Raw genomic sequence first — 72089 nt, 5'->3', positions numbered from 1 at the left:
TTAAAATTTCCCCCTGCATCAGTTCCTGAATCCTACTATATAAAAGGCAAGCCATATTGGCGATAACTCACTCTTTATCCTTGCACAGGTGCATTGCTGGAGACTCTGGCCTCAAGGCTGCTGCAAAACGCCTGCTTGCTGCTGGGAGGGTGCCCACCGAATTGACAGCCTAAGCACTCCTCCCTGCACCTCCCCTCAGTGCCCTCCTGCTCTGGTCTCCAGGCCACTGCAAAGCGCCCGCTTGCTGCTGGGAAGGGGCCTGTCAAATCAGTTTTCTAGAGCTCATTGTATTTTTTCACACAACGGGCATGGTTGCTAGTCATAAATATAAATGTTCCCCCACCTCAGCCTTGGCTGAGTTCTGTCGTTCTTCTTTTCTAGGGCTTAAAGCAGCCTGAGGGACATTTTCAGTCAGGGGATCCTGAGGAGGAAGAGTTAATCTCCCCCACACCTTCCCCAGCATTGCATCTCTTATCCAGATTAGCAACCCCCACCCAGCTTTCTGTAGTTCACTCTTACATCTTGGAGTCTGAGTATGGATTTATAGTGCTGTATGTGGTTTGCGCGGAGGGCAATCTAAACTCCCCTCTGTCTGGAGATCAGGGGGCGGGGCCACCGGCCATGTGCCCATTTTCAAGAGGTGCCGGAACTCTGTTCCACTGCATTCCAGCTGAAAAAAAGCCCTGGTTTAAACTGTTGGGAATTGCTTACGTCATTTTATGCTTCTGTCCGGCGTCATCTGGCCACGCAATCACACATTTTGTTGTTCCATTATCAATTATAATTTTTGCATAGAAGAACTGTGGGAAGGCAAGTCCAAAAGCAACCAGCCATATTGCTCCTATGATCACTTTGGTGTTCCCTGCAGAAAGCTTTCGCTTGAAGGGATAAATGATTGCCATGTACCTAAATTAAAAAAGAGAGAAATTATTAAACTGAGTAATGAAAAACACTCCAACTGACATAATCGCGAGAACAAATTCAATCCATGCCCCTTTTCTGTTTTTTGCATTTGCTTTTTTAACATTATTATCACTAATTAAGTTATACATTTAACTTACGTACAAATAAATGGTGGAATTCATAGTGCTATGGGCTCTAATTCATAGAGCCCTTCAGCCTGTTTCTGAAACATGGTGAAGTGATTGTTTGCTGTCTTTTTTAACGGTGCCCCAATCCAGCTGCTCAAGGCAGAGCTTCACTCATTTTAATAGTAAAATAATTCCTGGTTAAAATATGCAGGCCTCTCTACATGTGTACAAAACATACTAAGTTATTTTAATAAGGCACGCAGTTGATTATAGATGTCATATGTTGCTTTTGTGAAATTAGGCACAGATAACTGATTATATCCATCTTAATGACCTGCTACATCTACCATGCCACTACTTCACAGCTAAAAGCATGGCCAACACAAGATGGCCGACACAAGGAGGCTGCTGGTATGGAAACTGCCCTTGTTTTTATCATGCGGACTTGTCACTTCCACTTGATGTGTCTCTGTGGCCAACCACACTTCCCAGAAAGAAACATGAAACCAAATGAGGAAGAAAGATATCTATGGGGAGCTATCTCACTATGGGCAAATGTGCAACAGCTTGCTGCACTGAGCAAATACCACAGAAAGGCTGTTTATAGTAGCCTCCATATGCAGCAGCCAATTAAACTAGGCAGAGTTCACTGAAACTGAATTACTCAAATCATTTTGAAAATGTCCAGCCTCTTTTAAATTATTCCACATACAATTTTCAACAATTCCTCATAAATTTATTCCTTAATGCTGTCTCTGCAGGGTCAGAATGACGGTCTAAATGGCAATTGGGGTGGCCTTCAAGGCATTATTTTCCCTTTATGTTCCTAACAGACCTGATTTATTTATTTAGTCCTGGAAATGTTTATGAGTCATTTTCCCCTTTCTGCAAGCACTCTCCAGCACTTTTGCTCCAGCAGTCACAGTGCCATGCTGTAATGCTTATTCTCCCACACCTGTTAGACTGCTGACTGATGCATTATTCGGAGGGTTATGTCTTCTTGTATAAATAAGCTTTGTAACAGTAGTAGCACCTTCTATTGTGCGACATACAGGGAGCAAGCCTAAGCAGGTCTACTCGGAAATGTCAAATTTTAGTCAGTGGGTTTTAGTGCCCTTCAAGTGTACTTAGGACTGCAGCCACGGGGAGAAAAATGACTTTTTATCATAAATGCAGTTAAATTATTGGTGTTGATACCTTCCCCAAGAATTGATAGCTTTTGTTATGTCATGGGTAGTATTTATAATTCTAGGGAGTACCTAAATGAATAGCATTATTGAGAAGATGGTAGTGGTAGAAAATGCCATCAAGTTTTAGCTGACTTCTGATGACCTCTGCTGGGATTTTCAAGGCAAGAGATTAAGAAAGGTGCTTTACGATAGGGTTGCCAGGTCCCCTTACCCTCTCAGAAAGAAGGGGGAACCTGGTGCTCACTTTTTTTGGATGTCTTCATGTGCACGCACTTTGTGCATGTGCACTCCTGGGATGGCACAGTGATGTCACTTCTGGGAAGTGATGTCATTGTGCAGGGGCTGGGAGTGCTCCCGCGCTTTGCAGTGGACTGATTTGGGCCCCAAATGGGCCCGATTCAGCCTGTTTGGGGCCCAAATCAGCCCCCTGCGAAGTGTGGGGTGGGACAAAGACATCACTCTCAGGAGTGACATTGTCATACTGCACCTAGGAGTGTGCCTAGGAGGCCTATTCCCCTACCTCCCCCCGCCAGCTAGGTGAGTGGTGGTAGGGGGCAGAGGGTGGGACCTGGGATCCCTATTTGCCATGCCTCTGCATTGTTATCCTGGTCTTCTTTAGAAGTCTCCCATCTAATTACTAACCAAGGCCAGCCCTGCTTTGCTTCCACAAGATCCAGCTTTCCTGGGCTATCCAGGTCAGTAGCTTTTGTAGTGTTTTTTCTTGCTATATAAATTCACTACTTATTTTTGCTTCCACATAGCTATTTAGAAGCTGTAGTAATTAATGCAACAAGTATCATAAAAATTGTGGTGTTCTGGCATTCTCCTGGAATTACAACTAATCACCAAACTACCCAGATTATTTCCCCTGGAGGAAGTGGCAGTTTTGGGGGGGAGGGGATGGATTCTATTTATTTATTTAACTCCTATACTGCCTCTTCACCATATTTAGGGCTTGAAGTGGTTCCCTTGCCTCCCCAAGCACTATCACCAGTCTCCAGGAGTTTCCCTAGCTGGAGATGTCAAGTCTAAATGGAAAAAGAGATTAGCTAATGTAATAAAAATAACAAGATGTTATTGTGTATTTTTGTAAACTGCTCCAAGGAGGAACCACAGGCTTCTTAACTATTTTCTTTACAGAGGTCTGACAGCTGCATAAAAGGCAAAAATTAAACAGGTGTAGCTGCTGCCGGTATAGAAAGGTGGCAGTTTTATTTATCTAACAGGTTTGGAGGGTTTTGTTGTTCACAGTTCAATTCTCTAGTTATCACAACATCTGTTCCTGTACACATATGTGTCGGACAGTTGCATTAGCCAAGCATGCTTTGCTTACATGCATGCATGTGAGAACGACTTCTACTATGATCCCACTATGATTATGAGAATAATATGATTATCTGCACAGGGACCTTCAAATGGATCTTTCTCACCTGATCATCTTCCCTTTCATTAGGATGAAAAAGGCCAACGTGATTTGTCCCACCCATGTTGCAGCATGTTGTTTACACATACACACCTTTGCAGCATGGGATTGCACTATGCAGACGCAGCTCTCATTCTGCAAAGAGCACAGGTGAATGGGACCTCAGCGTGTGCTGTGGTCCCATTGCGTAATACCAGTAGAAAACTGTAGCTTCAGTGCTACGTTATTACAAAAGCAAGAAAATGCTTTTGTATGGCAGTTATTAACCAAAAGAACTGAAAATTACAGCATTCAGTATTTTAGGATCACTGACCAAACTAGATGTTAGCAGAAGAGATGTATGAATAATCTCTCCCTGAAAAGGAGCCTTGGGGAGGTTATGAATGTGAGCAGAAGAGTGGGGGCGGGGCTGTTTAAACATTTCCATTCTTTCACCTTCCTGCTTACAACTGGTCCATCCCAGCAGCTTTCCCATCCACAGCAGAGAATCTTAATTTTTTCCCCTTTTGGAAGACCAGCGACTGGCGAAGGACGACTTTGAGAGGACACTAGTGGGAGAGGAAGAATGAGCAGCCCATGTCTTCTGCTTCAACTTGCTGCCTCCTGTGTTTGCTTTTCAGTTTTTAAAACATCAGAGTATTCATGCATCTCCTACATAAAGGTTGCAATCTGAAGAACAGTTTCCTGGGAGTCATCTTCATTGAATAAAATAGGACTTACTTTTGAGAAGATCTGCTTAGGTGTGCTCCCAAAGCCTAGTTTGGATACAGCGTGGATTGACTTTAACGTCGACAATAATAACAACAAAAATAGCAACAGCAACCTGTGTCTTTCTGTTTCTGAGCATCAAAGTTAAAATTTGAGGTCAATTGTATTATGGAATAGACCTTATACTTTATAAAACTGGAAATTCAATGTTGCTTTTTTTAAAAAAAATGTTTTATAGGTGCTTTTCCGAGAATCACCAAAGATTAAATGTCAAGAGAAGAAAATAAACTAAAGCAGAGGGGTGTTTTTTAAGACAGAATTTTTGGCAAGCTGTAAGGATATACACCATATATCCATTACAAAAAGTCCTTGATTTCAAGCCAGGAAAAGCAGTTTCTAAAAGAAAGTCACTGCTCTTTCTCAAAACAGATTTATTACTGTTTGTACTACCAACTATTACTGTCTTCAAATCAGTTGCTTTATCTGTACACTAGTAAATATAGCTTGCATTTTGCCAGTTTAAACCACAGTTTAATCCCAGTTGAGAATCTTGATTTGTGTGGAAGAAACAAACTCTTGTTTTCCCGGGCACCTGCATTCAGATGTCATGGCAAACTGGAGTTGGATTGAAGGAAATTTTCAGTTGTGCACAAGCAGAGAAGGAAGAACGTGCATGAGCACAGCAGACCAGCTGTTTTATTGCTCATCACAACCAACAGGTTTATCATGTTGTTATGATTGTAAACTAATAATTGTGAACTAGTACTTCAAATAACAGAAGTAAAAATGTCCCATTTTCAGACCTTTCTAGCAGTCAGATTATACGAAGTCCCAGTTTATTAGTCATGGAAATACTCTCAAGGATTGTGATCTCCCTGTGAGATAACAATGGAGGCACAAATTTGTATATGATACTGAATTAGAATGGGGAGAAATACAGTGCTTTAAACCTTGGTTTAACATTTGGGAAGTTGCTCGTTCAAAGGTTAGGAACTGTATGCTAGTAAAGAACTGTGAAGAAATAATTTGGAAATCTCCAGCCTCACCCTCCAAAATCTTCTCTCTGGTATTCTTTAAGAGGCTTGAGCTGGCAAAAGCAGCTCACTGTGGCTTTTGCAAGAAAGAAAATAGCAGGAGAGGAAAGGGCTACGTCCTCCCCATCTTTTCCTCCTTGATAAGGCAATAGCTGTGTTTGCAAAATTTAAAAAAATGACCTTCAAAATATACAGGGAAGATGCTTTTACATTAAATTGATCACAATCTCTTGTTAACATTCCACACCCTTTCTGGAACATTTTCACTCCTCAGGGGCCCATTAATTACCCCTTCCCCCTTTTTGGTTAATTTGTATCACATTTTCTTGCATACCTGGGGGTGGGGTCTCTTGAGTAGGTAGTAACCCCTGCTCTGTCTGAGGTTCAGGGCCAGTCAATTTACTGTTGAGTATAGTGATTCACTCACAGGAGTTACAAGGTGATAATATAATTTCATTTTGTTATGGAAACAGCTCTTGTGGAGTAATATGTTGGGTATTTTCCAAAGAGAATTTGTAGGTGAAGGATGTTTGGGAAGAAATTGGCAGGATCTTTCTAAATTGTCCTTTTCTGATTAGGGACAAAAGTTATTTAGCATTGTCCTCTTATTAACAATAGGTGAATATTTGGATATTTCCTGCATTGTGGGTTATGAGTCACTTCCTTTAAATGATTTGCATGTGATCAAAGGCTCATATAAAAATGCTAAAAGTGGAGAACTCAAAGACATTTTAATGTCTGCTGAAGGTTCATGGAGCTTGTGGAGATGAATGGAACTTTCCATGAAAAATATTAAAACACTGATATTCTGGAGCTATATATAGAGTATAGCAGTTGAATCAAAATTCTGTTAATTCCACCTTACTCATTATTGATTTGTGAGAAACCATTTGCATTGAAGTTACATTATATTAAAGAAATAAGTTTTAGGTCGATCATTTCACTTTACAGATAATTATTTTCTGAATGAGGTATTTAACATGGGGAGTCTCCAAGCCTGAACAAATGCTTAACCGAACCTTTATTCCCCTCCATGTTAACAGAATTCAAACCAAAGTCCAACTGTCAGAACCTATGTTTACTTACAAATCAGTCTCCCATGTGTGTTTATTCAAATGTATGTTTCAGGTTGCTCAATATGCTCAATAGGAGTATACTTCCAGTGTTGAAGCAGAATAGAGTTTGTCAACTGACTCCCCCTCCCACCATTCATGTAACTTGTTCAGAATAAAGATTTGACTGAAAAAAGTTAGGTGGAAAAAAGTTAGCTGCATTGACTACATTCAGAATAGTACAGATCACCTATACCTGTGAGGTAATTTTTGCATTTTGGGATTGTCATAATTTCTCTATTTCACCCTAGTTTGTGAAGAACTAGGAAACAGTAGTCTTGAAGAAGCCTTACTTCTATACAGAATGGAATCACTTAAATGTTATTGCCAACATCAATACAAATATCTCTAAAAGACTGGACAGAATATCCAGGTACTAAGGTAGGTAGTTCCAAGAGACTAGAGAGAGGGGATGGAATAGTTTGGGGACTGATGGTGTGTAGGCAAGTAAATAAAGTACAGTATGATGGAAAACCCACAACAACCATCGTTCTCCGGCCGTGAAAGTCTTCGACAATACAAAGTACAGTACAATCCTAAGGACACTTTCCTTGGAGTAAACCCCAATGAATACACAGATTGAATAGGATTCTGCATAGATTGCTCTTGTTTTTTACCAGTTAATTTTGCAGATTTCTTCTATTATATCTTTCCATTGGTTTCCTCTTTAGCTGCTATGGTTTCTTTCTATTGTTTTTAGTAGTTAGGATGGCTCTTTCCAACTTAAATTGTCTGCCTGTGAATTGTCCTCTTTAAACCTTTTCTTTTGCTTTGCAGGAAGGGTGTGGTTGTTAGTTCTTAGATTTCTTTCTTTTCCTTTGTGTGTGAGGGTGCAGGACAGTTTGTTCTGTGTCATTTGTTACCTTTTGTATTACTAGTTTATACTTTGTATGTGGGGTAAAGCTGTTCATATTTTGTCAATATTGTACTCTTTTGATCCTTTCTCTTTGTTGTGAGTGGGCAGGCTTTTGTAATCTTGTCTGTGCTGTTTGTTTTTGCTGCCTCTCAACCAAGAGGGCACAAGTAATCTGGCTGATGTCCCAAGCTTAAAAGTGCTGCTGCTGAATGTCAGAAAAGTTCATAGTAAGGCTCCACTTATCTGAGATTTAATTAATACAAGGAGGCTGATCTGGTAACTGGCATGCATGGAAGTGCTTTGTCCCAATTTTGAGTCTATATATGAGGGTGCTGGAGACTAGAACAGCATATAGATTCTGTTGGTGTACTTCCCACCTTGTTGCCCAACAGTTTCTGAGTTTGCTGATGGAGCTGGCCCCCCAAAGAAGGTGCCTCCAGCCACCTGCAATCTCCATTATTCCCTATGGGGAAAACTTTGGGGTTATCCAGGGAGCCGGGCGTAGCATTTTGCAAGCAAAATCCAACAAATTTTCAGGGGACCAATTCCTGACTGTCTTCTAAAGCCCCTCCCCTGTAGTTTCAGGGAGATTGGACCCTGGGGGCACTTTATAGCCTCCCCAAAGTTGCCCCCAGCCACCTCCAATCTCCATTATTCCCTATGGGGAAATCTATCTGGGGGCTATCCAGGGGGCTGGGGGTGGCATTTTGCAAGCAAAATCTACTATTTTTTCAGGCAACCTACTCCTGAAAGTACACTTAAACACCACTAGGTAATTTAAACTAAATTGAACTAAACACCCCAACAAACACCTCCACCAGAAGAACAACAGTCCTGAACCAACAATTCAGCACAAAACCAAACTTATGGCAGCAGAAAACACCAAGGAAAAACAGTGAACACTATAAAGAAACAGGACCCCAAGCATCAACAACAGGGGAAAACAGCCCCTCTTCCCAAAGAACAACCAACAAAACTAAGGTGAATTTAATTGGAACTGTAAAACACCCACAACACCCACAACAGGATCACCCACTATGGAATAAAATAAAAAAGACGCTTCCCTGAAAAACAAGCAGCAAAATGAACAGTAACCAACTTCAAACCAAAGTGCCCTCCACAAAAGACCAATTAAAGCATCTCATACTCAGCAAAAAGCAGTTTTAAAAATGCAAAGTAAAAAAAAACTTTAACCCCGCCCCCCGCCACCCACACACTGTCCCTCTCAGATATCAGGCCAACCCCCTCCCCCCAGAGAGACTCTCAAACCAGGCAGCAGCAGGTGCAGCTGATCTCAGCACAGGCAGCAGCAGTCACTGCCAGAAATTCACTCACTGCAGCCAGCAGCCAGCAGCAAGCCAGGCAGTATCTCTCAATCTCCAGGCCAGAGCAAAATGGAGGCAGACAGAGGCAAGCCTGCCTAATTTAACTCTTTGCAAGGCAGTTTAAAAAGGCACTCTCCTTCTTGAGAATCACATTGGTCAAAGGTTTAAAAGGTGGGAAGCAGTGTTTATTTGCTGTTCCTTAGCAAATAACAGCAAAGGAACAGCAAGAAACAGACCAGCTGCAATTTTCAAAGTTTATTGAATAAATTTGGTAAACTTAAACTTGGTAATCCCTTTTAAGTTCAGTAATGCCAAATTTTACTGAATCAGATAAAATTTAGTGTTTTTTACCGAATTCTGAATCTGAATTGCACACTCCTAGATGGATCTTTACTGTTTCCTGACATTTCCCTTGCTGACTAGAAAATCCTATCAAAGTCCTGGGTAACCTGTGAAGTTCAGAGATCACATGGGTAATGGACATGATTGCTCCTGAGCACTCTCGAGTACTGGACAAAATTGTTCCTGAGCACGTCATTTTCTCTATATTTCTTCCAAAAAGTCCAGATTCCTCAACAAGCTGAAATTTTTTTGTGTAGCACACAGAAATCATATCAGTGTATGAATCATGTTCTTCATCACAATGACATTTAATTTTTTTCACACAAACTGGATCCACTTGATTATGTAACAAGTTGCTTTAGCTGCATTATTTATTTCCTGTGTCCAATATGTATAGGTCACTTTATCTAAAAGTATAAGCAGTTCACAATAAATTAACCTGAACTGGAAATAAACAACTTTACTCCTGAGCTTAGACTTGTTTAGGATTACTCCCTTGGAATGCTCATTTGATGGACAGTAGGTTACTGCCTTGTTTCTCCAAAGAAGCTTGCCAGCAAGTCATAATGTCACATCCCACCATTCCTTCCACAGTTCTCTTCCACTTCTGCAGTAAGAACTGAGGGGTAAGAGCAGGCTGAACTGTTCTAGAGGTCTGATCTGGTGGACCAGGGAGCTCCTATGGTCGGCCTCCTTGTGTGTGATCTTGCACAAGTACATAATTTGTTTCCTGGCTGAAAATTCAGTATCTAGGAAATCTTAGTACACTTACATGCTTTGAGAAAAAAAAAAGGTTCTAGTTATCATGACTGCACATACAGGCTTGGAACAAATATCAGAAGGTAGGAGGCTATGAAGTATGTCTTGTACTCATGGTGGGGTGAGTTTTTAGTGCTCTTTAAGGCTCCTTTTCTCTCCCATTATGACTAATCAGATAAACCATGCAAAATAAGATTTCTGTAATATAAACTATTCACATAATTTTAATTATACTGGAATAGAACTGTTTTTTAAAAAAAGATTAGCATGGAGTATACACAACTCTGGATATGGAGTTTCATGAAACTCAAAACTTTAGGATAAAGTCAAATAATTTAGTTTTAGTTTATACATTCTAAAAAGAATTTTTTATCTAAAATGATCTGCATATGTAAATATCTGTTCTGCTAGAAAAACATCTGGAGATTTCATTTTTTAAAAATGTTAGGTAAATTTATCCAGTTCCTTCAGCCCAGTCTTTTAAGTATAATACCAAACTTGCATTTCTTACCTCTCAAAAGCAACAGCAGTCATAGAATAAATGCTCACAAACATTGCTGTAATAGGAACAAAGTTAAGAAACCGGCAGAATCCCTCGCCAAAATACCAAACGTTATGGCAGGCATAAATGAAATTGAACACTGTGTTCAAAGCAGCCATGAGCAGGTCAGAAAGAGCCAAATTAACAATAAAGTAGTTGGTAACTGTCCTCATCCGTCGATGAGAGAGGATAATCCAAATGACAATGCTGTTGCCTACAACTGACGCAATGACTGTGGATAAATAGGTGATAGCCCAAAGAGCTATTTGCCAGCCAGGCTGAGAAAACGCTGTCTGATTGCCATCGTCCAGAAAAGGACCATCCAGGGAACTGTTGTTAATGTCTGAGGAGGAAGCTGTCTTCATATCTTTTCTTCAGCTCTGTGTTAAAAAGCTGCTCCAAGTCGTATAACTTTCTTACCACAGTCATAACACTACAGCTATGAACTCCTGGATCAAGTTAATACATCACACGCAGATTTCCAAACATGAAATGAAGTTCCAGAGAGAAGTGATTATTGCTCTTCTATATCCAGTTGCACCGCAGGTCCACTGGTATAAATCATGACATCTATTTGGTGTTAATGATCAATAGAAACAACAAATCTTTGATGGGGTAAGTCTTCTTAAAAATCAAAGTATTAAATAATTGCAGCTTAAAAAAAATGTTAATGTTCTTTTTTTATTTTTTGAAGATACCATGGACAGATGCTGCAGCTTTGAATTAGAGTTTAGTCCTCTCTCCTTTTGTAAATGCTGAAACATGAAATAAGCAGCCAAATGGAATAAGTGTCCTAAAAGCTTAATGAGGTTCTGAAAGAAGGTGGACACTTGATTATACAAAAGCTAACCAGGCACCATAAAATTTCATGAAGTCAGTACTTCATTTTCTTCAGTGTCTTCATAATTCAATTGCTCTTAGGTTTTAAGTGAACACTGTAACATATATTACCCTATTAGGCCCAAAACCTTTATTCCTTGTACATTCATATTTGACTTCAGTGGGAGTTTTAGTAAGCAAAGAATTCAGAACTTGGCCTGTAGAATGCCATAAATATTGTTAAGGATTGAGAAGACACCACTAAAGCAACTATAAAAAAGACCATATAATGATTTAGTAGCAAAGAGGAGTAATATTTAACATAAAAAGTCTATGTTCTCTATGATCTACACAGAAGGATATTGCCTAAGTCAAGTTTTTATACTGCATTGGGAACAATGGCTGGGATCCCAACCGCAGTACGCAATGTTCCACTCACATACTACGGCTTTACAGTTCCCCGTTCAGCAGCAGCCCTGTCTCCCCAAAAACTTCCCTGTCACGGCCCCTCTAGAATGGCACCGTGAAAAACAATGGGAATTATTCCATCCCTCATAAACAAAGGGAAACATTTTCTGCTTAAATATGGCGTGGGGTGGGAGTGAACCTTATGCATTGCTTCATCTTAATAACATAGCCTTTTTCTTGTGATCTGAATTTCCTTCAAAGTAGGATATACTTTTTGTTACTAAAAGTTTACTTGTTAAAATTTATATTTTTTTAAAAAGTAAAGTAGTATTCAGAGGATCATCTCCTTGATGTTAACCTTGATTGATCCCTTCACTTGATTTCTTGGATTATTCCCATTACCCAATGGGTCACTATTCTGAAAACACAACTTACTGATCTCCTGTTGTTTGACTATGTGTACATGCAGAGATTTCTGTAGAACAGCAGCATGACCACTTTTAAAATATTTGATAAGTCCTCAAAGATAGAAAAGTTAAAGTCTATATAAGTAAGCTACTTGAAATATAGTGATTTGCATATCTATTAGGCATTGCATGAACTTAAAAACAAATGAAAAGCTTTAAATATGAGCTACAGATCTGTGGTTTTAATTAAACATTGTCCGGCCAGGCAGGGGTCATTTCATAGAAAAAGAGCTGGAGGGACTCATGAGCATAACTCATTAACATATGCCACACCCCTTGACATCGCCGGAAGTGTGTCATTGGCATAACTGATTTGCATATGCCACACACCCCTGACGTCACCTATCCTGGCTGTTTTGGACCCAATCCTGGCCATTCAGGGCCGAAATTGGGCCCAAAATGGCAAAAAGGGTCTGAAAATGGCCAAAAAGGGGCCCAAAATGGTCAGGATCGGGCCACTGCTGAGTGGGACAGTGATCTACCACCCGTCAGAGGCCCGATGTGGGCCGTTTCATCCCCAATCCGGGCTGAAACAGGCCCAAAATGGCCGAGAGTTGGGTGGGCGGGGCCACCTGACATGTGACCTCTTTGGGGAACTGCCGGAACTGCGTTCCTGTGCGTTCCCCCTTTGAAATGAGCCCTGCTGCCAGGTAACACAATCATCCTAGTTTCCCATATTCTACTTTATATCTGCATCTTCCTATATATTTCATTTGCTCCAGAATCATCATTAAAAGGCTTCCTGCTGTAGTCATGGTATAATTTCTACAAACTGCACATATAGAAAAAAATTATATAGACTGTAGAAGACAGGCAACCTCCTACATCAGCAGAATTTTTAGTCTATCAAATGTGCAAGAAAAAGAGAATTATTTACTGCTATGACAACTGAAGTGAAAGACTTCTATTATTGGACTACTTGAGAACTTCCTCCCCCACTTTAGATTTGTTTGAAACGTTTGATGGATTCCAAAGCATATTTGAAACTGAAGAGATTTAAAGGGCTGTCATATCAGAACAAACTCACGTAAATACGTTCTTAATAGATAAACAATTTTAAGAATGTAATACTTAAATTTTAATTCCTGAAATATTAATGTTGATCATAATACTGTAAACAGCCTTTGAACTTTGGGTACGTATTCAAGCCTTCCTACACAACTGCATATGAAAAATTCAATACAGGGAAAAATAACGAGACTAAAACCATTCAATATTCTTTATGTGACCAAAGATAATGCTTAATTAGGAAAAGTTATTTAATGATGTTTTTAATTACTTTACATTTATGAAAAAAAATCCTTTCCACTAATAAGCTGAATGTGTGCCATTATTCTTGGTGTGTTAGTTTTTACAACTAGACTTCTTGATGTTTTATAAGTTGAACAAATGTTTATTCAAATAGTATTTATGAAAGAGATTTTTTATGTTTATGATTTTGATCCTTATAAGGGGCTGTGCTGTTCTTTGGCTAGCAGGAAGAATCTGTTCTCTTCCTAGAAATAGCCATGTTGAAAGGTTACTTGTAGGAAGACCAATAGAATTCCAAGCAGGTCACTATAACTTTACACAGTGGTACAATTTATAAAAATATAGGATAATATAGCTAGTGAATCTGTAATTTTAGGAAACTGTTATTTACTGGCTATGCCTATGTAAAAGCAAAATATTTACATTGGTAAACACAGGCTTTTCCGTCTGAGACAAAGCCTAGAATTGCACAAGTTGCTTATTACAAAACTTGGAGAAAGCAAGCAAAGATGAAAAACCACTGAAAATATCAGAGGCTGAAACATTTCACAGCTTGTGCAATGTGAGCAATTTATCCTCAATTCCCTCTTTTATTTGCTTGTTGGCAAGTGGGCAAGAACACATTTGGCACTTGCTGGCAGCATCAATGAACTATTATCCCTCAAGAAAATAGCTTTCTTGTGTAATGCTTGGAGCTATGCTTTTTCCGCTTTCAGCTCGGCTAGTATCAGGGACAGTAGACATGAGAGATGAGATACTTTGGCCTGTATCACTAGCCATAGTTCTGAGGGCTACTGGGAGTTTGCATCCCCCACCCCCAAGCACAATAAAGGAACGGGGAATACCAACCTGCCCCCTCCATCAGTCAGAAAACAACATGCTGCAGTGAGCTTGTTTCTCTTTTCCCTGCCAGAAAGAGCTGTGCTCTAACTGCCAGCTGACCAGGAACTGCAAGATGTAAGAGGAAGTATTTTGTATGGTATCCTTGTAAGCTGGTTTGGCAAACATTTGATCAAAATGCAAGTGGTAATGATTTGAAAAAATTAAAAATGTTCTCCCCACTTGCTTAATAATAACACTTTACATTTTTCGTAGTGTCTTAGGCAAAGTTCTTTCAATAATAGTATGTTCTGTGATATCACTTTACAATTCTTATGATAGCACTGCTGACCATACATTAGCAAGCAGGGTCAGTAGCATGCAACAGAACTGGAACATCTATAGTACACAATGTGTTGATTTTAACAATTTTCAACTTGATTTTGACAGTTTTCAACTTGATTTTAACAGTTTTAAGTTTTCGACTTGATTTTAACAGTTTCAACTTGATTTTGAGAGTTTTCAACTTGACAACTGCTGTGGTTCTAGGTACAAATGTACTACATGTAGTACAATCACTAGTGGACATTACAAAATTGTCCTTGCAATAGTATCTGGCTCATTTACTTGAAGGATCACATATCACAAGCATTATCTAATAGGTGACGGTGACATGTGTGACAATATTCCCTCACAGGAAAAGACATGCCATAGTCACCAGTCATGGGATCCAGTTAATTTAGAATGAAGACAGATGTATCATTTTGACGACATTCAGACTTCACGGTAAACCACCATTAAGCCAGGATGTGCTTATGTGCATGATTCTTTCTTTCCTTCTTTCAGAGAATCCCTTTTACAAACTTAACTCATTATTACCCAAAATGTACAAATGCAGGAGCACAGGTTAACTGAAGATTAAACTCTAGTTTAGAATCCCAATTTGTGGGGGGAAATCTAATTTTATTTAACCCATGCACTCATACATTATGAGTAACTAGAGCTATTTTTAGGATTCTCTGCGCAAAAAGGGAGCCATGCTCACTAGCCTGGCGACAAGCTGAGTTCGTACTCATCCTAGCTTAATGTCAACTTGTTGTGGTGTCTGAATGCATCCTTTGAGTATGATGGAAGTGGTTTTGCTGTCTTGAAAATAAATGCCTTGGAAAATAGTCAGTATGTATTCAAACCATTATCTATCCCACATAACATGTTAGTAAGGCAGCAGCAGGTGCCCATTCTGCATCTGGATTTGAAAACTGGTATGCTGCATTTTCTCTTTAGCTGGTTCTGCCTCAACCCTCTAGGTATCCTCTTGAAACAACTTTATCTGGGAGAGCAGTCAAATTTACTTCACACAGCTAATTTTAAAATAACTGCCATGAAAATGGCGTCCCTGGTAAATTTTGGAAGAACTCAGTTGTTTGGGTAGTTTTTTTCCCATAGGGAGAGGCTGTCATATATAAATGTGCACACATACAATATACTGTTTGCATTACAGTTCTACCATGATTGTAATATAGGCACAAGTAACTTCTTGAAGAGCAGAGCTTTCTGTATATTTTGCTGTGGACATGCTATACGTAATACTTCCTGCATATGTCCAAGTAGCATTAACCATGGCAGCACCTCCTATCTCAACTGCATGAAACAAAACTGGTTGTATTTCACAATAGACGAGAAGTATTACATATTCATTCATTTTTTTAAAAAGTGCAGAGAAATGAAAGCGGCAGAAACAGTTAATTTATCGAAGAACATTTCCGCAAAGGATATTATTTTTGAATCAGTGCGGGCTATTATGGTGTCACCTTACATGACCTAAACCTGAGCTATAAACAAAATGTTTCAATTTTTAGCTAGCAAGGACCTATACTTAACATCAAATATGTATTTGTAAATAATTCACTTTTAAATAATTCAAATGTACAGATGCAGAGCATAATCAATCAGGAGTCCAGCGGCACCTTAAATACGAACGAAATTTACTCCGGCATAAGTTTCGTGATTTACAGCTTATTTATCTGATGCAAGGCATGAAACACCCCAATTCAAGCATCGTTTTAACAAATATGGTATATTAAATATGGCAGTGCCAGTCCCCCCCCCCCGCCCCCAGTTCGGCTCTTGAGCCATGAATTATCACCCAGAAGTTCCCAAGTGAGTTTGCCATCCATTGAACACAGCGGGATTTACTCCCGAGTAAACAGGCACCGGCAAGACTGCCCGGGCTGTTAACCGGCTCAAAGCTACGCGGTTTCTCTCGGGTAGCAGATCTGTTTTGTGCGTTTCGTCAATGAGACCGCTGGGCTCGGCTTCGGCTGGGAGCCGCTAATCCTTCAGCGCGGCCAGAAATGCCGGCAAGGCCGCGCGTCTCCCCATCGCCCTCAGTGACACAGGCCCCGCCTGCCTACTGTGGCGCAGGCACACTGCTCGCCGCTGCGAGTGGAGCCGAGCCGCCGTCGCCGCCTGTGGCCTGGCACGGGTAACCGCAGGTGGCGGGAGGAGCTGGGTCGGGCAAGAGGCGCCGGGGCCGCGGCAGTAGAGCCCAACCGGCGTCGGAGGAGGGGGAGAATGGCGACGGGGGACTCGGAGCAGATTCGCTACTGCGCCCGCTTCTCGTACTTGTGCCTCAAGTTCAGCCTCATCACCTACTCCACCGTGTTTTGGGTGAGCGGGAGAAGGGCCGGGCCCGGCCGGGCAGGCAGCAGCGCTTTCTGCCGCACCCCGGGTGGGCGGGACTGGGGCACGGAGTGCGTGTGCGAACGTGAGGCGGGAAAGGAAGGTGCTGCGGGATGAGGAGGGGGTCAAGCGACCCGCCTTCTTCATCCTCAGTTACTGGGCATATGGCCATGGACTCTCCTCCTGCCCTGGAGCGATGGGTTGTTGAAACGCTTTCGTGGGGATGCTCGGAGGGAGGTGTGTTTGTGCTGCAGGCGGTCCCTGAACAACCTGTCACAAGGTCGGGGGCTTTGGGTCGGCGTGGCGATGGAAGGTGTGAAGTTATTGAAGCGAATTAAAAGGAACGCGCCAGGGATAGGTGGCGGTTGGTGGTTTTATTAGGGCAGGTGTTCCAGGCTTCAAGCTGCCGCTATTGCAAAGGACAGTTAAGGGAAACGAGGAACCCCCCCCCCCAAAAAAAACAAACGGATAATTTAAAATGGGTAATTTTTTTTAAAAAAAAAGACTGCTCTAACGCTTTGCTTAAAACAAAATTAATTTTGATTTACATAAGGGATAAAATACCAGCTCTGGCTTTTGGGGGATCAATAGCTTTCATGGTGCCTGCATAGTGTCTGTGCTTGTGGTAGCTTCCACCTGCCTCTGGTTGCAAAAGCAAATTCCAATAGGTAGTTAAAGCTATAATTTTTTGTCATGTCCAAATGCCTGGCGATATCCTTAACATCATGGTTTGTACAGTTACTGTAATTTGTTTAACTGCGGTTTTGAGGGGAACGTGCTAACCATATATGGCCAGTTTGAATATTCTAGCTTTGGTTAGTTAAAACCAAGAAGTAGAGGAAGGAATCCATGTGTGGGAAGGGAGATGGAAGTCTGTGAGAGGTCTCTTGATTGGCTAGTTGACCACAGTCTACTTTCCTGTTTTTAGAATGTGCTTTCTCTTGTAAACTGAATTCAGATGTACTGCCAGGTGTAATGATGGACTGCTAGTGCATTCTGATAATTGGGATTCTTGCAAAGGATGCCGGACAAGGTAGATTTTGGCCTGATGCAGCAAATGACTTCTAATGTTTGTGGGAAAGAGTACTTAGACTAACACATATTAGTTATACTTTAACTGTTGAAGGTCTTCAATAGGCACTATTGCTTTGTACATTTAAAACATGTTGGCAGAGTCCTGAGATTGTATTAAAATACTAGCTAACACAGTGTTGAAGATAGCGCCACTTGTTTTAAAGGGAGTTTTCCTATTAGTTTCTTTTCAGTAAGAATGGTCAGATTTTTAAAACATTCTTTTAAAATATTCTATTAATGCTCCAAGGAGATCCAAGTGGCAAGTCTTTTTCTGTATTGATTACATTTTTATCTCACCTCTCCTCCAAGGAGCTTAGAGCAATATATATGTTTTTTCCTCACTAGAACTGTAGTAGGCAGAGAGCGTGTCTGGTCCAAGATCACACAGCAAACATTATGGCTAAGCATGGACTTGAACTTGGTTCTCCTTAGTCCCTCTCCAACAAATACTCTGCATTGGTTTGCAGTATAAGTTCCCTCTTCTTTCTCTTATCCTCCTACCTTACAACAATTCCATAAGGTAGATTGGCTGAGAGATGGGGACTGACCTGAGTTCCCAGTGAGCTTCATGGCAGAATGAGGAATCACTGGAAGTTACAGTTTGTCCTTAGGGTGTAGTTTGTCATTGTCACTGAGTAATAATGAACTGGTTTGGCAGTGAGTAAGCTGTACCGGCTGAAATATTAGGTATCAATTGCACTGTAAAAAAAGGTCATGCTTTGTGTTGAAGAGGTCATTGTGTTAGCAGTCAGACTCCCTTCTCATGCTAAGAGGGCAGTTTATGGATGGAATATCATAAACATCCCTTCCTCATATATAGTAAGCCCATGGCACTTCTGGCCCAGAGCAGATGTCAGCTGGCTGGAGCCTGGAAAATAACCAGAGTGTGAGTCAGAGTGGCTGATTGACTGACACCCCTTCACGCCCCAGAGAGAGACACATAACTTAGAACAATGAGACTCCCAGGAAACTACTGACTTACCTTGTCAATGCCCGATCTCACTTTCCCCGCACCCACCTACCCTAATCAGAGCTATTCAGCAAACCTGGTAGCTTTTCCCGTCCAGTGCTAAAAGGGTCATCACACACTTTTTCATCTATAATCTTCCTCAGATAGGAACCATCAAACCTCTCCCAACTTATTGTCCAACCTCTGCTCAACCCAGTATTATTTTGGGGGCGAAAATGTCAGCTTGCCCCAGGGAACATCTTGCCCTGTAACTGGGCTCCCTGGGCACGTGTTCTTTGTGTGTGTCTTGGGATCTGCCATACACCTCCAAATCTGTTTGGGCCTCTGTCATGAAACGCTGGTCGTTTTGCTGCTGTCTTTGTGGAACTCTGTTTTCAAGATGAAATTATCGCCCTCCCTAAACAGCTTTCTCTCCCTTTCCTCCCTGATTTTCTTAATTAGCCTTGTATGTTTGCTGAATGTTTGCCCTTTATTTCTATTTAAATAAAAAAACCTTTTCAGTTGAACATCTGCCTGGCTTATTTGAGAGTTCTCTAAGGGAATAATCCCGATAAATTTAGGTGGAGAATTCCAATTACCCCCCTCTCGCCTGTCTCCTAATTCCCCCAGCTAATTAAGGAGACCTATTTGGGTAACAATTAGGATTGTGAAAAAAACCTTTTTTCAAAACCTTAAGTAACTCAAATAATTCCTGTATTTGTTCAGTAAAGTTATGTTTGCAAGAATAGCTTAACTTCTGTTTAAAATTTAACGATATTTTGTTAGCACGTATAAGCAATACATAAGACTTCAGAATACATTTCGAACCCACACTAGCATGTGTGTGTATAATTTATATCCCACTTTTCTTTCTGATCAAGGACTCAAAGCAGATTTTCATATTGTTTCCCCCTCCTCCACTTAATCTTTACAACAACAATCTTGTGAGGGTACGTTAGGGTGAGACATTGGGATGGGCCCAAGGTTGTGATGGGCCTAAGGCTTCTATGGTTGTGTGGGGAATTCAAATCTGCTTGCCTCAAGTCCTACTCCAACACACTAACCACTACATGATGTCAGCTCTCAGCTGTTGCGGATGTATATTCATCAGTCCTTTCATGTTTACAAAAATCACTGAAGCTTGCACATTGAAACCAAACAGAAACAATTTTGATTTTACTAATGATGCACTAATGACATGCAAATCAAACCACCATAAGAAATCATTGGGGAAATCAATCTACCTTTTTCTGTGTTGGAACAGACAGTATACATTCTGCCTTTATGTACCAACTTCATAGCTTCATGGCCTTCACCTATGGATAACATGAGTCCATGTCAGCTTGTTTGTTTATATACCATCTGAGACAACCATAGAAACACTACAGCAACAATAACACCTTTCTTGCTGCTCTTTATGTGAAGGTTATGTGAAATGTTTCCTTCCATAGATCATGTACACATTGAGACGTACAGTGCAACTGTAATCTTATTTTGGATATATTTGTTGTCCAAGAATGCATCCAAGCTACCCAGTGATTGTTATTGGTATTATTGGAGGTATGCAAGAACACTTTTGTAAAACTTGTATATTGCAAGAATATGCTGTCAAGGATCATTGCTGTAAGAATTGCATTCTTAGTTTGATATGTGGGACAGTAACTGTTGCTAAAACAGTTAGACCCAGCAGATACAATATCTCATTTCTCAATTTCCATAGGAAACTAACAAAATTACCATGTGCAAAACTGTTAACAGCAGTTCAGTACAAAAACATGCCAAATGTTAGAAAAATCATATGGAACATGATTCTTGATGGAAACTTGGATGAGGTGTATTTGGTTGCTCTTGGTAGCTGTCAAAAGGCAGCAGCATCGCTGGAAAACAGAGTGCAGGATTTTGCCCATTCCCTCTGCACATGATAGTCATTTGTAGCAATGGCAGTACTAGAAAGTGGAGCATTGGCTTTCTAAATTTAAAATGGCGGAGAAGAGAACAAGCTTTGAGTCCTCGTTGGGGGCAAAGGCAGCAAGGTATAAATGAAGTAAGGTAAGTAAGTAAGTAAGTAAGTAAGTAAGGCCTCCTACAGTGTGGTCTCTGGGGTTTTTTTTTGTGAACAACACGTATTTGAGTTTTAATACTGGAATAAAGTTATTCTAGCAATAATGCCTTTCTCTTGGTTAGCCCCTATAACGGTATACTTCTTACAAGCTATTTTTCTACATTTAGAACACATTTTAACTGATTTAAAAGTTCCCTCATAATTTTTCTGTAGGCAGTCACTGAGGAGGTTGTTTATAATGGTTTTGGCAAGCTAGTTATTTAAATATAGAACCCCCATAGGATTACAGTTTTTTAAAAGATCCTTAGGTCATTGGTATGACTGTTACTAAGTGTAGGAACTTTGCATGGAGTGCATGAAAAATACATCTGTTAAATCAAATGAAGTTGATTCTACGGAAGAAAGATTTGTATAATATTTGGTAATGTGAACTTATGATTTGAAAAAGCAGAACCATGACATTTGTATTACATGTATTGACAGCTTATTGCTCAAGTATTTTCTTGTTCTTCCTGGTCTCTTCTTGGGAAGTCAAATATTTATCAACTAAGATGCAATGGTTGCTCTCTCATCATTCCTTAGAAGGGTTTGCTCATTCACTGAAGGGCTATAATTCACTATGTTCCCTTCCTTACTGGGGTTGTGATGGGTCACTTAGCTAACTGACAGAGCAATCCTAAGAGTTACTCCAGACTAAACCCATTGATTTCAATGCACTTAGACTGGAGTAATTCTTCTTAGGATTGCACTGTAAGTTTCTTCTGCTAAAAAGAGTCTTGCAGAAATTTTTTTTCACAGGGAGAATGTGGGTTGCCTAGCATTCATTACTTATCTAATTGCATGTTAAATTAATTCAGTCTTTAAATCATTGGCTGCCATGGGCCAAGTGCTGAGGGGCGGGGATCAGCTATCCGACCAGGGGCCCGCACCGGATGTGCCTGGGCGGAGTCACCTGGCCCCTGGACACTCCCCGCCCCTCCACAAAACCGGCCGCCATGCCGCTTCTCCGCTCACTTCCCCCTGCATCGCCTGCAACTCAGGCCCCCAGATGAGTCTGGGAGCCGTTATTTATAGGTACAGCATAGGTACTGGTCCTATGATAGTCAGCTTTGGGCCATTCAGAAATGCTGAAGTCAAGGAAAACTCACTAGGCTCTTCTTTAGTTAACCACAGAAATATCTTAAAGAAGCAGTATGACTGCTTACTAAGAAAATTCTAGAAATGGAGTCACCTGCAACATCTGTTAGTTTCAGAGTTTAATTGTCACTTACTTTGGAATTAGGAGCCATCTTGCTTTCCCCTAGTGCTGTTGTAGGGCTGGGTTTAGCTGAGGCAGTGTGGCTGAAGGTCTTTATACTGAGTGTGGGATTCAGGATTACTTCCTATTGCTGCAGAATTATTGGGATAGATGCAAATATGGGTCTTTAAAGAAACTTTGAAACTATCAGAGGGAATTTTGTGCTGCAGTTCAGTACACTGAGGTACTGAATCTTGATTTAAACCTGGGAATAAAAAAGAATGTATAACAGCATCTAACATTTAATTAGACTCCAGACCTTCAGTTCTTGCAATCCAGCTGAATAAATTGAGTATTACTGACAATGAAGGGATCTGGAATACACCAGTGCATGGAGGAAAAGTTAGGAAAGGTGGCTGTATACAACATTGCTGCAGACAGAACTTAATCACATGTTGCCTTTCCATCTGCTTGCCATCGTTTTCTTGTGCCAGGAAATCTGAACATACAGTACTATTCCATAAATATGTTGGTAAGCAGAATTTAGTGAATTCTAAGGGCATATGGTCAAGCTAGCAGATATATTTTTCTTCCCATCACATCTGTCCAGTGCTTTCGCAGACAAACGAAAAATTCCATCATCTTGCCTTCTGCTTCTTAACAGACAGCCTATTACTAGTGAATTTGTGTTAAAGTGCTTATAAATTACTGATAAATAATCTGCAATAAAATCAAACATTTCATTGTTCTGTATATTAACTACAAAAACACTATAGGATATTTCCAATCTGTTACTATATTTCTTTCTGAAATGGGAGGAGAAACGTTATCATTCTACTGTATTCAAAGTGCAGAAGATCTCTTAGGTCCCTTTCATATGGCTGGTTTTGCTTCTGTAGGCAAACGGCTTTTTAAAAAAGTTTTTTGCACATTCTAAGGATAAAATATTATCCTCCCATGGTTAGTGAGCTTTATTTGGGGTTTTCCAAAACCTGTTTTGACCTCCTTTTGTTGTTGTTGTTGTTGCACTTCATTCTTTAGGTGTGTGAAACCAGCAGGTTTAAAGAGCCCATATAAAAGGGACTTAAGAATGATTTTGGCTAATCTGGGGTATTTTTTGTCTCAAGTTTAGCTAGACATGCTTGGGTCTTCAGAAGATGTCATAGAAGATTCTTCTCTGATAGCATATAATGTGCATTTTCTTCAGCCTGTTCAGGCTTCGGCCTCTAAACTCTGAGGTAAAATATCACTGAGGGTTAGTGTTATCCTTCTTCTGATTCCATATGTGTTAATGCTGCTTCTGTTACATGCATTCGCTTTCTGGTTCTGCTGAAAAAGGAAAACAATGTTTTCTTTGCATGAGGGACTCAATCTAAAGTCATACTTTTTAAAGAAATAAGTGATCTTAAAGGGAAAGGCCCCTCCCAACTAATAGGCTTTTGTCTTGCCTAGGAAACAAGTACTGGGACATGTGTGCGCGCGTGCTTGTGCTCCTTGATCAGTTTAAAATAAACTGCATACTCTGAAAATCCGACTTTTCTTCCTCTAAGGAATTTTTATTGAGGTGAAAATGACCTTTTAAAAATTATATTTATTTTAAATGTTTATTGCCTCAAAGTATCTCGAGGAATAACATTTCCCCATACGTTTTTGGAATTGCCTTTTTTTTTAAAGGATCCCCCACTCATTTCCAATTCAGAGAGGTTTATTTCAGAGAGGTTCTGAAGCAGCTTTGCTTTGAAAGAAGTGGCAGCTGTAACAGTTTGTCTGGAGGACTGGCTCTTTTGTCACATAAGGACATATTCTTGTGTCTCAAGCACGCTATCATAAATGGAAAACAGAATTGCCTCTTCTCTTTACCTGATTCAGGAGCAGGCCTTTGGAAACTTCCCTATATGGGAATTACTCTATGATTTTTCCTGATTTTTTGAGTCAAAGTATATATTGTTAACAGGAAAAGGGGGCATCTGAAATTCCTGCACCAAGAGAGGGTGGGGGATCTCTCCCAGGTTGTTTGAGAGGCCTTGGTCTCTTTGGAGACAAGATTAGAGCATACATACTCTTTCTATTTCACCTCCTTTCAAATGCCTTAACTTCAGGACAAACAGTCACTTTATTTAATGTTAAAAAGCAGTTGGGCTGAACCCTTCTCAGACTTCCCCATTCTGGAGAACTGATTTATATTAGGAAAATGGTATAAGTGGGGAAACAGGTAGTACTCCCTGCCTCCTCAGTACTAAGAGGGGGGCGCCCTGCTTTTAAACATTTGAGTAGATACCACAAGATTAGATTATAACATGTAGTTTGATCCATCATTTGTAAATGTTTTTCTTGAGGCCTCGAATGGTGATGTCAGCACAGAGTGCATCTTTGAAGACTGAAGTCTAGCAGCTGTTCAGCTTCAGTTACATTCAGTATCTTCACAAGGTTAAGCTCTTTTTTCAACCGTGGTTCTCGAAAGCTTATGCTACAGTAAAGTTGGTTAGTCTTAAAGGTGCTACTGGACTCTTTACTATTTTGCTACTACAGACTAACACGGCTAACTCCTCTGGCTCTTTTTTCAGAATGTGAATATAGTATTTATCCCTCTCTCTTACTTTTATGCAGTATAAAATGTACTAGTTTTGTTCAGGACAGGCAATTTTTAATTTTATTTTTTAAAATATATTTTCTGCAACAGGAAGTTTCTCAGTTGAAGCTTAGTTGGGACAGTGTTTGAAAAGCTTCTCCACTTCCCTGAAACTTACCTTTTCATCTTCCCTCTTGAGTAAATACCTGAGTCAACCTCTCTTTTTCTTGCACTAAGCCTTACATTTTATTAGATTGCATTACTAATTAACTTGCCAGAGATTAGTCTGACAAGTACTACTTGTGTTTGAGCTAAGATACCATGAAGTAATTGAAAAGGAACTGAAGTGGCTGTTACTGTCTCCCCTCATTTTCAGTGCTTCTAGTGAAACTCCAGCTAAGGACTGAAAAGGGATAATTCCAGTGAGCATTTGCTTGCAGAGGATTCTGTTAGAATGTAGAAGCATGCTTGTTTCTTTGCTTGTGAAAAAAAGACAAAATAAATTTGCAGAGTATAAACTCTCAAACATATACACACAAACACCCATATCTGTTCTCCTTTGGCGGGTAAGTCAGATCAGGCTCATGGTGTGAGAGGAAGGGGATTTTAAGCCCTTCCCCTACACCATTATATTAATCAAGAATGGCCCCAGAGGATTACTTACCATGTTGTGAAAACACACCTACTAGTATCATCTCTTTTATTATTTAGGCAGCACATAAAACCATTTAATTAACCTTGGCTCTTAGTAAAGTAGGATGTCCATTTTGCTGCCATTATATTGGTTCATTTTATATTGTCTGAGAGCCAAGCTACAAGTGATGCCTTACACAATAGGTAAGGCTTAACTTGCTAATAATCTCTCTTTACAAAATAGTAACACTAACTTTTACATTTCTGATTGCGTTATACTTATAATTTCCCAGTTTGGTGTAGTGGTTAAGAGCAGCAGGACTCTAATCTGGAGAACTGGGTGTGATTCCCCACTCCTCTGCTTGAAGCCAGCTCAGTGATTTTGGGTCAGTCTCAGCTCTCTCAGCCCCACTCAACTCACAGGGTGATTGACATGAGGTTAATGACACACTTTACTTTGTAAACTGCTCTGAGTGAGCATTAAGTTGTCCTGAAGGGTGGTATATAAATCCAATGTTGTTGTTATAATCCAGAGTATATTTTCTGGAGAGTAGAGAAAATAACACCAAATAACGTAAGTCTTTGAATAATATCAGGCTTATTTCAAGTAGACCTGGTTTGGATTGGCTCCCTAAATAGGGTTGCCAGTAGGATTGGAAAAAATGTTCTGGCCTTTTAGTAAAGGCTTAAGGTGTAGAAATCAACAGGTGAAGCTTTTCATGACGTGGTGGTAACTAAAAACTAAACATCCAATTAAACCTCTTTTAAAGGAACAGGACATTTTTCTCCAAGCCTGTTGACAACCCTATACCTGTTTTCTATGGTAAGCAGTCAACTGGGTAATTATCAGTGCAATCTTAATCAGAGTTACTCCAGCCATGTGGCCATTTTCTCCGAGGGCAACCCACTGAGTTCCACCACCTCTTTTCCCAGAAAAAAAGCCCTGCTCCAGTCTAACCTCATTGATTTCAATGGGTTTAAACTGAAGTATCTCTGTTTGCACTGTATGCCTTTCTTGTACAGGGTTTAAAAAAGCAGGGTTTGAGTCTTGTGGCACCTTAGAGACCAAGATTTTCAAACACTAAAGACGGGAGCTCCGACTCTTGAAAACTTACACCCTGAAAATCTTGTTGGTCTCTAAAGGTGCCACTGGACTCAAATCCTGCTGTTCTACTGAAGACCAACATGGCTATCCACCTAAAACTGTTTAAAAAGTATAAATGAAGTAAATAAATAAATATAAGGCAGTTTGGAGCAACATTGCCAGTATATCTCCTAATGTCCTGTCCTTTGTATATATCTGCTGACCTAGTAATTTTAGCTAGGTAAATATACTAAACTTGTCTCCTTATCATGTATCAAAGTACAGTGAGAACTGAATCTAGCATCATAGCCAGCTTTGAATAAAAAAGAAGCCAGAAAAAACATTCATAATTGCATTTCATAAGTACTTCATGTACTGGTGTAAATACACGTTATTAACGGATTTTGTAAATGCATTCCCAGCAGTTGAGGAGATACAGGTTTGTATATGTTTAAGAATAAAAGTTGTATTTTTAAAGTATGGTACCTTTGAGCTCCAATATCCTCACATTTTCCCAGAATATAAGAACAAAAAAGAGATATTGCTCAACAGATCTACATTTTTAAATACGCTGTCTCTTAAACTGATTATTGTAGACTGAAGTGATGACATAGCAACAATAAAAAAATTCTCTCTGTCAAAAGTTTTCAGTATGTCAAAAGAAAATTTAACTTACTGAAAATAAGAATGTTTAAAACTCTGTTTCTTGATATGAACATTTCTCTTTTTTTAGAACTTAAGACATTCTGTAAGAGATCAGACCATTGTATATAGCTAGCAATGTGCCTGTGTTCTTGTCTGTTCACGAACTGGGGTGGTATTAATATCTAGAGGTCAAAAATAACCTTGCTATTCATGCATAGTTAAGACACTTGAGCCTCAGTAAGTAGCAGGTTGCAGGAACACATGTTGGAGGGGAAGTTCATTAGCCCAACAAACACATAGTGAGCCAATTGTCTATCACCACCCTCTGTCATCTTTGTGCCAGAAATGAGTAGGCCCACTCTGAAGTAATTGCATCCAGCCTGACTGGCTTTTACTGGCTAGGATGGACATAGATCCAGCTTATAAGTGGAAGGTCTCAGGCCCCTAAATCCCATCTTCAAGACCAACTGAAAGGATTTGTATCAATACAACCTGCTAATTCTGAACCTGGTCTTGTATTTGAAATACATGACTTCAGACTGCACCAGAGTGTTGGCGCAAAGCTCTTCTTTGGGGGAGAAGGATTCTGTTTGTGTCTTAGTCGATGCTCGCTTTCTCCATTGGTTTCTCAGTTATGTGTGTAGCCAGATGGAGATGTGACAGGCAGATTGCTGGCACTTATTTTTGGTCCGCAAAATAAAACATAAAATGTGGGATATATGCTGCCTGTGAGCTGTTGGTTGGCTATATCTGGAAGAAAAAATGTCCTTTCCATTTAATAGAGGCTCAATGGGATGTTTTTAGCAGAGCTACTACGTGAAGAGCTTTGAACAATGAAAGTGCTTCATAGATGCTAAATGTTATAAATTACTCTTGTTAGAAAAAGACAGTAATGCACACACTCTTTTTTCTATTACAGTTGCTAGGAGGATTTGTCCTAGCTGTTGGTATTTATGCAGAAGTTGAAAGACAGAAGTACAAGACCCTCGAAAGTGCCTTTTTAGCTCCAGCAATTATTCTAATTCTCCTGGGCATTATAATGTTCCTTGTTTCCTTTGTGGGTGTATTGGCTTCTTTAAGGGACAACTTATGCCTTCTCCAAGCAGTAAGTACAGCTATATGTTTAATTCCATCTATAACTTGAACAATGCTTATAAGATTATTTTAAGTTCTCCATTCTGTAAACAGATTAAAGATAGTTCAGCCTGTACCTTTCTCCTTCAGTAGATACAAGTGGGGATATTATTTAATAGTCTGAATAGGGAATGCCCCTCATTTCATTGGGAGCACAATTAGGTTATTACTGAATAATGTCACTTCCTCTGTGTTAGGGCATATCTTGGTTCCTTAACCTTAGGGTGCTTTAGAGGATTCAGACAGCAATAACTAGTTAGTGAGATTTGACATTGGTACAAATCTTGGGGTCATGGATAACAGACTCTACTTTCTTCACACCTAGATGAATCTATAATCTGAAGTAAAACTGGCTTAAGTGTAGGGACACCTTTCTTATTTCCCTCAGGTAGTTTTCCTACTATTTCCCTCAGGTAGTTTTCCTACTATTCAAACAATCTCTGTAGTATAAAAAGAGTATTGTTCTTCAAGTGTTTAATAAGGTTTCTGGCTTTGAGTAGCTCTGGTACAAATAAAGAAAATAGTTAAAGAAAAGCAAGATTTGTGTTACAAAAATCATAATGTAAATTCAGGCACATAAAAAGGCAACACATTTAATATTTAACTTGCATGCTTACATAGCTCATGTGAAATGTCAGAGTCAGGATAACAATTCCTGTCACGATAGTCCATTGATTTATTTCCTTCATGTTAGGAAAGCAAAACCAGGACAAAGCCGATCAAGATCTCGCATAATACGTGTGCCAGAATCTTTTGTGCCTACATGGGAAAACTGATAATAATACTTGATTAAAAAGCCTATTTCCTCCTTAATGAAAGGAGCTCTTTGATTCTAGAGTAATGTTACACTCTAATTTGGGACAGAACGAATCAGCATTCTGTTTGACATTTTCAAGTTAACAGTAAAACAGTCAATAGGCAGAGCCAGGTATGGAAGGAGCAGTGAACAGTTGAGGAATTTACTTATGCAGCCCAGTTTCAAATGACATTGACCCAATATTTTGAAAGAAGTCTAGTTTTAGAATCAGAGGGGAAACTAGAATGGTGTTAATTGCCTCAGAATACATTGTGGCCTGATGGTGGTTTGGCCAGTTGAAATATCCATTTGTACAATTGTGATGACTCAAATGCCAGTGTATTACAAATTTTTCTATTCCCCCAGTTTATGTACACAATATATATTTGCATAACACTTTTTTCACTTGTAATTATATTTGAACTTGTGTGTTAAACATCATCTTCTTTGTTAGAAAATCAACCCAAGTATTGACATCTTTTATATTTTATAATGTAAATTTGCATATATCTTTAACTGTGTAATCCTAAGTAGGTAACCCTTCTAAGAGTCTCTCTACACAAGACACTCAAGTGAAAGATCTTACACTTGTTCTCCCATTGTGGATATACATGCCTACTAGGGAGACAGAGTACTCTTGAATATAAGTCAACACAGAAAATAAGTCACTTGTGCTTCCTTGTGTAATATATCTTGTGCAGAGAGACTCTTTGTCCATTGAAGTCAGTGAGCTTATAGAAGGATGTAACTCTGCTTAGGACTGCATTGCAAAATACTTTAAGGATAAACAATTATTGAATTATTTGTTCTAATAGCATAAAAATATCCTAGCATGGGAATTCCTTGATATACTGTAAGATTGTTCTTAATAATCTCTGTCTCTCTCTCTCCCCCAAATGTTCCGTTATCCAAATTTGGCTTACTTTGAATGAATGGTGTTGCTGTGTCAGGAAGAGTCTGTTGCTTTTAGGGTCTTTAAAGACATCATTTCGTTGCCAAGAAATCAAAATCCAACAAATAAGCTCTATCTCATCAGGAAACGTGAAAACATAATGTTCTGCGGCTATTTTGTAGATGTTCATTAACATGCTGTTCCAAGAGCTATGCTATTAGGGTGAAGGGGGAGTGGAAGAGAATGAGAGAGAGGATAAATACAACGTTTGTTGTACATATTATAAGTCATGTTCATTTCAGTTTCATGCAAAAAATAAGAATTTTATATGTTGTTACTAGAATAATTTAATTTTTTAAAGAACTGTTTGTGAACCTGTTTTGCAGTTCATGTACATCTTGGGCATTTGTTTGCTGATTGAATTAATTGGTGGAGTTATGGCATTACTCTTCAGAAATCAGGTAAGAAAATTAAAATGTTAAAAAGAGCATTTAAATTAAAAGTATACTCCATTTAGAATGAAAACAAAACCAACAACAAGAACAACAGCGTGCTTATATAATGTCCTTCTGGACAGATTAGAGCCATACTCAGAGCAGTGAACAAAGTCAATGTTATTATTATCCTCACAATATGGCTGGGGAGCTGAGGCTTGCCCAAGGCCACCTGCTGAACTCATGGCAGTAGTGGGAGTCAAACCAGCAGACTGCTGGCTTGGAGCCCAGCCGCTTAACCACTACACTATAGTATAGGGGTCATGACCTATCTATTTGAAAATCATTAGTGAAACTAAAGTAAGATTCATTATGGTGAAGTTACAGGTCATGCCACTGGCAAGAATTAAATGTAATAAGGACTACATTAACTCTGCTTTTTAAAAAATGTACTTGGGAAATTTGTATTCTGTGCCAGAAAAGCTGATTTTTTCAAAATTATATGTGAAGCAAATTTGCATATTTTGTAATTTTGTGTAACTTATTTTCGCAGCTATTACTGTTTTGCAGAGCTATGTTGGGTGGTGAAGCCCAGCTCCTACCCACAAAAACCTTATTCAGCCATTAGCTTCTGAGTATTCAGCAGACATTGCCTACATGCATACTGTAGCCATTAAGACTGGAAACACTATTTTTTTTTGAAGTAGTGAAAGTTGATTCTCTAAAATAGAGATGGGCATGAACTGCAAGACGAACTAAAGTTCCTCATGAACTGAGCTGGTTTGTACTTTGCGAACCAGCAATTCGTAGAAGCCCATTTTCAATGAACTTCCATGAACTGGTCTGCCAGTTCGTTTGGTTCGTGAAAAAGCCCAATACCCCTTTCCGTGCCACTGCGAAGCGGCAAGGAAGGGGGCCTCAGCTGCTTGGTGGACCGCCCCCCTCCGATACTTCCCCCCATTATTCCCCATAGGGAATAATGGGTGGAAGAGAGCTTTGACTCTCGAAAGCACATACCCTGGAAATCCAGTTGGTCTTTAGGATGCTACTGCATCTGAATCTTGCTCTTCTACTGCACACTATCATGGCTACCTACCTGAAACTATCTGGATATATTTGGGATTCTCTAACCAGATTAGATAATCTAACCCAGATTTCAGGGATACTGGATACTGGATTTTTTAGTATCCCTGAAACCCAGATCTAGATCCTCTTTTTTTTTTTTGGTGCACACTCAAACTTCTGAGGCTTGTAAAACAACATTCTTGGAGCTTGCATGTGACTAATCAAAGTGGTGAACCCAGAGACAACTCGTAAACAACGTTTTTCTGTATTTTATTCATCAGAGAAGAAGCAGGATGGTGACCTGAGGTCACTGGGTGGAGAGATTTCCTTTTCAGCAAAGGCAAGGACAACTGTGAAGTCATATTACTTCCTGTCAGAGGCTTGCTATTCAGCAGGTTCCATGCTGCCTGGGGGAAGGGGGGTTAAAATTTGGTTTCCAATCTGGAAAGACTAAGACCACTAAACTGAAGGATTACTCATTTAGTCCTAGTTACTTTGTTAATCCATATTGTAGTCATAGTTATTATAGGAATGTCTACTCATTTGCTTTTTTATACTGTGTGCGCGATTGACTTCTCTTTTAGACAATTGACTTTTTAAATGAAAACATTGGAAAAGGAATTGAGAATTACTACGATGACTTGGACTTCAAAAACATAATGGATTTTGTTCAAAAGCAGGTTTGTTTTTCATGTCAATTTTTAAAAAAATAGCTAGACGTCAATTAATCCTCTCTACTGTAATTGGTCTTTCTTCCTACCGGCATGTGTATAGGTTCCTCAATCTGAATTGGTGCATTGGATTCTGTTAGTGGAATAATAGAATTGTAGGGTTGAAAGCTATCTTGAGGTAATTCTTGTAATGCATTAAGGCAAGATTCTTCACACTCAAACACCTCAATAATTTAGCACAGTTATGATGTGTAAATCAAAATATATTTATATACGTATTAAATCTAGTTTCTCCTGTCCCTTAGCAGTTTAATATACAGGCCACTCAAGATAAAACAGGACATGTCTAGTTTCATTTTTTCTAAGAAGAATGAAGTTTCTAGTTCTTTATGAATGTAAGAACTTTTAACAAATAAGATGTAGAACCATTAGAAGTTGGAATTTTTTAATCTCCTACTTCCAGCCTGTTTTTTAAGGCTTTTGCAGCTACATTGCGTCATGCTAAGTGTTTAGTTTATTATCCACAAGTCCCAGTGAATGCAGGGGGTTTTTCATCTCAGTAAACACATGTGGAATAAGGTAACTCAAGATGGGTAGCCGTGTTAGTCTGTCTGTAGCACTAAAAAACAGGAAGTGTCTAGTTGTATCTGGATCTGATGAAGTGGTGGCTCACAAAAGCTCATACTCTACCACAGGTTTTGTTAGTCTTGTAGGTGCCACCGGACTTTTGCTCTTTTCTACTGATGTACAATAAAGGTTTGTGCTGTTCCACACTGACTTGCCTTTTTACACAGTCTTTCCTGCCTGGGTAGATAGGGTTAGTTTTGATACCAACGCCATGGAAGATTACAAATGCCACATGATATGCTATGTGCCTGAGTGACTGTGTTGTTAGTGGAATACTATGCAAATTGAGAGATGTGGGTTCTCGTCCTGCTTCTTCCTTCTATTTTTCTGCTTGTTGTTGACCAGCAAGTGACTTTGCCTCATTCCAGGGCTTTTTTTTCTGGGAAAAGAGGTGGTGGAACTCAGTGGGTTGCCCTGGGAGAAAATGGTCACATGGCTGGTGGCCCCACCCCCTGATCTCCAGACAGAGGGGAGTTTAGATTGCCCCCCCTCTGTCTGGAGATCAGGGGGCGGGGCCACCAGCCATGTGACCATTTTCAAGAGGTTCCGGAACTCCGTTCCACTGCGTTCCAGCTGAAAAAAAGCCCTGCCTTATTCCTACCCTTTATTTGGTGGATTACAGCTGCCTCGTTGCTGTTTCTAACATGATGACTTTCTCGTAAGTCAGCTATTAGGGATATGACAGGAACGCCTCATCTGCATATGCTGCTTTGTGTTCTCTTGCTGCTGCCCAGTGTCTGAATTGTCTTTATCTTGCAAGAAATTGCATCTCAGAGCATTATTCTGCCCCAGCTCCTGAACTCTTTTTGAAAGAGGCCAAAACCTTTCAGTGGTGAATTTCCTCTGCCAAGTGAACTATGAAAGCAATGGTAGCTTCCTTCCCTGTGTATCCACCGCTCAAAAGGGAATGTGTTTGGAGGAGAGGATTCGAACCCCCACCTGTATCCCACAATCCTCCAGGGCTAAGAAATGAGCTGCCTGCTAGTTTAGTATCTATTCGCTGCTGGTGGTTTTTCTCAGAACCTCAAACTTCCTTCCTGCTGCAGAATTCCCCATTTCAATTTCTTCCTTGGAAGAGGGGGTTTAATTTGCAACAGTGACCTTTTGCTGATTAGTGTTTCCTAAAACCCTGTTCTATGACATATTACAGAAGTTTAAAGTATTTGTTTCATAGACATCAAAGGAGCGTCAAATAGTGACATCACTTGCCTATAAATTTTTCAGTCAGCAAGGAATTTGTTGAAACTTGAAATCCTTGATGAAAGCAATATGTCATTATAACATGAACATTGCTTTGAACCACAGCTGAATTTTTCTTAAATGGCTCATGTGGGCATATTTGCTGGTCTATTTTTGCCTTCAGGTTAGATGAAATGGAAAAATTACATATATAAAGCGAGCATATGCACATGTGTGAATGAAAACTCCTTGTGTTCTACTATCTTTTCTGACAGCAAATATTTATTTATCAAAGAAAATGGCATATATAATTGTATGCAATAAAAATGCATATGTTTGTATGATTGGACAGAATCAGAAAATGTATTCCAGTGATAAGTAAATGAAATCCATTTGTTTACAGATATTTGACCAAGATTGTTCTGTTTTTGTTTGATAAGAATTTGGCTTAGTGGAACCCCAGTAAAAAACCTTTTATACCAAACTATTTTTGATGGTGGATTCTTTGACTTCCATGCAGCAGCAATACACATCTGTGCGACAGTCACCACCACTCACCAATGCTGTAACGCACTCTTTTTCACTGAATCTAAAATAGTTCTTAAGAAATTTCAACAAAAGTACCTTAGAATCCATTGGTAGTTCAAATCCCATGGTATCTTTAAGCAATAGCTGGATTTGTTCCCCAAATGTACAATTAACAGGCAATGGCCAGAACATATGGATTATATCGGCATTCATAGTTTGATACTTTCAACAAGTCTGTGTTATCCAAATTATAAATAAGCTTACATCTCAAAGATGTTAGATACTGCCTTAAGTAAAGGTTATAAAAACTTTCTAAACATTCATTGCCTTCTTAGCAATATTTCTCCAAATCTATTCTTGCCTTAAAATGGGGCATCCCGAATCTTCTCTGCATTTGCTCTTGTAATCTTATCCCTTGGTTTGTAGATTACTAATGAGTTGATAAATTTTTCCTGCTCCAGTTGTACCTATAGACCTTTTTATTAACCAATTCAAACCCTTTCATTTCAATATAACAAATGCTTAATCTGAATCTTGCAGAATACTTCTCAGTTGAAATATTTAAATAAAAATGTGTTATACTCATTCATTTTTACTGATAAGACAAAATTGCCCCTTCCTGTGACCAATCCTTAACCTTTATCAGCTCATATTGAAGCCAGGAAGTTAATTTTCGAAGCAGTTAAATTTAGGAATTTCCTGGTCATAAATTATTGATGTCAAAGGAGACATTTCTTAACTTATACTATCTTTGAATTTTTCCCAGACAGTCAGGGCAGCATGGTCAGTGAACTAATTCAGTTTTAATTTTATCCTCCTCCTCTCTTGATACCACATAACATACAATCCAGTCTCCTGGTTAAGGTCCATGGAAATGAATGGAAGATGAAGTGCATGAGAATATGGTTGTACATTTCAGTGTTGTTTGCATAGGAGAATTTCCTGGTGGGGTCTGCCCTTTATAAGATAACTTAAAAATGGCAGCCCACTTTAAAAAAAAAAAAACCATGCAAAAGCTGGGGCAGGGAAGTGGGGGAAGGAGGAGTTGCTTCAAACTTTTACCATAGATGCAGAGGAGTTAGCCGTGTTAGTTTGTGGTAGCAAAATCAAAAAGAGTCCAGTAGCACCTTTAAGACTAACCAATTTTATTGTAGCATAAGCTTTCGAGAATCAAGTTCTCTTCGTCAGATGCATGGTACAGAAACTGGTCAAATATAGAAGAGGAGCGGGGAGGAGGGGAGGAGAGAGAAGATGCAATTACGGGGGGAGAGGGAGGATGCAACCAAAACATTCCTTTGCTAGTAAATGTAAACATCTCCTTTTGGTATGGAGATTAATTGGCTTGTGTGAGGCTTCAAAGGAGTTTGCCGTGTTGGTTTGTAGCAGCAAAACAACCAGACCATCCAATTCCAATGTAGTATAAGCCTTTGATAACCACAGCTCTCCCCGTCAGATGCATCTGACAAAGAGAACTGTGGTCCCCGGAAGCCCACGCCAGGTGCCACTGGGCTTCCCCAGACCCCGCCTCTGTAAAGGAAATCTGTTACCTGTGATAATGTGATAACCATTCATAGTCCCTATTCAGTCCCAGCTTGACAGAGTCAAATTTGCCTATGAATTCCAATTCAGCAGCCTCCCGTTGGATTTTGTTTTTGAAAGGTTTCTGTTGAACTACAGCGACCTTTAAGTCTTTGATGGAATGACCTGGTAGATTGAAGTGTTCTCCCACTGGTTTCTGGATGTTTCCATTTCTAATGTCAGATTTGTGTCCATTTCTTCTTTTGCATAGAGGTTGGCTGGTTTGTCCAATGTACAGAGCAGAAGGACATTGTTGGCACATGAGGGCATATATCAGATTGGAGGATGAGCAGCTGTAAGAGCCAGAGACAGTGTAGTTGATGCCATTGGGTCCTGTAATTGTATTCCCTGGGTAGATATAGGGGCAGAACTTTTACCAGTTCATAACTTTCTCAGCCTTCCATTTGTAGTATATATACACAAGGATTCAAAGTTCTTGCAAGTTTTGGTTTATTCCTTGTTTGAATTTATAACAAGTAGATGTTTAGTTAACTGGATGAGTGATTGATTAGCAGTGTTTAGTTTCCTGGATCGGTCCTTTTTTCTGACAATTAAATTAATGTTCTTACATTCACTGCAATACATTGCTGGTTTATTCTAAAGTGGTTTTGATTAAATCTTTGAGACAACTGTGTAGTGAGTTGCTGCAGCTGAGCAAATTTAAACGAAGTAACTAGGCGTAATACAAGTATGTTTTATTGCCAAGTATTGTACATTTCTAATTAAAATGGTTTAAGGTTGATCTTCAAGAATGTGGTATTTTGCTAGTTTCAAGTTCTGACTTTAATTCTTTCCCCAGCAGAATCCCAAAACACACTGGGATTTTAATGAGGTATTTATGCAGGACACTTCATGAGATTTTAATGAACTTATACTTGAACAATATTTTAGTATTTGGATTGATTGGTGGTACTCTTTTCATTGCAAATCAATTGGCTCTTTAGTTTTTCATTCTTGGTAATAATACTGGACATGCTGTTGCATATAGTTTAGTGTAATGAAAACAACATTCGCCATGCATGGTAATCCGGGGAGTTGATGAAGACTGGAACGGCTTTGGCAGTCAGGTCAGGAAGTAGGTTCAGCACTTTCCCTTCCTTTTAGAGTTCTGCACAAGTTTTTACTACCCCTGAGAAACTGCAAGCCATTTAAATTCTGTTTTTTAATGGCTGAGTTCTTTTACAGCTGGGTTTTTCCATGGTTTGTTAATTTTAATTATTTTATCATGTTTTCCTTGGTGGGAGACCTTGAACAAGTTTGGAGAAGAGGCATATAAATTTTCAGAATAAATAAAAGAATTAAAACATACTTGTTCAAATTCAAGATTAAAAATAAATGCATTTCAGATTTTCTTTTGCTATGTTTATCAGCCCATAGGATGTGCCTGCTCCTTGTCCCAGAACACAAACTGCTTACATGGTTCGTGGCAGACTTTTGCTACTGGCCCATCACATTCTGGCTAAATCTACTTCAAAGCCACCCTGTATGTGAAAGGATCTTTTAAAAAATCTGCTGGCACCATTGCCAGTTCTAAATTATTCAGCTGGCCATATTTAAGAAAAATCACATTTGTGGAAGGAAGTGTGACATAAACGCATACTCCCTTTGTGTGTACAGACATAGACAGCATCTTATATACACATATTTTTACACCTTTACCTTTCTTCCCCATGGCCCCATGGTTGGTTCCTTTATTTGACATGGGGTCCAGCAGCAGTATAGTTGCATTCACCACATCTGATGTACATCAGTATACCAGAGTAACAGGTTTTCTTGTGTTATTCTTTGTTCTTTCTGCAAGGTGGATGTGTTATAGAATGCTCTCTGTCGACAGATTCATGAGGCACCTACATTTAATATTGTTTAGTTACTAAGTGAAGACTTTCTTATTTTCCAGAGCATTTATGAATTGATCTGTGAGTCTTCATTGGAATTCCTCATTTGATTCTGACTGCTCCTATGGCTGATTGCTTTTATCTATTATGTGGTTTTATCTATGAATTTTTAAATTGTAACCCACTTTAATAATCAGTAAGGTTATTTTCTTTCTGATATTAAGACTTTAATAATTCTAACGTTCCATACTAATGATAAGAATGCTTTCTTACAGTATAACTTTTTCCTCCTTAAAGTTTAAATGCTGTGGAGGAAAAGATTATACGGATTGGTCACAGAATCAGTACCATGCCTGCTCTGCTCCAGGACCATTAGCCTGTGGAGTTCCTTACACTTGTTGCGTCACAAATAAGGTAAAGATCATCAGTTAATCTGGTGGCATCTCATTTGTTCTTCATATTCCAAAAAATGAATAAAGAATGTTGGTTTGGCAAACTAAAATAGGTTCTAACCAGGATAATCTGTATACGGGAACAGGATTTATTATGTAGATTGCCCTGCTCCTTGGGATGATTGAGAGAACCAGCCAGAAAACGTGTGTATTTATTGTGCAAAAAAACCGATTACACAGAAAAGATCTCGAGCTATGTCTAAATATTTTTAAGACAAATACTATACAAACTCTTTCTGCCATATGCTATTTTATTTGGTTTGCGTGTTGCTTTTCCTAAAATGTTTAAACAGTGAATTCCCCCCCCCCCCCGCTCACTGTGAATATTTTTGTGGGGGGCAAATTAATATGAATGCAATTTAAATTCTTCTGAGTTATAAAAGAAACAATTTACTATACTATGTCATTTCTGATGAATTGTAAATAAACAATATAACATGGGTTTCCAAAACCATACATCTAGTAGTAAATTCCTGTTGATGCTATAGATTAAAATACCCCCCAGCAAGTCAGATTAATGAAAAAAATATACATTCAACTGAGATTTTGGGAAAGAAGGGGCAAGAAGCAAATAATACCTTTTTGGGTAAAATTATTTTTATTTCTCTGTCATGATATTAAACTGTGAGGAAAATGTGCAAACTTTTAATTATCAAATAGAACCAATAAAGTTATAAAAATGGCTTTGGCTTGTTAAGTAACAAAAGAACAGTTTATACACACATACTCTTTAAACAGCAGTCCTTGAAATCTTGCTGTACTGTCTTATTATACTAATTTGTCTAGGGGCATGCCTACACTAGCAGTCTTTGAAACTGAATCGAGGTAAATAAATCATTCCTGTTTTGACAATGTTTCCAAAAGCAGCTTGGAAAAGTAGAGATGTGAGCTGCAATTAGTCATTCGCTCTGTGATCATGGAAAAAATAGGTAATCTATGATGGCCATGTCTTGTACCTTTGAGCAAGTTTCATGAAATACATCAGAATCAGATACTGGGCTCTGCTGTTTCAGAGTAAATCTGTAGGGACTTACTCAATTGGTTCTTAACCCATTCAGTCCTAGGACTGTTAAAAAAGTTTTTGTTGTCGAGAATATTTTGTCAACCCAAACAAGTTCACTTTTTACCATTCCTGGTTGTTGTATTTATATGTTAGGAGTCTAAAGGGGATGCCTGGACTGTGGTCAGATTCTCCTGCAACAGATGATCAGAGCTTTGACGGAGCTGCTCCCCACTGGGTTTTTTGGGGGGGAGGGAGGGGGTTAGAAGTGATCTGATTCAATCCAATTGCCTCCTTCCATACCATAAACAAATTAAAGACTGAGGGTCAAGATTTATTTTTAATGAGTTTTCAGAAACATATTTTCAATAAAATATGGCTATTAATGTGACTATGAAGACCACAATTCATGTTTTAGTAAAAGAGAAAGTCTTTTTTCCACAGCAGCAAGGGTCTAACAGTGTGTGTCCAGCTCCAGAACATCCAAAATTTTAATTAGCCATTTAATTTAACTGATGGGATTGTCCGCAGTTTCCATGGCTTTATGCACACTTTCTTAGGTGAAGTTAATACTTTTCCTATGAATAGTTTATTCAACATAGAAAAGGTCTGTTGTATCACTTAACAAACTTTAGATCCCAACATTTTTTAAATAGCATCAAGCATCCTTGATCAATAGGACAGTACATAATCACATTGCCTCTAAAGGGACACAGCTTTTTAAAGTAAAAATTGGTAATCTGCCCTAAAAATGTGCCATACCACATGATTTTTCAGAATATTTTTGAAGTTAGGGCGACCTTGAATATGGACAAACTAGACAAGATACAGAAGGTTTGTGAGTGACCAGATCTGCCAACATTGCAATTGCTTTCTTAAAAGAATAGCTAGTGGTGAAAAAATGGTATGGGGAGAGGGATTAAAATGCCCCAATCCAATTTGCCAGTCTTAATTCTCCGTCCTTCCCCCCCCCCCCCCCACATTGAGGTACCTGAAAAATTTCCCCAGTGGGCAAACAACAACTTCAGGGGGTACAAGTGGGTTTAAATTTTAGTTAGAAAAGCAGTGTCATTTAACTTCCTCTCCCCTAGTGCTGCTTCTGCAATCCAAACTGTAATCTACAGGGGCAGTTTTTAACTAAGATTTGAATCACTGAGAGATCTGATCACCGTGAATTCAGTGTCAGACTCATGAGGGGGATAAGATCCAGCATTTGATGGCCTGCTGTGTATGTGCTGTACAAGTTGTGATTCCAGGTGGGAGCAGGTCTAACTCTGCAAGTGAAGAACTTGCCTTCCCTACTTTTTAAATAGTCCACTTGTCTAAACCCCCAGGGCCCACACTTGCAAGCCTCTCCCACTGGGTTTTTTTAGGGCAGTTGGTTTCCTCTAGCACCATCTTAGGGAAGATACCACCGTCCAAAGGCAGCTGTTGAAGGAAGCCTTGCAGACTATGCCCCTCCCAGTGTCAGCAAGGAAAGTGCCTCCCACAACTCTAGTACCACATTGTCACCTGTTTTTTTCAGTCACAGGTTCAAGGGCTATGCTTAAATCTGTTTCTAAAAACCCACTTGGAGGAAGGAGTTCTTTCAAAATGGTGTTGGGACAGTCGTTCTGGGGATGTGCCATCTCCAGAGTGGCACCGTATGGCAACAGTTGCAGTCCACATGCTTAGTGCCTTTGGAGGAACTTCTCCCCTCTTTGCCCCCACCCCGACTGCTGCAGCAATAGAAGCGAGTGACAACTTGCAAGAAATATCATCTCAGATTTCCCATCTGAGCAGGTGCCTTCAGCCTGGTTCTTCCTCCAAGGGGCTAGTCACTGCATAATGCTGAGGCTCAGTGATCAGATCCCCAGATGGCTAATTTATCTGCTACATGAGGTCAGGCGATAAAAGGACTGGGGCTGCAGGGCTGGGAAAAGAGCTTTTCACTCCCACCTGATGCTTTTCCTCTGATTGAAAATTCCCCTCCCCCTTCATTGCTGTACATCCTGAGGAGAAAAAGTTACCTGTATAGTGACTGTGCCCCCTCCCCCGCCGGGGCTGTCCAATCAGGGGAATGACATGGAGGGGCAAATCCCCTCTTTTCTCAGTGCTGCATTTCACCCACCCACCCCAGCCTGCTTTTTGGCAAATAAATTGCATATTTGGGAATCTGATTGCAAGCCCATTGTGTTAATAAGTATGATCCTCAGACACAGAGTTTAAAAAGACTTACAGACCAATCCTAAGCAGGTCTGCTCAGAATCCTGCTCAGGTCTATTCAGTGGGACTTACTCTCAGGAAAAGGTTCTTAGGATTGCAGTGTTTGTCTCTCAGTGCCTTTATGGTATCGTATGTCTTCATGAACAGGAGCCCACTTTGCCAGCACTGTGAAGTATTACATGCTGTCAGTACCTGTTGAGATATATGGTGGCATCTTCTCTCTGACAGAAGTCCTTTCTGTCACATGTCCTGCAAGTAGCCAGTGCATTTCTGTGCTGCATTTGTGAATAGTAATGAAGGGCACAATGTACTAGGGCTAGGACTGGACCCAGGTTCAAATCCCCACACCGGCATGAAACTTGCTGGATGACTTTGGGCCAAAATGAGAAAAGACGAACCACATAATTTACCCTGAGTTCCTTGGAGGAAGGGCAAAATAAAATTCTACGAGATACAGAGGAACACAGTAATTAATACGTATTATAGTTAGTAGTTAATATTATATAGTTACTCCTATGCATGCTACATTTAGATTATAATGTGACAATTTCGCATGTATCTGTTTTGCTACATGTATATCAACTTAGAATGGCAAATCTCTGCTTCTCACTTGCCTTCAATCAATCAATCAATAAGTAAAGCTACACTGTTTTACTAAATATTATGGGACCACAAATAGGATTGTAATGTTTGAACAAGCTGAATATGGAATATATAGCTGAATATGGAATCTGCCATTGGAAGATTCTAATAATAACTATAATAATAGTTTCTATTAGAAAAGATTCTAATAATAATAATAGTTAGCATTGATTTGTGCCATTGTTGGTGTTCTGTATTTGCACACAAACTTTTTAGGTTAATGAGAACAGAAAGTGTCTTGCATATATAAGTAGAACATTTTGACTGTTACAAGAGCAATAATATCTGGCATTTTAAATGCATGAAACGGCTTTATTTCTCTAAGTTTATTTACTATTTCAGATCAAATTTGAAAAAATATAGCTATGTACTATAATGTACAAGCTTATTTTATTGCTTTCATTATTCATTTATCTTAAACAATATAAATCTATGCATATTACACTTGTATTTTGAAATGTCTGTGAATCTTTTTTCAGACAGCAGTTGTTAATACCATGTGTGGATATAAAACTATCAATGAAGAGGTAGGGGTTTATGTATTTATGTATGTATTTTGTCTGTCTGACATATTTTCTGCTTCAGCTTCCAAAATGGAATGTTTTGGGGTGTTTTTTGAGCATCCATACAACTATGAGCTCTAATCATGCTCCAACTGTCTTTTCCCCATCCTTGCTACGCTTTTTTCCTATCTTTCTGAGACGAGTACAGTCAAAGTGTGTTATCATGCCGTCTGGATGGGAGGGTGTGCACATTTTCAAAGAGCCATCGTGGGTGCCATTTTCCTTCCATCAGCACTTTACAGCCATCATTTTCCCTGTTGCACCACCAGGGGGCACTTTGGGGTGTGTGTGGAAAATTTGGTGGTTGGTGTAGTGCTATAACAACTATTAATTTTTTAAAAAGCACGCTCATGGTACAGTGGAGAAAATGCAAGGAAAGTGCGCAGAAAATTCCTGTGTGGAAGTTTTGTTGCCAACGTGAATGCCTCTACATTCACAGGAGCAAAACACAGAATCCTCATTGTATAGATACAGCCTAAGTGAGTTGCTGCCTGTTCTTTCTACCTTTGCAGTTTACAGCTGCAAAGAACAGCACAGGAATGGTTTCCAAGTAAAGGCTCTGGCCTCCTGCTTAACACAGCAGGCTGCAGCCATATAGATAGATGTGCCTTTGGGTAAGCGCACCAGACTGCCTGTTTTCAAGTGTACCTCTTCAAACTGTGGACTGGAACCATTTCTGTGAGTAGATCTACTTGCAAAAGCACTCCAGCCTGTCTTTCCAGCAGTGTTTTTTTGTGGAAGAGTGTTGTAATTTCTGTATGTTGTGGGCAAGTTAGTACTTTTTCAGTAAGTTACCAAGTAGTTGAACAAAATAGACATGTGTGAAGCCACTAATTGGGGTAACTTTGTTTGTGCCAGACTGTGGTCATTGCACACATCATTTGTTTCTAAGAACAGAAGCTGGCACAGAAACACCTTTGCATTTACTAGTTCCTTGCAATCTAGGAATCTGTTGCAATGCAAGAGATGTCTTCTCTGTAGTATCTTTGTGGTTAAATTTGGGACCAAATATATTTGTACCCCAGCCTTCCTGGATCAATGAGAGGCATTAACAATACTAAAAAACAATAATTATAAACAATATGGAACCAGTAGTGAATCTAATCTTTATATAACCAACAGCATCAGCAAGACATAAAATAAGATATTAAAAACCTGTCTGGTATATTCAGAAAGCCTATGCCATCTTGTGTAATCCACAAGGCCTCAGCTGTTGCCATAAAAAGGTTTTTGCTGATCTTCTAAAAGTAAAAACTGATCTGGCTTGATGGGGCTTCTTTGGAAGGGAAAATTCATAAGGAGGGTGCTGCTACATAAAAAGCCCTGCTCCTTGTCATTCACTTGCTCTCCATTCCACCTTTGCCAGAGCTCAAAGTCTCTCAAATTGGGAGAAGACTTCTTTTTAAAGAAATATGTTTTGCCAAATACACCAATTGACATCCTGCAGTAAGCTTTCTGTGAAGGTCAGTGCAGTTGTCAGCATTTAATTAAGACCAGGACCTTTGTTGCCTCAATGAATTACAGTGAGTCAGGGGCATTACTTGTTTATGTTTGTTACTTCACAGCGTCTGAGTGTTCAACACATTATATATGTCAGAGGATGCACCAATGCAGTTCTTATTTGGTTCTTGGACAATTATGCCATCATGGCTGGCATTCTGCTTGGTATATTGTTTCCACAGGTAAGGAATGTTCAAATGAAACATCATTGAATTCATATGATTTGCACTTTTTGTAAAAGGGGGTATTTTTTTAGGGTATTCCTTTTTTTGTGATGGGATGGCTCTGGGTTAGTACTTGCCTGTGTGTGTTTTAACTTGCCACAGAAAGGATTAAGGTTGCAGAGAATTAACTCCCTGAGTGTTGCATGCTTCTCTATTTCCTGTTCTCCAAACAATAGTCTAGTAGCACCTATAAGACTAACAACATTTGTGGTAGGCTATGAGCTTTTGTGAGCCGCAGCTCACTTCTTCAGATACCCTACCACAAATTTTGTTAGTCTTACAGGTGCTACTGGACTCTTGCTCTTTTCTACTGCTACAGACAGACTAACATGTGTACCCATCTTAAACAATAGTCTGTGTGCCAGAACGATGTGTTGTGGTGCAGCCTAACCCCTGCTACAGTCAATCTTTTTCTATAACTGACTCACTCACTGGGGTGCAGTTTACATACCTCTCTCTTAAACTCTGTAGTAATTTATCTCCACCAAATCATACTCTTCATTTGTTTTTCAAAACGTTGAACTTTAGCTTCAAAGGGGGTGTTAGTCTGATGGCCGACTATCACAGTACATTTTGCACTTGGACTCAGATACTAGAATATTAAAATCCATATGCCTTTCATCACATGTGTAGAGGTTGCCTTTTACAACAGGAGAATGTAAGTGAGCATTGCACCTCTAACCCAAATGAAGGTAGCCATGTATAAAACGTGTAATGAACAAAATGTTCTGCCTTCTTATGATTGCTTCCTCTTTATTTTACAGTTCCTTGGAGTGCTGCTTTCTTTGCTTTACATCACCCGAGTAGAAGATATAATTACTGAGCACAAGCTTAACGAGTCACTGCTTGATGGAGGGCGACAGAAGACTGACATTGAATTTACTGGAGCAGGGTGCTGTATGTGTTACCCTGGGTAATAGTGGGCATCTCTCTGTGCAAGATAAATTACTAACACCCCTTTGTTATTGTGCCTTGAATGCAGTCAAACTGTTAAGCGCATTGTGAATTGTAATGAATAGTACTTAGGAATCAAGCTTCCATAATTTATTAATATTCAGTATTTCATCTCTAAGCATTCTTTTAAGGCATCAGGGGATCTTATATTGAAAGTGCATCAAGGGACAGATTGTTCTTTGTTGCAAAGAGTATAACTAATCAAGGAGGAGATCAGTGACCAGTAATTGTAGATAAACTTGCCTATGCACAAGGGCTGTCTGTGCTTACCTGTGTAATGGTACTGCTAACATGGTAAAATCACCTTTATTCCTGGCAGTTTTCAGAGCATGGTAATTTACTATCTACACTCATAAGTCTGTTCACTGGCGTTATCAAAGAATATTGGCAGCCGTGTTTTATTGCTGACTGAATTCTGATTTGTCCCCCCCTCCCAGTTTATGCCTGTCTTGCATGTTTGTTTTTAATTATTGCCAAGGGCTTTGGCCCCACCATTAGGCATATTTTTTCAAAGCAACTGTAGTGTGTTTCCCACACAGGGACAGGCTTGTGTGGTTTCCCCATTACTGCTGCAGCTGACAATACAGTATAGCAGCAACAGGGCATCTACATGACAGATTTCCCTACAGTTTCCCTGTGTTGGTCCCCTGCTGCCATCTTCCCCTCTATCCCATGACCAGGGCTTTCCCAGTTTTTTTTAAACATCAGCAATTGAGTATTATAACATTGTTATAACTTTTTAACAATCTGTGTCGCAGGTTCTCTGAATTTCCAGGTTTCTCTTGTAAAAAAATCTCTAGCTCCCCACTCCTCCACTTGAAGCCAGCTGGGTGACCTTGGGCTAGTCACGGCTCTCTGGAGCTCTCTCAGCCCCACCCACCTCACAGGGTGTTTTGTTGTGGGGATAATAATGACATACTTTGTAAACCGCTCTGAGTGGGCATTTAGTTGTCCTGAAGGGCGGTATATAAATCGAATGTTGTTATTATTATTATTGCAGCTATCTTTCCCTTTATATCTCCACAATGATAGGGACTAGAGAAATCACTTTAAAAAAATGTAAGAGGGGAATTCAGAAAATCTGATACACAGATTGTTATACAGACATTAATAGTAGATTTTAAAAACAGTTTAAAAGCCTCCCAGTGGCGAGGGCGGCAGGGTGGAATGGCCACATGGACACTGGATCAGGGAAAATGGCTGTCATGTGAGTGGGACTGGGAAAATCTGAACTTTCCCACCCACATGGCAGCCATCCAGGCTTCGCTTCAGTTTTCCCCAAAATTTTGCAGCAAAGAAGGTTTGCAAAAGATTGGAGAAAAGCTGGGGGAAACTTGTGAAATGCACGAATGCACCATGGTGCTATGCAGAAGGAGTGAAAAAACCCTGCTTCTCAGCAGCATCAAACCCAGGACAAATAACCCATGTGGAAAAGTTCTGGATAAGAATTATTTTGCAGAAGTGTTCGAATGAAACATTATTGAATTTGTGTACTGTATAATACTTTAACTTCCTAATTTTTCAAATTGTGCCTTCATGTGGATTCTTAACACTGAAATATCTTTATACATTTTCAGGAAGTGATTTCCTATATCTGTGCAATCATATTTTTATGCTGCTTCTAATGGTTTACTGAAAACACTTTGGGAGGTCTTGACTGAGTCTCTTGTGCCTTTCTAAATCAAGCCACTCTCTGACTCAAGACAGCTAATAATCATTGCTTTTTTAAAAAATGCAATTTACTACTGTACAGATTTTTGTATATTTTATTTGGTTTTACTGATAAGTTTGAATCTTGTATTTTCCTTTTCCCAGATTGACTGGAATTCTTGTGTATCCTGCTGTGTTCACTGTGTACTTAATTTTTATATGGAAAATAAATTTTATGATTTTGTAAAAAAGAAAATAAGGAAATCTTTTTTACTATGGAAAGATGTTTGGAGATGAATTTTAAAGGAGCTGATGTGACAGAAATAAGAAAAGCCTCCCCTCTGACACACTTCCCCCCTGCTTTCCTTAACTGCTGCAGATTAATGGCTAAGGTTCAAGGCTAAGGCTACTTTTTTTAGTACTGCTGAAATTCTTTTAGCAGCTGTTGCGTGACCAAAATATAATGCAGTGGCAAGCCCTTTCTTGAGGAAAAAGGCTATATTTGCCTTTTTGATAAATAACAAAAAGACCAGAGTGTTTTGTCTGTTTCTTCTTTTTCTTCAGAAGAGATGACTGGCCTTGCCTCAGAGTGAAGGATGGAGGGTCTGCTCACCCAGCCAAAGAGAAGGTGTAAAAATAGTTTTTCCATTGGAGGTTGAGGTAGACAGCAAAGTCATAGCGGCTGAAGCTGAAAGGGCTTTTACCATCAGGAAGGTATGAAGATGAAATGCCCTGTTCTTTCTTACCTATTTTTGTGAATTTCAGGCAGTCCAGGCAGCAGTCTACTTTATAGAATTGGCCCAAGCACACACGACAGTGTTTGTGACCATCTGTTGATGGACCCCCCCCCCCCGCCAGATTTGCACTAGATGTAAATGAATGAATGTTCAAAGAGAAAAAAGTTGTGAAGAGGAACTCAGTGGATCTCAAAGAAGTCTCCAAAGGAAGTTGCATGTGCAGTGTATGAAAGGAAACTGAGTGGAACGGCGTGACACCTCCCCCTTGGAGTACGCGTAGTCCGGGGCTGCATACCTGTGCCAAAAGCTGACTCTAGAAGTTTCCGAATCATTGCTCTGTGCAGACACAAAGCCCATCAGTGTGAATGCACAGGTAACCATTCAAGTTACAGGTAAGCAACCTTTCCTCCTTGTATAGGTTTCACTTTTGGACGCTGCATAAAGTTCAAATAGACAATCAAATGCAATGCATGTTCATTTTGTTTTAAAGTTTTTCAAATCTCCACCCCCTGCCCCATCACAAGCACTCCAAAGGGAGAAAATCCCAGAGGCGAATAGGTTAGAGCACTGTAATTCACAAACATGTATGCAATACTCGATTTCTCTGATGATGCTTATTGTACACTTGAATATGTGAACGAGCTTTATAGACTATCACTGCATGTGATGAGACACAAAATTTTTATCTGTGATGTTATAGTTGTGATGACCTAGTGCTTTCTTTCTACAAAAAAGAGATGCTGGAACTTACTGTGTTTTAAATAAACAAATAAGACATGAAGAGAAAAGTGCAGCCCTTTTCCTGGACTTCCTTTGGTTATACTCTAAGCACCATGTGGAGCAGTTAGCCCACTATTGGCTAAGGTCAACGGAGGTACTGGAATTGAGTTTCCCTGCATTTTTGGCTGGAAAAAAGGCCCTGTGATGAATTATTCTCACATGCAAGTTAGCATTTGATATTGTACTCATTGAGTAGGAAACATGCCTATATGAACCAGCCACTGAAAGACTGCTAAACAATTAACTTGCTAGGACAAAAGGCCCCTGGTGACTGGAGTGTGTGAGCTGTTCCAGGAAGAAGACAAAAGCAAGGAAGCAGCGCTATCTCAGAAGTGATCTTCTGTTGTAAAAGGCACAGATAAGTATAGTAAACACAGCATGTTATGCAGCATACTTGATGAATATGTGAACTAGCTTCATAGGACAGCACTGCATGTGATGAAACACAAAATTATTGTCTGTGACCTCTGCTTGTTAAATGAGAGAGGCGAAGTTACACAGCATTGCCAGTCATGTCACAAGCCACTCTCCAACTCATATGAACCAGTGGTATTGTCGACTCAGAGCTCAAATGACTGCATTATTCTAATAATGGAAACTCCAAAAGTTGCTTTAAAAAGCCAAAATACTTGCAGATCTATATACAGCATGTTAAACTGGGATCTTCAAGGCAGACGATTTTCTGTGGGGATGTTTTCCCTTAAGATGGTAGTCAGGCTTTTAATGACGAAACCTGAGGCCAGTGCAAGGGCAGGCAGGAAATCCATAGGCTTCATTCACAGCCTGATTCTGCTTTTTGTGGTGGAGGAGGGATGGATACAGGGTTGGGATGAGGCAGATGGCTTTTACTGGTGGGTGGTTGGATGCAGCTTGGAGAGCTATATGTTCTTTTAGTGGATATAGTGATACTAGCCAGTAGCACAGATGGTGTTAGACAGGCATTAGATGGATCCATGGAGGGGAGAGCCATCAACAGATTTCTAGTCAAGGTGCCTAAAGGGGACCTTCATACCCAGAAACAGTAGATTTCTGAATACCAGTGCTAGGAGGCAACTTGGTGGAAGGCTTTGGCAGTGTCTTCTTTATGGGCCCTCCAGAGCAACTGGCTGGCCAGTGTGTGAAACAGGATGCTGGGCTAGAAGGACCACTGGGCAGGGCTATTCTTGTGTTCTTATTGTTGGTCAGGCGTTTTGCTTTTTTTTTTAATGTTGTCCCTTTGTTCTCCTGATTCTTGGAGCTGGAGCCAGCATTTTGCAGGTGAAGGGCCTTGGGGCAGGTAGTGCTCTAAGGCAATTGAACTATTTCCCATGCATTATCTCAGTTATACCTTACATGATGGTTCAGTGTTATGTTCCCCATATTGCAGATGGCTGGCTGTGGCAAAGAGACCGACCGCATCTTGCAAGGCTGTATAGTGAGTCTGTGGAAGAGGCAAGCGTCTGTTTCAACCAGGAAGTTCCTAGTTTGTAGCCAAAGGTGCAGCTAGACAAGAGACAGATCTTCAAATGGATCTTCTGATGTCTGTTGCTTTTATTTCAAAGCAGCCATAGGCGAGAAAGGTTTGAACTGGAGCTGTGGTGTGGGAGGAGGTTAGCTTTTCATCCTAGAAGACATTGTGTTTTTTGTAAAACTTTGTGATATTTGATAACAATATATACACGTATTTTGTTACTCGCTTCATGCATGATGTTGTCAAGGTCTTTACCAGTTGGTTTGTTCTCTTGTAGCTTTTCATCCTGCCATGTTGCTTTCCAGACAGCAAACAGCAATTGGCCTGGGTAAGAGGGGGCAGGGAAAGGCAGGTTATAATTTATTACTCTCTTACTCTGATCTAGACATGGGCACGAATCAAAATATGAATCAAATTTCATGATGAATCAGGCTGATTCATGTTTCGCAAAACGCTTTTCATGGGGCCACAGTTTTCATGAAATTCATGACTTTTTGGGCTGATTCGTTCGATTTGTGAATGATTCATGATGCCAGACAGGCTGGCGCCAATCCATTAATTCCCTAGGCAACATAGGCCTGGAATGTCTGCAGACCTTTTGTTGCCATTGGAAACCCCAATCTTAGCCAGTTTCGTGAAACGGGACAATTTCGTGAAAGTTTGTGATTCATGGAATGTGACGAAACACGAAATGCTCGTTTTGTTTTTCCCATTTCATGCCCATCTCTACTCTGATATACCTCTGTTATGGGGATAAAAATGAAGACAGGGAGAGTCACATCTGCCTTGTTGAGCAGCTTCATGCTTAGATGAAGGGTGAATAGATTTTTAGTATTAAAGTCTTTTAAAAACATCTTTAAAATACCCCTCAAAGACACATTCTGGAAGTTATAGTGGACATTCTGAAAATGTATACAATTTAATCTCAGATTTAAGTAATCTGTGCAGAACATTGGAAGGTCACTGGGGAAGATCCATCACAAATATGGATCCCTTTTACCCCCAATGAGTTGCATGACGTTTGGGCCTTATAGAATTGGATATATTCTATTTTCTTTATGCATTTTTGATACATGCATTGTGTGTTGTCTTTGGCTTGAGCATTCATTAATAAATCTGAACAGAATTATTGTCTGTCTTTTTTCATTCATCAGTTCATTTTTATAAAGAACTCACATTAGTGTTTCCTAGACTGACAGTGCAATCCTAAGCAGAGTTTCTTCAGTCTAAAAACCATTGATTTCAATGGGCTGGAGTAACTTTGCTTAGGTTTGCCATGTGAGACTGCATGAGTTCTGTTGATAACATCCAGAAAGAATTCCAAGGGATTGTTGAATCACTTGCACCGCAGGTCTGAAATGGAAAGAGAAACACTTATTTTATTTCACATTATATTCTGGCATAAATATTTATTGAAAATGTTTAAGTTCACCTTCTTAAAAATCCTCTCGGCAGCTCACTATTCCAAACCCATACAAAAACTAACAACCATAACAGTCACCTTACAGATCATTTTATTAAGAGGAAAAAAACAGTTAAAATACACCTTTCTGTATTCTGAAGCAAAGTCTGATTGTTGCTTAACAAAAAAAAATCGAGATTTATTTTAAACTTGGCTTGTTTTATTTTAACATTGGCTTGGATCCCATGGCAAGACATTTCTGTCAGTGGAGTGGGACTTTCTTGCCTCCACCCTCTTGATTCTGCCGGAAAAGCCCCATTCCTGAAAGGGATTCCCCAGGAGCAGCATGAAGGCCAAAACAGATTTGCGTGGGGGGTAGAGGGAATCAGCAAAACTTGCACCCCCTTCAGCTAATGGGAATTTATTGCAAGCCTTTGTTTTAAAAGGTGATTTGTAAGTCCTCTTGGGGACCCTGGTCCAAAAATGGGGTAGAAATATTTTAAATAAATACATATGTGGAGGCCTTCAATACATTTATGCTTATCTGGAGTTTTCACAGAGGAGAAATCTCCCAATGGCTCTTAGCTATGATAGGTAAATGGAACCTCCATTATGCCATCTGCTGGAGCAGCCAGGGAAGGCCTCTTTCTTTCATATGTCTGGCTAGTCACTATTAGAAACAGGATTCTGGAGTAGGCAGGCCCTTTGTGAGACCCATCAGGGCTTACTTTGTGTTTGTATACTCCTATCAAGGAGTACAACATCTCTGAAATGTTAATGGTTTAGGGCTTTTTTGGAGCATCCGTACACCATTGTGACCTAATCATACTCCAGTAATCCTTTTCCCGCTCTCAGTATGCTCTTTCTCAAACCTACTTTTCTCCAGTCTCTTGAGAAGAGTGTAGTCCAAGTGCATTTTCAGGTCGACTGGATTTATTTATTTATTTTTAAAAGGGGAAGACATACTTTATCCAAGGGAATCTTTTCCTTTCGTTAGCTCCTGATAGCTGTCATTTTCCTTACTGCATTACCAGAAGGATTTTTTTAAAAAGTAATTGCTAGATCACAATGGTATTCATTGCCATGGTATACTAGTTCCTCTAAATCCCCAGCTTTTAAAAAAGCCAATCTCTAGATACACCTTTCCCCTGTTATCCCTGCAACAAAAAGTGGACACGTTCACTTTTTTAAAAAAAATTGTGTATTGCATAATAGGATGAGAGCCAATAAAAATGACTTTTCGGGAGTGGACCACAAAATGCTGGATGGGTCTAAGTCAAGCGTTCTCTTGTGACAGAGGCAGCTCCTTTCAAGGGTACTCCTTGCAGACTCACAGGAGGTGTCTCCTGAGTTCCTCTAGAAACTTGAGAGCTTTGCTAGTTAGTCTAGTACAGAGCAAACTGAAGCTCCCTGATTTTTTTTTTGTTACATTCAAAACTCTTTGGATTTTATCTCCAAGGATGAAGAAGTAAGTGGGCAGCAGGAAACACACTGGTGGATACAATTACACTCCCTGGCACCACAATGGGAATCACCACTTTAGTGTGTCTAAAGCACTTTTTGTAGATTATGTTGCAGCCTTCATAACAGCCCAGTAAGGAAGATCGTTATACTTATTCCCATATTGTGGAAGGGGGTGGGCGGGCTTGTGGATCAGATAGAGTGGCTTTATAAAGGCCACTCTTTCTCATGTCCAAATAGACATTTGAACCAGGGATTTCCTCAGTACTTAGTACCAATACATATGGTACATAGGGTTCTTTGCTTATGTTCAAAGTAAAAAAAAGCAATGACATGATAGGCTCACTGCAAGGACAGGGAAGTAAAATTGTAACAGGTGATGAAGAGAGGGCAGAACTGCTCAATTCCTACTTTCCCTCAGTCTTCTGTGAGGGAAATGGTACTCAGCATGGCAAAAATAGAACACGTGATGAGGGTAGGGAGTTGCTGCCCAGGGTTGGTATAGAGGGAATACATAAACACCTAGTTTCTTTAAATGAAACTAAGTCTTCAGGGCCCGATGAATTTCATCCAAGGGTACTAAAAGAACTTGTATATGTCATTTCTGAGCCTCTGTCCATTAATTTTGAGAATACTTGGAGAACGGGTGAGGTGCCAGAAGACTGGAGAGGGCAAATGTTGTCTCCATCTTTAAAAAGGTAACTACCAACCCGTCAGCTTGAGGTCTATATCTGGAAAATTTTTAGAACACATCACCAAACAGTCAGTTCTTGAGCATTTAGAAAGGATGGCTGTGATTACTAAGAGCCAGCATGTCTTTCTCAAGAGCAAGTCACGTCAGACTAACCTTATCTCTTTTTTGAGAAACTTACTACCTTGCTGGATCAGGGGAATGCTGTAGACGTAGTTTATCTCGATTTCAGTAAGGCTTTTGATAAGGTTCCACATAATATTCTTGTTGACAAGTTGGTAAAATGTGGTTTGGATCCTATTACTGTTAGGTGGATCTGTAACTGGTTGACAGATCGCACTCAAAGAGTTCTTGTTAATGATTCATCATCCTTTTGGAGAAGAGTGACAAGTGGAGTGCCTCAGGGATCGGTCCTGGTTCTGGGACCTGTTTTGTTTGACATTTTTATAAACGATTTGGACAAAGGAAGAGAGGGAAAGCTTATTAAATTTGCAGATGATACCAAATTGGGATGGGTAGGAAATATGATAGAAGACAGAGTCAGGATTCAGGATGATCTTGACAGGCTGAAAAACTGGGCTAAAACAAAATTTCAACAGAGATAAATGTAAAGTTCTGCATTTAGGTAGGAAAAATCAAAAGCATAATTATAGGAAGGGAGGAAACTTTACTTGGTAGTAGTATGTGCGAAAAGGATCTAGAGGTCTTAGTAGACCATACACTGAACATGAGTCAGCAGTGTGATGTGGCAGCTAAAAGGCAAATGTGATTTTGGGCTGTATCAACAGAAGTATAGTGTCCAGCAGTGTGATGGTATCGCTTTACTCTGCTCTGGATAGACCTCACCTGGAGTATGTGTTCAGTTTTGGTCACTTTTTAAGAGGGATATAGACAAGCTGGAACATACTCGAAGGAGAGCAATGAAGATGGTAAGGGGTCTGGAGGCCTATGAGGAAAAGTTTAAGACACTCGGTATGTTTAGCCTGGAGAAGACTGAAAGGTGATATGATAACCATCTTCAAATACTGAAGGGCTGTCATATAGAGGATGGTGCAGAGTTGTTTTTTGTTGCCCCTGAAGGTCGGACTTGGACCAGAACCAACGGGTTGAAATTTTAAAAGTTTTCAGCTAAACGTTAGGAAGAACTTCCTGACAGAGCAGTCCCTCAGTGGAACAGGCTTCCTTGGGAGGTGGTGGGCTCTCCTTCTTAGAGGAGGTTTATAAGCACAGGCTTGATGGCCATCTGATGCAATGCTGATTCTGTGAACCTGGGCAGATCATGAGAGGGAGGGCAGGAAGGGTTACGTCAGTGCTTAGTTCTCGTGGCCCTTTCTTACATGTCAGGGTAATGCTGATCACTACTTTGGGGTCAGGAAGCTATTTTCCCCAGGCCAGTTTGGCCAGGGATCCTGGAGGTTTTTTGCCATCTTCTGGGCATGGAGAAGGGGGTCACTGGGGGTATGGGTGGGAGGCAGTTGTGAATTTCCTGCATTGTGCAGGGGGTTGATCACCCTGGAGGTCCTTTCCAGTGATTCTATATGCCATCATGTCACAATTGCCTTATGGCAACCCCAGCAAGGGGCTTTCAAGGCAAGAGAAAAGCAGGGGTGGTTTATCAGTGCCTTCCTCTGCAGTGTCTTCCTTGGTGGTCCTTCATCAAAGTGACCCTAGCTTAAGAGATCTGACAAGATTGGGCGATACCATGCCACCTTCCCTCCAGTTCAGCTAGAGATGCCTATATTGAACACGTATCCAGAATACGTAATGGGGTGAAGGAAGCCCCTTTAACACAACATTTTTTAGATGAGAAACACAAGGCAGAGGAGATAAAAGTAGCAGGACTTTTTACTACCACCAAAGAATCTGACTTGCAACTAACTCTATTGAGAAAGGAGGCGAGGTGGATTCATATGCTAAAAACCTTATCACCACGGGGACTTAATAATGAATTACCACTGAAGAGCTTTTTGGTTTGAGTGTAGTGCCTTTGTAGAATGGAATCCACATTGCTTTTAGTAACCCGTATAGGCATTATGTCATTGCAGGTTGTAAGTTGTTCCAGGACACACTGAGAAATTGAGGTTGTAACTTGCAGGTGTCACCGATTTGTGATGAGATCATGGATGTTATTGGCATCTCCCTGCATTGTAAATCTTTTTTTGATCAGTGCTAGTATAAAAATGTGAACACCAGGAACTGCATCATGTAGGAGTTTTCCACATCATTGGGTGCACTGACGGTGTGCCTGTTAAATGACTTTGGATGGTTGTAAATGGTTGCTCCTGAGGAAGTCCGTGAGGATGAAGAACTAATTGGAAATTGCCGGCCTTAGTTCCGGGCACCATTGAAGGTTCCACTTTTCATCTTGGAACAAACCATGAACTTGTATTGTCGAAGGCTTTCACGGCCGGAGAACGATGGTTGTTGTGGGTTTTCCGGGCTGTATTGCCGTGGTCTTGGCATTGTAGTTCCTGACGTTTCGCCAGCAGCTGTGGCTGGCATCTTCAGAGGTGTAGCACCAAAAGACAGAGATCTCTCAGTGTCACAGTGTGGAGAAGATGTAGGTCATTTGTATCTACTCAGGAGGGGTGGGGTTGAGCTGAGTCATCCTGTAAGAGTTTCCCAGGGTGTGGAATGCTAATGGCGGGAGGCTTCACTGTATCCTGAGGAGGTTCTTTTGCATATGGATTGGTACTTGATGTGCTAATCTTCTCTGCAGGGCTATTGTCGGGGATAGAATGTTTTGTTAGCCTGGTGTTTTTCAGAACTGGAAACCATGCTCTGTTCATTCTTAAGGTTTCTTCTTTCCTGTTGAAGTTTTGCTTATGCTTGTGAATTTCAATGGCTTCCCTGTGCAGTCTGACAAAGTAGTTAGAAGTGTTGTCCAGTATTTTGGTGTCCTGGAATAAGATACTGTGCCCTGTTGAGTGGCTGAACATAGCCTAACTCAAACAGGGCACAGTATCTTATTCCAGGACACCAAAATACTGGACAACACTTCTAACTACTTTGTCAGACTGCACAGGGAAGCCATTGAAATTCACAAGCATAAGCAAAACTTCAACAGGAAAGAAGAAACCTTAAGAATGAACAGAGCATGGTTTCCAGTTCTGAAAAACACCAGGCTAACAAAACATTCTATCCCCGACAATAGCCCTGCAGAGAAGATTAGCACATCAAGTACCAATCCATATGCAAAAGAACCTCCTCAGGATACAGTGAAGCCTCCCGCCATTAGCATTCCACACCCTGGGAAACTCTTACAGGATGACTCAGCTCAACCCCACCCCTCCTGAGTAGATACAAATGACCTACATCTTCTCCACACTGTGACACTGAGAGATCTCTGTCTTTTAGTGCTACACCTCTGAAGATGCCAGCCACAGCTGCTGGCGAAACGTCAGGAACTACAATGCCAAGACCACGGCAATACAGCCCGGAAAACCCACAACAACCAAACCATGAACTTGTCTAACCGGCTCCTGAAACAAATAAGAAGATTTATGTCACTTTAAAATGTTTCAAGGACTTTGATATAGTACAAGTCATTAATTTGCCGCTGTACCCCTTGATCCTCCTGGGGAGGATTCTTGAATGTTATATATGTTATATAAGTTATATGCTGAAACCTGTAAAACAGAGATAAAAATTGGCTACAATATTGTGATATGTGATATTAAAAGAATGATTATGTATATGTACTATATGATTGATAACTAATTGTTTTCCCGTTGGTCTTAGGACCCATATTCTGGAAGTGTTACATCGGGAAAAGCCAGATTTTTTACGATTATATTGAACATGGGGCAGGCTAGATAATTCACTTCTTGGGCTTGGAAGGCCCTCACTCACTTGCCACACAGAGTGAATCAACTTGGCAGGGCTGGGCTGGGGTTTGCTTGGAGACTAGCACAGGGGTATTGTCAAGGGTGCTTCTGGTTGCAGCTGCTGGCTGTGGTGTGAATAGTTTTACAGGTCACGGAAGTGATGACTGAATTTAATTAGTGATGAATGGGTATCTTCCTCCATTGAGATGACATTATCATTACAAGCTAACAAGGGGAGAAATCCAATTACATCACAAAGGGACTTCCTAATAAGCCATTCAGCTTGGAGAGTGTGTGTTGGGAGGATAGAGGCAACTGCTCTCCAGTGCAAAGTCTAGGAGAAGCCTCTTGGGCTATACCGGACAGATACAATGTGAGCCGTGTTCGGGTAGAAGAGGACATAACATACAGCTAAAATGACAACACTGTCTTGAAGCTAGGGATTCCATGATTTCATCATGAGCATATTTGATAGTCAAACTTTTGGTGTTTGACTATAATGATCAGCTGATCATCCAGTTTGCACCAAATGACTTGGAAGACCTGCCAAACATACTTGCATTTGGCTTTTTGCATTAAAGTGTCGCTGAGCCAAATGGATCAGAAGTCATTAAAGTTGCTACTGAAATGAATACTGAATGACAGGAATTTTCTTTCAAAGGACATCATTTATTTATGACTGATTTATATAAGTTGTGACTAATTTAATATTTGACAATTTCCAGTGTTTAAAGTCCATTGACTGGACTTTTTTGGTTTATTATTCTTTGTAAATTCTCCTGCAGAAGGGAAAGAGGGGGGGGGGATATCCTTCATCATTCCTTTCTGTCCACAACTTGGTCTTGCTTCATCTGAGCTCTCTTCCTTCAACTGTCTCAGGGTGACCATATCATTATCTGTATCACTTACTGAAAGCTCCTATTGCAGATAAAGCCCTTCTTGGTCTACCCTTGTGCAAGCAGCATTTTATGAGTGCTGATAAAAGAGCTCATATTGCTCTTGTAGACTTAAGGCTGTGTGCAGTCCCAGACTAACAACATTGCTGCATCCTGTCAGTGGGCCGACTTAGCATTCCCTTTCCTGACATTGGCTAGCTAGATATTTCTCTGGAGCATGGTGGTAATAGCTATCCCCTATAGTTTGACCGCTAACATTTGATAGCCAGTTTGGTGTAGTGGTTAAGAGCGTGGGACTCTAATCTGGAAAGCTGGGTTTGATTCCCCACTCCTCCATTTTAAGCCAGCTGGGTGACCTTGGGCTAGTCACAGCTCTCTGGAGCTCTCTTAGCCCCACCCACCTTACAGGGTGTTTGTTGTGGGGATAATGATAACATACTGTGTAAACCGCTCTGAGTGGGCATTAAGTTGTCCTGAAGGGTGGTATATAAATCTATTATTATTATTATTATTATTATTATTATTATTATTATTATTATTATTATTATTATTTATACCTTCTCTGAACTTAGTTGCTGTTCCAGCTATCATAGCTACCAGATGCAAGTTCTGGAGCGTAGATACAGATTCCCCACCCCCAACCCAAGAAATAGACCTAAATGGTGATATTTGCTCTTCAGGCCCAATACTCTTGAGATTACAACATGAGAACAAGTTCACCACATTCAGATTATATTGTACAAACTGAATAGGTCATCAGTTACCATATCTAGATTGCTGCAGGCAGGTCAGCACTGATATATACACAACATTGGGCCTCAATTAGCCTGAAGGTGAAAAGAAAACCGACAGAAGCAGCAATTTGGTATATGTTTACTATTACCCTGTCATGTTGATCTATGACCTATTTCAAGCAGTTGACTCAAAGTCTTTCTATATGAGATTTCTTACAAAGAGATGCTCAACCCTATGCCATTGTTTATGGAAATGTCCTTGACACTGTGGAAATGTCCTTGATACTGTATGGAAATATACTTGATACTGATTGTATTAAGCTCACACTGTGTAATCCACCTTAGGTCTCAGTGAGAAAGGCGGACTATAAATGACATAAAAAATAATAACTAAATAAATATTCGCTGAGAAGGGTAGTTTAAAAAGACAGAGCTGATGGAGATCACTCCTCAGAGGGTTTGTTAATTTCATCTTTGTCTCCAGGGAGGTGAAATCGACCAAAGCCTTCTTGTGTAAGATGTTTCATGTAGAGAGGCTCTTAATAGGAATCCAGGAGCTATAGGAATTTGGAGTTACTGGTCTATACTGGGTCTGTTGTATGGCTGTCTCAAGAAAACAGTTGAAGCAAATGGTTGGATAAAATGGAAAGCAGTTGTGTGGTAACATGGTGGGGATACATATGCAATGTAAGAAATAGCTAATCCATCGTGATCTCTGAGGCTGTTTCCTCCCAGAGGTGGGAAAAGATGCCCCCTCACTGTGGAAGCAGCAATGAGCAACTGGAAGAGTGTGGGACAGCATCTGCCTTGTCCCTGTGCCACTTGCCGCTGACACTGCCCCCACACCCACTCCTCTCTCTTTTGTTCATCATCATGCCAGCACAGAAATGCCAGTCTGAGGACAACTGTGCTTCCCCCATGGTTTGACAATCCCCCCTCCTTTCCCTTGTACAGATGAGCTGTAGTTGATTGGACATGTGCTCAACTGGATTTTAAAAAGCCCAAAAAGGATTGAAGGGGGGAATGCAGAGCTGAGCTCCGCCCCGCTCAGCAAACTTACTGCAGGTCTACATGTACACTCTGCCCACAGCCACACAGCATTGTCTTCTTTGAGCTGGATCAAAAGAGTTTTTCTTTTTTTATCCAGCTTAAACGCTCAAGTCACGGGAGCTCCACATCATGCTTGTAAAGATCACAACGGTATAGGGAAGCCCCCCCCCTCCCCAGTGCAGGAGAAAACTCACCATATGGAAGCAGCCAAGGATGAAATCCTCAGAGTAAAGTGATCAGCCACCTCTCCAATACATGCTTATTCAGAAGCCAGTCTGATGGGGAAAGGGGGCTTACTCTGGCACAAATATGCATAGGATTGCAACTGTATCGCTACTCTCTCCCTTTGAGCTTGTCTGCATGTTTGCACTTCCATAATAAAGGAACCCTAGGCTAAGTCATCACTTTGTATGTGACTCAGCATGCCTTGGACCTTGGGGCACTGCATGTTTCCCTGTATGTGCTTTGTTTAAGGTGGGAATGCCTCCTGACTTCTATATCTCCGTCTCTTTTGAGAGAGTCTCTCTTTTGCCTTGTGGCCTCCACACAAAGAGGTCACATCTACCACTCTCCCTCCTGCGGTGGGGAACTTCCCCCTCACACTCATGCAGCCTCAATGCTGAACTAGTTGGCCATGGTACAGGGAAGGTAACGCTTTAGGTTAGGACTCTTTCATTCTTCTACAAGCTATTGCTGTGCATGGAATCTATCTCAATAAACTCTGTTCTATTTTTCTACAATTTAATTACCTGAGGATTAATTACTACTGCACATTGAGGAGAACTCTATTACCAAAAGAAATATAACTATTTCTGATATTTGGGATCCCTGATACCATTTGGGATTCAAATTCAGGGTTTTTTTCTTCAAGATTCCAGGACTATTCAGGTTCCATTATTCCCTACGGGGGACATGTTTAGGAGGTGCTGGAGTGGAGTGGACCAAGAGGTCTAATTCTGTAGGGCCCTGAACAAAGTGCTCCCAGTCACCCTACTTGTCTCATTTTTTTTCCTGTGAGAGAAAAACAATTCAAAGAAGCCAATAACCAAACACACACGAACAACATCAAACCAGAGAATCCCAGAAGAGCCACAGGCCAATGAGGCAAGCCCAACAGAATCAACAGCCTATCACTGGAGCTCCTGTTCCCTTTCACCCCTGTAAAGAAGAAATGCAACAGCAATGCAGCATGTTAATCTTAGGTGCTTTGTGAGATATGCATGTGCTTTTAAATTGCGATACTTGTTTACTTTCTTAACATCTCTGTTCCAATGATAAGTGGAACAGAGATGGCACCATATTGGCACCGTATTTATTTTCTGCACAGAAGTGCTGATCCCATTGCCTGGGACAGCTGCTTCCCTCCCCCCTCCCTCCCATTGCCCAGAAAACTTGTAAGAGTGAAGAAAAACCAACCTGGGAGCTTTGAAAAGGCCAGCTCCCCAAATTTTCAGATATTCCAGAATATTTCTCGATTTTTTTCAGGAACTGTATCAAGTGTTCCAAATAATCCTGCATATTGCCCAGACAGCCAAATATACAGACCAGAAGTATCCAAATGCACACCCTCTACCTATTTGTAACAGCAGACTTGTGCTGAGTTACAAATAATATGGAAATGCTGAGAATTTAAAGGTGACAGGTGAAGAAAGAAATGAGGCATTTTTTTTAGCCATGTTTAACCTTTTGGCAATTCTATAGAGTTTCCTATTTTCTAACACTGAAGAAGGGACAGAAATTGAAAATATAAAAATAAAGGAGACTTCCGGAAATGGCGTGGTGTTGTCTGGTCTGCTGAGTGAGAGCTCAGGACCACGATTCTCGTATCTTCCTTGAGGCTCGATTACTCGAGTCTCTAAGCGCCCCCGGAGAGGGAGGCGAAGCTGGAGCACGGCAGGGGGTCTCTGGCAGAGTGGCGGCTCTGCTAGGTGACTCCCAGCCAGCTCATTTGGCAGGAAGACAACGACGAAGCCAAATGGCTTGTTAGCTGCGAACTCTGAGCTTTTAGAAACAGCATGATTGAAACTGACAAGCACCGTAAAGGCAGAATCTGTGGCAGTGAACTCTTCCAATCTGCTTCCCTCAGATGGATGAGACCTAACTCTTTACCAAACTGTTTAAGGCGGCTATCAACCTAAGGAAAATTTAACCCCCCCCCCACCCTTTTCTCCCTCTTTTTTCTCGTATCTTAACTGTGAATTCCTAAGATGGCAACTTGGCGGGGGGGGGGGGGAGGAATTAGCTTTGAGGATCTAAGGTGCCATAAAGGACACGTTTCAGCATATCCCATACGTTGTGAAAAATTGAGATACGACTTTTTTAAAAACAAAAGAAAGAAGAGGCTTATTTGACCTTCATTTGGCTTTTACCCACTTCAATATATGCTTTACCTCTATGACTGTAGAAATGTCGTTGGATTTATAGAAAAGAAGAAAGATCCCTGGATTATTGGATTACTGGAATTGATTAAGATTCTTTGGATGTACATTGTCTCTCTGCATTTTTCCACCCGTGGCTCTCTTTTTTATATTTTTTCTTATTCTCTGATTTATGCATATTTTAATTTTTTTTAAAATTATTGTTGACCTTCACATTGCTAACATCTAGTTGGATGATAGAACTGAGAAAATTTGGGATTGGATTTAACCTTCTAGTGGATTATAAATTGATTGTTTCTTTTTTGAGTTTTCAAAATGGAATACAGAGTGAGTTGAACTGCATAGTGGCTTTTCCATCTTCTACAGCTTCAAAGAGGGGAAGATCTTCAAGGCAACAACTTCCGGGACATAATTGGGTGAATGAGAGTATGTTGATTTTTCCTCTAGAATGATGTGTAAATACTGGCTGACTGTTTAGGTTTGCTGGGCTGAAATTTTTTGAAAATATTTGGGAACACTGGTTTGTGAAACAAAACATTTCTTCTGTTTCCTAAGCTGGTAGAAGTAGAGGAGTGGGGCAAGTTAAGCTTGATTATTATTGTTATTGACTGGAGGAAGATTGTAAAAATAGAAATGTGGGACTACTTGCTCAAAGGTAATGGCAGGCAAAGAAAAGGACCCAAACCCATCTCCTGGGAGCTCTAGATCAGTGACATCAGCCATGGCTCAGGTCCCTGCACCTTCACAAACATCAACTCAGACAATACAAGCATGTCTGTCCCAAATATTGGAGCAAATAAAAACTATGAATGAGAAGTTTGAGGGGTTCCAGACTGAGATAAGAGAAGCTAAAAAGGAAGCAGCTGAATTAACCAGCACGGTCCAAAAAATAGAAGAGAAGACCCAACAAACCGAAGATAAGTAGCAAAAAATCAAATGGAGATGGAAGCTAAACTGATAACTCTCCAGATGAAGAAGGCAGCATTGATATTGCGCCTGCAGAATGTAAAAGAGAAAGAAGGAGAAAATACCTTAATGTTGGCAGCTGAGCTATTGGCAACAGCATTAAATATTCAGCCAGAAGAAATGGAAACAGAGATAGATGTGGCCTACAGGGTAAATTCATCCTCCCCGAAGAAGAACAAAAAGTCAAGGGAAATCCATGTAAAATTTATTAGATGTAGAATTAGAGATGAAGTTCTTAAAGCAACACGAGAAACCCCACTGAAGTACCAAGATGAAGAGGTGACAGTTCTAAGAGACATCCTATGGGAAGTGCAGATGAAAAGATGAGAATATGGATTTTTGACAGATCTATTACGTACAAATGGTATACAATATAGATGGCTTATACCAGAGGGATTGCTCTTCAGTTTCAATGGTCAAAGGTTCAATATCAACTTGATACATAAAGCCCAAGCATTTGTCCAAAAGAATCTGCTGCCGGGCCAGGAATTGGAAGAGAAAAAAGGAGGAGAAAAAGACACAAGCTCATCGTCAGATTCAGAAAAAGATGATGGAACAAAAGGTGGTGCGAAGACCAGAAAGCAAAGGAAAGAGGAAAATTGGAGACTATAATCCCCTAATGAAGATAAAAGAAGAAAGAAGACAATTTAGGTGGAGACTGACTGTAGGTTTATTAAAAGATAAAAAATTTAAAGGGTCTCCAAAGAAATGGAATGGTTTTTCAAACAAAACCTAAATAATGAAACAACCGTGGAAATAGTGTGGGATGCTAGTAAAGCCTTCTTCAGAGGATTCAGCAAACAAAAGCTCACAGAGCACCGTGAAAACTAACTACAAGAAATCAATCAAGTGAAACAGTCTCAAGAAAAAAATATTATATACAATGAAATATAATTCAAGGTCCAAACATTGAAAGATACAAACAACTATACAAAACAAGGTGGCTGCCAGATAATGCTTCTAAGCACAGTCAACAGGACATTCTTACTGTTCTTACTGGAGAAGTAGAGGATATGTTCTGTATTTTGCATAGGAAATATTGCTGTAAGTTGTTCAACTGTTTCTAAACCTTTAAGACATTGTATATGGTTTATTTCAATGTTATTTATTGTTGTATATAGCATGGTAACTGCCAGGAAGAAGAAAGACAGAAACGGGTGGACATACTGGTGCCTCCGTCGCAGTTACTCCCTGATGGAATGCTTCATGGATTTCTTCAGCTTTACTTGGGAACTTTCCTTGCAATGAAGACCTTTTCTGTTGAACATCTCCTACTGATTGGGCTATAAATGCTTTGTTGCTCTAGGCACGGTCACTTTAAATTTTTTTTTATATACTGTTATTTATTGCCCTTTGCAATTTGCACTTTATGGTAAATTTCGAGCCGTCCTTCCGTGATTCTCTCTCCTTTGTTATCTATTTCTTCAGAGGATTGGCAATTAGGTATGCGACAAATAAGAAGAAAGAAAGAAACAAAGAATACCAGAAATTGGAAAGGAACCTAAAAGAAGAGGAAGACAACTTAAAAGACACCCCTGAAAACAATACAGCAAAACTGAAGATAAAGGTACTCCAACACAAACTTAACTTGATGCTAACGGAGGAGATGGAGAATAAAATCAAATTTGCAAAATTAACTTACTTTGAAAATGCAAATAAACCTACAAGATGGGTAGCCTATAAATTAAGAAAGGAAAACTCTAAAAGACAAATAATGTTGCTGAGGGATGAAAAAGGCAAAGAAAAAATGCTTCAGGAGGAAATAAAGAAGGTGGTAGAAATTTTTTATAAGAAGCTTTATGGGAAAACGACTGTCCAGCCAGAGCAGCAAGAAGCCTATCTGAAGAAAATGGGATTGAAGAAATTTAACGAAGAACAGAGAAAAATTTTAAACAATCCAATTACCATGAATGAAATATCACAGGAATTTAAAAAACAAAATAAGGGAAAATCTCCAGGACCAGATGGCATCCCAGCTGAATTTTATCAGTGTTTTGAAGAGACCCTAATGCTTCCATTTAAGTGCTTGATGGAAAAAATATGGGATACAGAATCCTGGAAAGAAGCCACCATTTCTTTAATACCAAAGGAAGGAACAGATGTGAAAGAAATCAAAAACTATAGACCAATCTCACTGTTGAATGTAGACTACAAAATTTTTGCAACTATTTTCATGGAGAATAAGGAAAATAACGGATCATATGATTCACCAAGATCAAGCTGGCTTTTTAACAGGAAGACAGACTAGCCACAATATAAGAAAAATATTAAATATCCTGGAATATTATGAGGCTCATCCAAAAAATCAGTTCTAATATTTCTTGACACGGAGAAAGCTTTTGACAATCTTAACTGGCAGTTCATGTTTAAACAACTTGGAGAGATGCAGTGTGGGGAAAATTTCCTCAAAATAATTTTAAAAATTTATGATAAACAGAAAACTAGAATCTTAGTTAATGGCCCACTAACAGAGCCAATAGAAATCGAAAAAGGAACTAGACAAGGCTGCCCATTATCACCCCTTTTGTTTATATTAACACTAGAAACACTTATGGATAGGATCCGAAACTTAGATGAAATTAGAGGAGTTAAAATTAGGAAGCAAGAATATAAAGTGCAAGCATTTGCAGATGACCTAGTCTTTATCTTAGAAGACCCCTTAACATCAATACAGAAGCTCCTGCAGGAAATTAAGGAATATGGTGCCTTGGCAGGTCTAAAAATAAATACTCAAAAGACAAAGCTGATTACAAAAAACATCCAGAAGCAGCAGATTGAAGAATTAACCCAAAAATCACAACTTATAATTGAAAAGAAGATAAAGTATCTAGGAATTTGGATGACTAATAGATACAGCTCTCTATATGAAGATAATTATATGACACTAATAAAAGCAATCAAAAAAGATTTGGAAAGATGGAAGGATTTGCAGATATCATTGTTGGGAAGAATTGCAGCGATAAAAACGAATGTCCTTCCAAGAGTGTTATTTCTGTTTCAAAGCATACCAGTTGGGGTACCCCAAACATTTTTCAAAGAACTTAATCAAGCTGTACAATCCTTTATTTGGCAGAATAAAAGACCACAAATCAAGCTGAAAGTGTTACAGGATACAAAGGAAAAAGCTGGTTTTGCCATACCAGATTGGCTGTTATATTATAAGGCTTGTGCATTGACTTGGCTAAGAGATTGGATCACTTTGGAGAATGAAAGACTTTTAAATCTGGAAGGACACAATTTACTGATGGGCTGGCATGCATTTCTCTGGTATAAAAAATGGGAATACCATAAATACTTCAAAAATCACTGGATAAGAAAGGCATTAGTCTCGGTCTGGGAAAGAGTAAGATACAGCTTCCATGAGAAGATTCCCCTATGGGTGTCCCCAATTGAAGCATTTACACAACCCACCTTGAAAAAAGAGGGGAAAGCCCCTACTTATAAGAAATTACTGAAATCAGGCGGCTTATTAAAAAACTCAAAAGAAATGGCAGATTTAGATATTGAGTTGGGATGGTGGGGCCAGGCACAATTGGAATCTAGATATAAAAAAGATAACTGGTTTCTATGAAACAGATGAGAATATTGATATGATAATGTGTGGTACTAATGTTAAAATGATAAAGAAAATATATGGTATGCTTCTAAATGTGAAACTACAGGGGGAAGAAAAAGATACTATGATAAAATGGTCAGAGAACGTGGGGCACACAATAGATTTAGAGCAATGGTTGCAAATGTGAAAGGGCAATTTAAAGATGACAAAATCGGCTTCTTTGAAAGAAAATGGGATATATATACAATATATCCCATTAGGATAGCTAAAATGTCTTTAAACATGTCAAATAAACGTTGGAAATGTGAAAATATTCCAGGTTCATACTTCCATATGTGGTGGATTTGTAAAAAAGTGGTGGAGTTCTGGAAGATGGTTTATAGAATGATTCAACAGACACTCAAGATCTCTTTACCTCTGAAACCGGAATTCTTTTTACTAAACCACATAATGGTTCCAGTCAACAAAAACCAAAAACACTTGATTTTGAACATAATTACAACAGGATTTTAAACGTGAGATTTTGGAAAACGATACCCATCCCATCACAAGAAAACCTGATTGAAAGAATACTTGAGAAGCTGAAATGGATAAACTTTCAAATTTATTGAAAGACATTGATAGCATAATACATAATGACGCTTGGGAGTCATTTTACAATTGGATACAAAAGAAGATTGAAGAAACTTAGCTTTTAGTTAAGAAGAAGACCTTTATGGAAAATACTAAAAATAAATGAAAAAATTTGCAAATAAATAGCTGATCTGCAGAATATAACGATGTAATAAGAAATATATAAGATTGAATGGTGCAATGCATTAGATTTCTATAATATGAATCTCTTTTCCCCATCCCTTCTATTCTGTATTTCCTATTTCTAGTAAAAAATAAAAACTTTATTAAAAAAAGAATAAAGGACAGGAAGATAATGGGGGTGGTGGTGGCTGGAAGAGTTCTTATAGGATCACAGCCTCTCCTATTGATGCCTGGGAAGGTTTCTACAAGTAGAGGAGATGGGAGCTGAGGATATGTATTTTGTACAAAACAATTCAGTTTTGTTTTCAGGAGAAGTGGATAGACAGGATGTTGTATGAATTGTACATATAACATTAATGCAATCCAGACTCAAACCTCATGCTGCTTTTTGACCATGAAATATCACCCATGAACTGTCATTGTCTCAGGGAGAGTTTAATTTGAATATACTTTTACACAACCAGTTGTCATTCATTAGGTCAGGCCCACAGCTAGCATAGTTTTTAGAATCTTTCCCACAGAGGATAAACAGCTTCTCTCATCGCTAGAGGGCACATTCAAACTCACCGTGCTAAGCTAACATAGACAAATCTCCCCAGTTATGACCTCTGTATATGAGTAAGTTACAGGAGAACTAGACATTAGACAGTGCCACAGAAGGCTGAAGACAGGAAGTAAAAGATGTATGCTGTTCCAGATGTGGATACACAAATCCTCACAGCTTGTGTGTACAAGGAGTGCTTCTAAGGTGAGTGCTTCTCCCTGCAGCTTCAGGCCCTCCCATCTCTCAGGGAAAATTATATACATATAACATCCATTTCTATGAAGAGCCCCGTGGTGCAGAGTGGTAAGCTGCAGTACTGCAGCCCAAGCTCTGCTCACGACCTGAGTTCGATGCTGGCGGAAGCTGGGTTCAGGTAGCTGGCTCAAGGTTGACTCAGCCTTCCATCCTTCCAAAGTCGGTAAAATGAGTACCCAGTTTCCTGGGGATAAAGTGTAGATGACTGGGGAAGGCAATGGCAAACCACCCCATAACAAAAAAAAAGTCTGCCAAGAAAACGTCATGATGCGACATCCCCCCATGGCTCAGTAATGACTCGGTGCTTGCACAGGGGACTACCTTTACCTACCTTTAACATCCATTTCAAATAGTCCCAACAATAATCAAAATACAAACTAACAGCCAATTTATATGAACACAGTCCTCCCTTCCAGTAATTAGTATAAGAAATCCTCATACCTAAAACATTAATAGAGATTATTCATAGAAAGGAGTGCTTCTGAGGAGAGAGTGCTTCTCCCCTCCCACTCTTAGGGAAAATTGCGTCTTTTTTTCCTTATAAGGAATACCCCAACTCTTTAACTCCCTCTAGTGGACCAAGGGATACACATGTCCTTTGTGAGGGCAGCAACTGCTTTGTGTGGGGAAGCTTGTTTCTACATGTGGAAAAGGATCTTTAGACATGCACTTTATGAATGAAACTTAAATCTAGTACCTGGATAAACAAGGGGGTCATATCATACATTCAGCTGTACATGCATTAATGTTACCATAGCATGGATCCAATAAAAAAACACCTATAGCTATGGAATTGGGTAATATCAATATGCAGATGATACTCAGCTCTGTTTCTCACCATCCAAATCTCCTGGTGATGCAGTAGAGAAGAGATACTAAGTCACTGCTTGACAGCTGTCATTAATTGTATGAAAGCAAACAAATTGAAATTGAACCCTGACAAGATGGGAAAGAAGAGATCTTGAAGGACATGGTGTTTCCAACCTTTGATGTGTTTCAGTTGACCATAGCTGACTCAGTTACGAGCCTAGGGGTTATACTAGACCCAGCACTACTGCCAGAGAAGCAAATACATGGAGCTGCAAAAAAGGCCGCCTTCCAACTCAGACTAGCCTGAAAGATGCCCCCCTACCTTGACATGGCTGATCTGGCCACCTGGATTCATGCCACAGTAACAGCAAGACTAGACTACTGTAATGCACTCTCCATAGGTGTCCCCTCAAAGTTGACGCAGCGACTGTAGCTGGTGCAGAACACTGCAGCTCATTTATCCTCAGGAACTAGACAGAGCATGCGCATCACTTCCGTTTTGCAGTTACTCCGTTGGCTTCCCACCAGTTACAAGGCTCAATATCAAGGTCATGACTATCATATGATGATAGAGCCTTGTTTCCCCTTCCCCTCCTTGAAAAGAACAACAGTATGTGCATGTATGTTCACTGCGCAGCACAACGCTGGCCTTTATGCATGCCTTCCTTGGTTGGGATCCATAATTATGGAACCCCATTGTTGCTTGCCCTCTCAAACTATCGAGACTAGACTTTGGTAATGCACTCTACACAGATCTTCCCTCAAAGCTATCTAGGAGAGTCTAGCTGGTGCAAAACCCTTAGCTCGTTTACTCTCAAGAGCAAGACAGCATGCATTTTGCAGTCCCTCCTTTGGCTTCCCGTCAGTTACCGGGCTCAGTTTAAGGTCAAGACTATCACATTCAAAGCTCTTCATGGCCTCAGCCCCACATATCTATATGACTGCCTCTCCCCCTATGTTTCCCCATGGCAACTTGGCTCTTCTGAACAAGCCTTCTGCAGATACTACCTGCACATGGGCAAAATCGACAGCTGTCTGCACACGTGCTTTCTCTGTGGCGGCCCCCACTTTATGAAATAACCTGCCTGAGGAGGTCAGGAAAGCTCCCATTCTCTTGGCTTTCTGCAAACTATGCAGAACCGAATTATTCAGCAGGGCTTTCTACCCAGATTATAAGGGCTGTGTCATTAGAAATAGCTCACAGGGATACTTTGGTAGGGACAGGAACTATATACTATGCTATTGGATTCTGTATGCTGATGCAGATACATGCTCCAAGACATTTCCACATTGCTTAACATGCCATGTAAATTAGTTATGAGTTGATTCAGAAATATTTCACGTCTATGCTTGAATTTACGCTTATTTTCAAATTTTCTGCTATTATACCCTATTGTATCTATTTCAGGGAATGCCCTAAATGGTGTTCATTATTGTACTTGCTTGGTGAAATGTCCTACCTGATGAATTATTGTATTTCATTTGCAATGTGTAATTCGCCTTGAGGTGGAGAATTAAATAAATAAATACATTTAAGAAATGGAAGAAAACTAAGAACTGTCATGACAACATTAGGACACTAGGTGGCACTGCTTGATCATAGGAAACTTGATTATTTCATTCAACCAACAGAGAAGAGTGTAGCCTGGGAGAGCAGGCCTGTGCAAAGGAAGGAAACTATTTTTCAGCATTTCAATCTTTGGATCCTCTCAGGATTTTATAAATGATGTGTGGGGGATTAATAAAATGTGGAACTTTGAAGGAGGGAAGGGCCTATTGACTCAGGCATACACTTCTGTACACTTAACAGCCCTCAAGGAAAGAAAAAACAAAAGCTGGGCCTACACTCTTTTTTTTTCTTAGAAAGCTAAAATCAGCATGAGGGTGGGCCGGTGGGGACTTTTTTGTGGTGCCTTTGATAAGGGACATTTTAGCTTTACTATTATCCACTGGTGGTGTTAGGATTGCCAGAGGCCAAAGCAGGGGTCAGGCGGCTGCGGGGAAAGAGAGCAGTGGGGTACTTACCTCCTGCACTCCCCTGTCATGATGGAAAATGGTGTGATGAGGAGCTGTGGGGCCCTTTTGGAGGCAATTTTTACTGAACTTGGCTCAGCATGACCCATGGCCCCTCCGTCATACTGGAACATGTCATCGTTTGGTAGATCGCGGGAGTAGGGTTGCCAGCTCCAAGTTGGGAAATTCTTGGAGGTTTGGGGGGTGAAGCCTGGAGAGGGCAGGGTTTGAGTAGGAAAGAGACCTCAGGGTGTATAATTCCATAGGGTCCACCCTCCAAAGCAGCCATTTTCTGTGGGTGAACTGATCTCTGTGGCCTGGAGAGCAGTTGTAATTCCAGGAGAACTCCAGCCACCACCTGGAGGTTGGCACCTCTACACAGGAGTACATGCGCATCCCTCTCCCCTCTGCCCCCCCTTGCCAGCCAGGTGAGTAGGGCTGGGGGTTGCAGGTGGGGCAGGGGGGATGGCAAGTCCAGGTGGTGTGTTGCTTTCAGGTCATAGCTGACTTATGGAACCCCTGCTGGGTTTTCAAGGTAAGAGACTGACAGAGGTGGCTTGCCATTGCCTGCCTCTACAATTTTTTAAAAATTATTTTATCAAATTTATACCCTGCCCTCCCTGCAAACAGGCTCAGGGTGGCTAACAACATATATTATACAATTAAAACCATATACATATCTAAAAAACATACAAACAATACAAAACAACTAACACCATGATCAACACCCGGCTATAATAAATATCAATAAACCATATACATAGCTGTGGCACAGCCCAGGGGGGCTGCCAGTGGAGCACGGGGTGTGGCAAACTGGAAGGGGACAATTCACTG

General features: G+C 40.1%; 2 protein-coding genes across 2 annotated transcripts in view; one reads left to right on the top strand and one right to left on the bottom strand.

Moving 5' to 3' along the window:
• TACR2 (tachykinin receptor 2) overlaps positions 1-10686 on the bottom strand; it is an 18845-nt gene extending 8159 nt beyond the window's left edge. The window contains exons 1-2 of the mRNA XM_054983953.1: positions 10292-10686; positions 712-906 (exon numbers count right to left, since the gene is read on the bottom strand). Of these exons, the coding sequence (XP_054839928.1) occupies positions 712-906; positions 10292-10686 (590 nt within the window). The remainder of the gene's footprint in view (positions 1-711; positions 907-10291) is intronic.
• Positions 10687-16586: 5900 nt separating this feature from the next.
• On the top strand, positions 16587-47199 carry TSPAN15 (tetraspanin 15). Its single transcript, XM_054984089.1, has 8 exons — positions 16587-16755; positions 27940-28125; positions 30229-30303; positions 31926-32021; positions 38057-38173; positions 42538-42585; positions 44187-44303; positions 45110-47199. The coding sequence occupies exons 1-8, from the start codon at positions 16660-16662 to the stop codon at positions 45260-45262; spliced, it is 888 nt and encodes a 295-aa protein (XP_054840064.1). The 5' UTR covers positions 16587-16659; the 3' UTR covers positions 45263-47199.
• Positions 47200-72089: the final 24890 nt, after the last annotated feature.

This window comes from Eublepharis macularius, chromosome 6 (assembly GCF_028583425.1).
Source record: "Eublepharis macularius isolate TG4126 chromosome 6, MPM_Emac_v1.0, whole genome shotgun sequence".
Lineage (NCBI taxonomy): Eukaryota > Metazoa > Chordata > Lepidosauria > Squamata > Eublepharidae > Eublepharis > Eublepharis macularius.
The sequence above is the reverse complement of the archived record's forward strand: the minus strand, read 5'-3'. Positions and strand labels throughout refer to the sequence as shown.

Excerpts from the sequence above, each read along its gene's own strand:
- TSPAN15 (XM_054984089.1), top strand. The coding sequence starts at position 16,660 with ATGGCGACGGGGGACTCGGAGCAGATTCGCTACTGCGCCCGCTTCTCG. Across the intron at positions 16,756-27,939 it reads CCTACTCCACCGTGTTTTGG|TTGCTAGGAGGATTTGTCCT; the intron begins GTGAGCGGGAGA and ends TTTCTATTACAG. Across the intron at positions 38,174-42,537 it reads CTTGTTGCGTCACAAATAAG|ACAGCAGTTGTTAATACCAT; the intron begins GTAAAGATCATC and ends ATCTTTTTTCAG.